Raw genomic sequence first — 72,089 nt, 5'->3', positions numbered from 1 at the left:
CTCTCTAATTATTTAGGGGCGACAGGGTAGTCTGGTTGTTGAAACGTTCAGTCGTCACGCCGGTGGCCCGGGTTCGATTCTCCACATTATGTACAGCCCATTTCTGGTGCCCTCGCCGTGATATTTTAGGTATATAGGCGACGTGAAATGGGGTAAAACGAAGCGTCCAAGATTATTGCACTTATATAGCGACGTGCATGTACGTGTGTGTATGTGTGACTACTTGTACTGGTCCGGACTGATGCCGGTTTATAGTGCTAGCCCACTGTGATACCATGCCGCAGTTTAACATGAATACCCCACTCAGACATAGTATACTGACGACTTATGTTCTGACAAGGTGTGACACGTCCCATATACAAAACGTTACATCATGATTTGGTATAGCCTACATTACATCCATCAAATCCTAACAAGTCAGCTTGATATTTATAAACAGAAACGTCATACAAAGGGAGTCTCTACAGTATGATGCCTATTCGCAGCCGAAGTCGAGATCTTCATTTGTGTCTAATGTGAAAAGGGTCATGTCTGTCTACTATCGTACACGATAAGATGTATATCAATCACAGTTAATGCTTATCCTAAATTCGCAGAAATAATCAGTGATATACCGAGTGAACACATTTTCCTTTGACGGTCAATTCCGAGGCTGGTCCCCTTATATCAGTGAGTGAGTGGGTATGGATTTACGCCGCTTTTAGCAATATTCCAGCAATATCACGGTGGGGGACACCAGAAATGGGCTGCACATATTGTACTCATGTGGGGAATCGAACCCAGGCCTTCGGCGTGACGAGCGAACGCTTTAACCTCTAGACTACTCCACCGCTCCCCTTTAACTTCATATGTGGTAAACTTATATCTGATATCCCAAGTGACACTAATGTGTAAACAGATACACAAACATAGCAAATGTCACTTATTTCAACAAATTATCAAATAACATGTCCATCCTGTTTAACATGAATACCCCACTCAGACACAGTATACTGACCCCGAGCCGACCAGTAGTTGATTTAGCCCCTTAATGTCGAGCGCCAGGCAGGGTAACAACAAGTACCATCTTTTTACGTCTTCTGGTATAGGACAGGATCTTGCCTATGATGGGGATGAAACGTTATGTGTCAAACTACGAGGGATGAAAAGTACATCCTTAACAGTGTACATGTAGTTAGTACATATGTCCCCATGCTTACAGGCTGCATTTGATCCAACTATACAACAAGGCAGCATATTTATGCAGGCTTCAAAGTGACTAGGTACAATGTATTCTCTTTTGGGGAAAATAAATCCCAACAGCCATCCATGCGGACATGGTGTAAACTTTAGGGGATGATGCTCCTTCACTGACACTCTTTAGGGGATGGGCAGCAGGGAGGAGAGAGCCTCAAAGATGATCCAAAATCGAGAAGACCTCAAATGCACCTTCCACCACTGAGGAACGTGTTATACATGATCTGATTATAAATGACCGACGACTCACCACATGACACGTAGTCAATAGAAAGGGCAGAGAACGAATGAGGAATGTGTCGGCAGGAAAAAGGTTTCAGCACGCTGGGTACCAAGACTCCTGAGTCAGAAACGCTTAAGGTTCTTCATCCAAAGGAATCCTTCTGGTTCCTTCTGACCATTAATGACTAACAGTACGCTGATCTGCTTTGGCACTTGGTGAGAATATCAAGGCAAAACATCGTGGTAAACTCACTATAGGTGTGTTGTTCCACCAGGAAATGCACATTTGCACAAGTCTGTTGTCGCAGTTGCTGCAATGCATGAGTGTGGCTTTGAACTCATTGAACGAACATCCTCCGTATTCACCAGATTTTGCATCGTCAGATTTTCACCTCTTCCTAGACTTGTCGAAAAGATCTGTGAGGCAAAAACATCATGCAAATGATGAAGACGTCATTTCAGCTGTTGAAAATTCTCTTCACCAGTCTGCACCAGTGGGATCAAGGCACTCAAGTACCGTTGGCAGAAGCGTGTGTCGAACTTGGAGGGGATATTGTTGAAAAATAACCAGCCTTTGATCAACGCAGTCCATCATAGTTACGCTCAGAACGCGTTTAAGCCACCCATCGTTTCAATATAGTCAATATTAAAGACGTCATAAATTAGTTATTATATATTATTACATTATGTAATTGTCCAGCGCACCTTCCAATTTATAACTCTCAAATTCGCTAAGACATATTCATGATAGATCTCACTATTACCCCGGGTGTGTAATCGGTTTTCATTCTCTGCCATGACATTGCCATCCTACCGGGTACCCATTCACTGCAAAGGCATATTTCGAAGTCACTTGCCCAAGGAGACACCTCATATAACAGTGCGGGGCAGTACCAAAGCACTACAAACTCTCAGGTGTCAAGCTGACAACCGCGGCCACACATCCATCTTCTCTGGGCGACCAAGGCTGCTTCACTTCGCCTTATTTGTGACCTGTGCGCTATACACAGGACCACGTGCCATGATCACATGACAGTCTAAATCACCAAGGAGACAATTAGATTGACACCACATGTATGAACCAAATTATTTGTATTTCACGACTCGCGTTGACATTTAATACCCTAGATAGATGAGAAAGTAATAATTTATCCTGGTGTGTCACAAACAGTGTCGAATAAACCTGAGTGTCGTTTGACGTGGTGTGCATGCATTGATATACACAGAGGGCACTAACTGTATCATTTATGTAATATCTGGATGGACGGATCTGATGTGCATTTTACGAAAAGACAATAAGAGTAAAGACATCACCCTGTTGTACACCAAACACTCATATTTGAATTGTTTTGTAATCGGTGTCACTGCATGTGATTTTTACACAAATGACTTCTAGTTTACAAACAGGTGGGTTTTTTTATGAACGAATAAGTGCAAGTCATGTTAAGCGTCTATGAATTCATGAAAGGATTTCCTCTTCAATCAATCACCTTCAACACGATCTGATAGGTCTCTTGCGTTGGGACGGATGTTCTGAGGGCCGATATTTTTTTAAATACATAATTTATTCATTTTCTTCACCCGAGCAGATCAGTGGGTTTGCATAAACTATACTGTTATGTATTGTATTGATATATGAAACTGTTCGTCTCATGCATTTATACAGTAATTATGTAAACATAATTCACCCATGTAATGTCCCGGTATGAATTTGTAAACAGAGCTACAAATCGGTTCATGTGATGGTAAATCATATGTTCTGACAAGGTGTGACACGTCCCATATACAAAACGTTACATCATAATTTGGTATACCCTACATTACATCCATCAAATCCTAACAAAATATTTTAAACTATCATCAGCTTGATATATATAAACAGAAGAAACGTCATACAGAGGGAGTCTCTACAGAATGATGCCTATTCGCAGCCAAAGTCGAGATTTTCATTTATGTCTAATGTGAAAAGGGTCATGTCTTTCTACTATCGTACACGATAAGGTGTACATCAATCACAGTTAATGCTTATCCTAATTTCGCAGAAATAATCAGTAATATAACGACTGAACCAAATTTGCCTGGACGGTAAATTTGTCTAGGCCTAGTCCCCCTTTAACAGTAAGTGAGTATGGTTTTACGCCGCTTTTAGCAATATTCCAGTAATATCACGGCGGGGGACACCAGAAATTGGCTTCACACATTGTACCCATGTGGGGAATCGAACCCGGGCCTTCGGCATGACGAGCGAACGCTTTAACCTCTAGACTACTCCACCGCTCCCCTTTAACTTCATATATGGCATATCTGATATCCCAAGTGACACTAATGTGTAAACAGATACACAAACATAACCCGATTATATTTTTTCAGGAGTGCCACTTATTTCAACAAATTATACAATTAATATGTCCATTCTGTCCTGACTGTTGTGTTCAATAGTATAGTGCATTGCAGTTCGCGATGCAGGGTTACGTCCCTCACACATGCCAGGATGCGCTAGTGGTACGAATACGAGAATTGTCCTGATTATAATGGTATGTTTGTCAGATACCTCTGCTTATGTGTTTTTCAAAAAGCCTAAATGTCAACGAAGTGCAACCCTAAAGAACGTTAATGATTTTGTCGCTTTGATTTTATTTCAAGGATTTTGCTGAAATGATGTGATGCAATGTCGTATACAACAGTAGTGTTAAACCATCTCACATCATCACTCTCTCATAGCCGAGATATAGATATAGCTCATTACCTGCCTATCTTTTTTCAATAATCTGTCACAATGGACAATATATATGAATTACTGACATCATTAATCTATCATCGGCATGAGTATACCTCTTTAGTTGTCTTTGATGGATATGATCAGCGGACATCGATAGAAGGTTAATATCTAATTAGCCTAGGTTTCTGACATCAATTAGGAATTTTTATAAGATGTATTTTTTGTTATCACCGACTCATTAAAAAGTGCAGCCAAAGAATACAAGTTTCTGTGAACATCGATGGGATTAGCAATTTTGACTTTTTAAACGTTAAAAATCGTGATTAAAACATGTATTTCATTACATAATGACAACGATAAGTCATATTGCGGCGTTAGATCGGCACAAGCCTGCCAACTCATTGACCCGTATAAGGCCGCACATTTTAAATTTTATGTTTCACGGATTTATTCCAGCTTTTCCACACAAGGTCGATCAAAATAAAAATAAAAAATAAAAAAAATAGCTACGTCAATCATTTATTTATTTACACGAAAGTTATTCTGCTGTTGAGTTAAAACTGCAGCTGGCTTCTTGAATCACTGATAGTGATGTAGACATGGAATTTATATACAATATTTTATATTGTGTAAGAGGGTGTATATTACTAGCGGGAGACATAATAAAACTAAGAATGTTTATACTTAATTTATTTCTTTTCCAGTTGCTTTTCGTGCCCCCGTCGTGATATTGCTGGAATATTGCTAAAAGCGGCGTAAAACCAATCTCACTCACTCACTCCAGCTGCTTTTTATTTGGGGCGGCGGGCCCGTGAAACGAAAAATAACAAAATTGTCGCCTAATGCTGGTGGCGGAATAAAAAGCCTAACGATTGTATTGTTTGAAAGCAACTGACTATGATTGATTTAGACAGATATGATGTTTACTCTTTGAACCTTTATACAGAAACAGCAATTATCTTTCTTTGGCTTTTTAACTTTGATGCCTAGTTGGCACGCATGTAAAAAATAAATATTAATGAGAATTGTAATGTCACAGTTAATAAGCTGAACTATATTTTATATTGAGTGAACGTATAAAAACGGACATCAAGACCCAGACCATTTAAGAGAAAATAGGTAAAGAGTGATGAAAGGTTCTACTACGTCCTGTTGAGAGATTTATGTGACAACAAACAGTGATGACGTCATAGGTTTATTGCAGTACTGTTTCTTACATTTGACACATGGTAATCATCTTAACAGTATACTGAATATGATTGAACGTTGTCAGATATAGTGGTTATATTAATATATCCCATTCCGTGTTAATTTGAGTCTAGGACATTCAGTGGGGTATTTTAAAGTAACTAAGGCTTTATAGAGGAAAGTTGATTGTATAGAAAACAAACAAACGTATAATGACCCTTTATATCAGGCGCTTATGTCAACATCAATCTGTGGGATATCGCCGTGTATGATTTATAGATTAACGAAGTAAAAACCTCTGTATAAAGGTGTCCTCGAAGTTTGTGACTGGTGTCAAGGGTCCGGCACAATATATATGCTCATCTTTTTAGTGTCATCACTATTTCATAGTGATTCATAAATAAAAGCAACAAAATCCTGTCCATATTCATGAGAATCTCGATTGTACAATTCCGACTAAATCATGAGCAAGTTTCGTATGATCGTGGAAATTGTTTCGTCGTGTTTTGTCACTGACGATTAATGTGCGCTTAGGTAGCATTGAGGGTAAAGCGTCACCTCGTCACGCCGAAGACCATTATTGATTTCCCACAACGAGCTATGAATGGAATATTGCTTAAAGTGGCATAAAACCTAAACTCACTCACTAATGATTAACATATTAATGTACAGCGAATGACAAACTAATCCGAGTCGATTCAAAATTCCCCTTTAAGAGAGTATCGGGAGAACAATTATATAATATAATGATTATAACGATTCTAAATCTTTGTCATGGGACAATTTATTCCGTTATACAATTTTAACATAAATGTAATTTATATGCATTTGGTGGCGATATATGGAAATCTTTTAGGCACCCTGTGGGCGGATGTATTTGACGGGTAATTCTCACCCTCCTCTACCCCACCTTAAACAGTTTTCTCATTATCATCCTCCACCTCACATACGCGCCCCTGCCTCTACCACACCCACTCTCCTCTACCCCACCTCACCCATATCTCTCATTCTCTCCCTCCACCACCCACACCCGCCCTATACCACACCCACTCTCCTCTACCCCACCTCACCATATCTCTCATTATCACCCTCCACCTCACATACCCGCCCCGGCCTATACCACACCCACTCTCCTCTACCCCACCTCACCCATATCTCTCATTATCACCCTCCACCTCACATACCCGCCCCGGCCTATACCACACCCACTCTCCTCTACCCCACCTCACCCATATCTCTCATTATCACCCTCCACCTCACATACCCGCCCCGCCCTACACCACACCCACTCTCCTCTACCCCACCTCACCATATCTCTCATTATCACCCTCCACCAACCACACCCGCCCTATACCACACCCACTCTCCTCTACCCCACCTCACCATATCTCTCATTATCACCCTCCACCACCCACACCCGCCCTACACCACACCCACTCTCCTCTACCCCACCTCACCCATATCTCTCATTATCACCCTCCACCTCACATACCCGCCCCGGCCTATACCACACCCACTCTCCTCTACCCCACCTCACCCATACCTCTCATTATCACCCTCCAACTCACATACCCGCCCCGCCCTACACCACACCCACTCTCCTCTACCCCACCTCACCATATCTCTCATTATCACCTTCCACCAACCACACCCGCCCTATACCACACCCACTCTCCTCTACCCCACCTCACCATATCTCTCATTATCACCCTCCACCACCCACACCCGCCCTACACCACACCCACTCTCCTCTACCCCACCTCACCCATATCTCTCATTATCACCCTCCACCTCACATACCCGCCCCGGCCTATACCACACCCACTCTCCTCTACCCCACCTCACCCATATCTCTCATTTTCTCCCTCCACCACCCATACCCGCCCTATACCACACCCACTCTCCTCTACCCCACCTCACCATATCTCTCATTATCACCCTCCACCAACTCACATACCCGCCCCGCCCTACACCACACTCACTCTCCTCTACCCCACCTCACCATATCTCTCATTCTCTCCCTCCACCACCCACACCCGCCCTATACCACACCCACTCTCCTCTACCCCACCTCACCCATATCTCTCATTATCACCCTCCAACTCACATACCCGCCACGCCCTACACCACACCCACTCTCCTCTACCCCACCTCACCCATATCTCTCATTATCACTCTCCAACTCACATACCCGCCCCGGCCTAAACCACACCCACTCTCCTCTACCCCACCTCACCCATATCTCTCATTATCACCCTCCACCACCCACACCCGCCCTATACCACACCCATTCTCCTCTACCCCACCTTACCCCTTTTTCTCAAAATCACCCTCCACCTCACACACCCGCCCCCGCCCTACAATATCCCCCACTCTCCTCTACCCCATATCACCCATATCTCTCATTATCACCTCCCCCACCCCCACCCCAGCCCCCAACCCCCGCTCTACACTACACCCACTCATCTCTCATTTTCATCACACACCTCACACACCCTCCCTACAATCACTCTCATTCTCCTGTACCCTACCTTACACACACACACACACGCACACACGCACGCACGCACACACACACACACACACACACACACACACACACACACACACACACACACACACACACACACACACACACACACACACACACACACACACACACTCTCTCTCTCTCTCTCTCTCTCTCTCTCTCTTTCTCTCACATACACACACACACACACACTCACTCACTCACACACTCACTCACTCACGCCTCATCCATACACAGCCCGTGAGTGACGCAAGCTGTCAGTGATTAGTTCCTTATGTCAAGAGCATCAGGAACAGACGCCAGTGATCCACCGCGGTTCAGTTGACAAGTGTATGTAAACACAACAATAGACGTCACATCACTACCGTCTAGTTACCTTGTAACGGGGTGACCTCTCTCAGCCAAAGGATATAATAAACCACAGTGGCTTGTATTAAATATATTGCAGTAAAAAAACGCTAACTGGAACCCTAATAACATGATGTTGCTAAAGATGATGTTACTTTTAAGTATCGGCATAAACCTTCTATAATTCACTCCTTTTCCTTGGTTAAGACAAAGCCGAGTAAATATAAAACGTCAACGCCAGAGAATAATCTGTATCAAGTATCTGCCGAAACAGATTCTAATGGAGGTAAAAGACGAAACAACGGTGAAAATTATATGAATACATCACTGAAAATCGGTGATGACACCAGGTGTTCGCAAAAAAGGGTAATCACGTCCTTCCCTATCTGTAGCATCCGCCACTCACACAATGTAATATAAAAGTGTTTGTTTGTTGCCTGGCGGACCAGTGCTGCAAGTGAGTGAGTTTGGGTTTACGCCGATTTTTGCAATATTCCAGCATTATCACGGCAGGGAACACCAGAAATGGACTTCACACATTGTACTCATGTGGGGAATCGAACCCGGGCCTTCGGCGTGACGAGCGATGCTTTAACTTGGCTACCCGACCGCACCCAGTGCTGCATATGTTCGAGTGTTAAGGTTTAGTTTCGTACGCTTTCAAGCTAGACGAACTTCGAAACAAGAGAAATGAGTGAGTTCTCGTAAAACGATATTCAGTTGAGTTAGCTTCGTCCGATTTGTGTCGTGGTTCGTCTGTAAGTGTGAACGTGTCTTTATTCGACTCCCACATATTCGGGCCAACTATTAATGCCATATGTCATAAAGTGGTAAACGTCTTAGAGTTTTGTTACCGTCGGTTTTCCTCGCACACAAAGCTTACACGCCGTGATATAACTAAAATACTGTATAAAGAAACTCGTTCCTTCACTCATCGTCCAGTATGCGGGATGTCTGTACAAACAAGGTCGTGTACTTAAAGGATCCATGAAATGAAGATAGACATATTCCCTTTTCTAGATAATGTAATGCTAAGAATAACAGAAATAGACGTCCTCATTTGATTCTATTACGAGTCGTAAACTCGGATCATGCTGACACAGTTGACCTACATTTAATCCTTTGACAATGTGTCGCTATGTAACCATATCATCATCACGCATGGGATATGTTAAAGTCAATTGCCTCAGCACATGTTTCAGGTGAACATATTTAACATAATAGGGCTCGGCTAATACAAACTCGAGTGTACGATGTCCTGCGTCGTGTGTTGTTTGTTATATGACATAGACAAGGAAAAGTGCATTGAAGGAAGCTAGTAGGAACAATGTGGAATGTTTTTAAGATTGAAAATGATATCAGAATATTTTACACCGCCCCTTACAAAGCTTAAGCTCTCCAGGAGCTGGTCTGGTCATGTTTGTTACACTTCTATTGGGATTTACAGCACATTATTGTTTGTGCCTTAGAGGTTGTATACAGTTGGTATTGCTTAAGCTAGCTCATGTGTGTGCAAGTGGGCACGATTTAGCACATATGATAACCCGTAATCAAATGTATTATCTTTCAAACATTTGAATCTAAAAGATGGAGACATCGCCTCCAGTTCCGCTGGTCGTAGACAATGTAACTCGACTGTCCATAGAGCTCTTTACTCTACTCATTACCGACCTCTTTACTCGAATAAACCATAAACTCCTCACTTTTCATAGATAGCTTTACTCCTCTATCCAATAAACTCTTTACTCCTCTACCCAATAAACTCTTTACTCCTCTACCCAATAAACTCTTTACTCCTCTGTTCAATAAACTCTTTACCCGTCTGTCCAATAAACTCTTTACTCTTCTGTCAAATAAACTCTTTACTCCTCTGTCCAGTAAACAATTTACTCCTCTATCCAATAAACTCTTTACTCCTCTGTCCAGTAAACACTTTACTCCTCTGTCCAATAAACGCTTTACTCTTCTGTCCAGTAAACTCTTTGTTGTTCATAGATCGTTTTACTCGACTGTCCAATAAACTCTTTACTGTCCAAAGACCTCTTTACTCGACTGGTCCCATATCTATTTACTCGAATATCCATAAAACCTTTCACTTGACCATTCTTTGATGTTACTCGACTGTCAACAAACCATTTTACTCCTCTGTCATTAAGAACATTTTACTCGAATCTCAATAGGTCATTTTTCGCGAATCTCAATAGGTCATTTTACTCGAAAGGCAATAGCTCATTTTACTCGAATGACAATGGGTCATTTTACTCGGGAATGCATAAACCACTTAACTCGATGCAGAACTCTGCATGATATCGATCCAACTCCCGGTATATGACTATTGTATATTATGTGAAACTTGATTGTTCGAATTAGATTCGAAGAGGAATTTCTGTAGTAAGACAATCCAAAAACAGAAGCCAGAACTTGGACACGAATTCACCCTTAAAACTATTAACAAACGCTTGAAATTGATTTGATCCGTAACGAGACTCAAGAAATGGTACTACATAGATTGGTCATACGATACAACTCTGTCAGGATGCATACAGTATACAATCATCTCACGTATCAAAACAACCCTCGTTTTTGACCTATGTGTAGCACAGACGCTGGTAAAAAATATGTAGGTTGTCATGAACAAAGGGTTTACCATTTAAGATCGAGCATTAAGCACTCTTTTTAAGTCCCGTTCGTGTTAAAATATCAGTTCATGCTTACGTCTATATCATACAACAACACCTGTTATTCAGTACATGTTACCTTTATTGCGAAGTCAGTCATCCTAGGCATTTCCAGAAATGAAGAACATCCAAGACAGCGACTTTTGACATTGTCCGAACTGAAGAACAGCTGAATACATCATTGAACAGCTGATGAAAGCAGTCCATAGCTTTGCCCGAACTGAAAACAAATATGAAGGTAGTGACACATCACCTGAATTAAAGAAAAGCTTAAGTCATTGGCCCATTATATTGCCCGACCTTCAGAAAATCAGCTCTCAATAATTGGAATATTTGTTCCTCTTCCAGTCAAGTGGTTGTTGGCTATACCATAGTTTACTCATTGATTTGAAGAAGGAATAACGATCAAATATATATTTATACATATATTAAAACACACACGGGCGAACGGCTGGAGTCTGAACACAACCGGCAGTGATTATAGATAATTAAAGACCATTGGGAAAGCCTTGTGATCGATTCCCCTCAAGGGTACAATGTTTGAAGCCCATGATCAGTCTCCCCTGCTGTGATATTGCTAGAAAAGTGCTGAAGGCGGCGTAAAACCCTACTCACTCACTCACATTCGTAGCAAGGCTGTGATGCTGACGTCAGCCGACGTCAGATAAGCTACGTTTGTAGGTCAGTCGGTAACAAATGTGTTTTCTTGGCCCGCCTTGTCAACATCCCCGAAAGAACAGCGATGAGAGTGAGGAACGAGGATGTGATGATGTCTCACAGACGCCAATCCCTCCTTGCGCTAACCCTGTTAGATTTTGCAACATCAGTACACGTCAAATCTGATGGCTGACACTTTTCCTTGTAGGTGTAAATGATTGTACTGCATGTATGGCTAAGCGCCGTGGGGGTATGTGACTAACAGCCTGTTACAATTGCAATAATATTATGAATACCTTGACCTTCTCACAATGGAGATTACCTTACATTATTCAAGGCATAACATGTCCGTTATTTCTTACGGTTTTTTTTATTACTAATGACGTTCTTAGAGAGCTAAGGAACTTAGCTCTGATTATTGTGTAAATATATTTTACATTGATACCCAATTGGATACAATTGAGTGGAATGTCCTATTCGCGTGGACCGATGCTCATAGTATTAAGCAGTGGTTTTTTCTGGTCCAGATTATTTTGCCGTCATATAGCTGGAGTGGCGTTAGCAACACAATACAAAAAATTCTTGTTGTGATCTCCATCAGTAATAAAACACTCAATCCTTAATATAAGACGTGTTAAACTCCCCGGGCAGATTTCAATAAAACCAATTCTGTCCCCTCCTTGAGACAAAATAAGAGGATCGGATGACCAATATTCCTTCCCCTGGTGGGGCGTTACCGCGAGTACATCACCTCCGGCTGAGAGAAGTTGCTATCTCGCCTAACCCTGAGGCGTGAATTGAAATCCCCATTGCAATATACAATATGAAACACCTCTACCGCAATGGTGCATATTGCATGCCACATGCCCGTAAGCAAACCTTTATCAGTTTGTTTAAAACATTTAAAAAACTATATGCATTCAAATTCATCGAAACAGGGTCCTTCAAAAGGACGCATTATTTACATAATAAGTGTAAAAATATTTCAGATTTTTAAAAAAGCCAGACAGAACGGGCTATCGGGTACGACCGTACCTAGTACATCACATCCGGGATTGAGCTGTATATAAACCGTTATATCAAGTTGCTGATGTACACCACGTTGCTCAAATCCTGACCGTCGTACTGTCAACTGACAAAAACAAACATCAGTCTCATTTTTTGACAAGGTCATTCGTCACTGTTCCAGGAAGCGGGGAATGTAGACGTAGTGAAACCAGCTTGTTTTTTAATCCTTTTGTTAAAGTAAGACAATGATTAAACCTGTGTGTTGTCAAACAGCAAACACCTAGATGACGGTAAAGACTCTTGTTGAACTGTTCTCTCGTCATTTGGTTTCGATGTGTGAAGCTCAGCTGTTCTTAGTGTTCTCTGTCGGGATATTGCAGGAATATTCCAAAAGCGGCGTAAAACAATACTCACTCAATGGTTTCATTGCCGCCAGTTACTAGTCTTCCGTGGCATTTAATAGTGTTATGTTATGCGTCAGCGTGCCAGGCTAATGTGCGAAGAAGAGGCCCAGTGGTCGACGTTGTAGGCGTGTATTGACACATTACAAGTCTTCCATAACACACAGGAGTGGAATGGTTGTACGCTTTAATGAGTAGATATATACAATGATACGTATTACATATATAAATGCATATAATAAGTGCTTGTAGTGAGGTTTACATATCTCGGTCCTGCAATCTGTCTCGCTCACATCTGTAGTCTATTCATCTCATTTGTTTCTCCTCTCTCTCCAACTCCTCGCTTTCTCCTCTTGTCTGCCCCCTTTCCATCTCCTCTCTCTCGTCTCCCTTTCTTCTCTCTCTCTCTATCTCATCTCTCTCAATCTCCTCTCCTTCTCCTCTCTCTCCCCTCTCTATCTCCTCTCTCCCTCTCTCTATCTCCTCTCTCTGCCCTCTCTCTCTATCTCCTCTCTCCCTCTCCTTATCTCTCCCTCTCTCGCTCCTCTCTCTCTCCATCTCCTCTCTCCCCTCTCTATCTCCTCTCTCCCTCTCTCTATCTCCTCTCTCTGCCCTCTCTCTCTATCTCCTCTCTCCCTCTCCTTATCTCTCCCTCTCTCGCTCCTCTCTCCTATCTCTCTCTCTCCTATCTCTCTCTATCTCCTTCTCCTCTCTCTCCCCTCTCTATCTCCTCTCTCCCTCTCTCTATCTCCCCTCTCTCATCTCCTCTCTCCCTCTCTCTATCGCCTCTCTCTCCCCTCTCTCTCGTCTCTTTCTCCCCTCACTCTATTTCCTCTCTCTGCCCTCTCTCTCTATCTCCTCTCTCCCTCTCATTATCTCTCCCTCTCTCGCTCCTCTCTCTTTCATATCTCCCTCTCTCTCTCTTTACCCTTCAAGGTTGAGCTGACAGCGGCCGACATTTATATCTAATTAATCCTCAAATAAATCCTTCTGTGTCACTCCTCCCGTCTTACTTCCATTAATCCTCTCATTCCGCCGATGGTCGTGTGTCTAGGTATATCTAGGCCGACTAGACATCATGTCAGACCGGATGTGTTGACGTGTCTAAGTGCAGGGCCTTCGTCTCCCACTGACCAAGTGCCGAGCTAAGTGTACCGATTCCCTACAATTCTCCAATGGACAATCGCACAAATCAGCACTGACTATAATCAAAGGGCAAAAAGCCAGTGAAGTGTTTCATGCTGGGATCCCCGCACAGTTTTAATAACGGGAGCAGAAAGTTGCATTTATATGAACAACTACATTGAGTAACTGTGTCAAAAAAACAATCTTTTCAGGCGACCAATCGCCAACCACTTCCCTCAGACTTTCACGCGCTGAGTGAATGTTATTCAAAATGCATATATGATGTATGATAGTCTTGTGTCCAGGATGCAATCAACCTGAATCCATTGCTCACTTGTTACTGAAATGTCAAGACCATGCCCCAGCCTAGGCTCGATTAAAACAAGAATTGCAGTTATATACTAGATCTGCCATTTATCTGTCATAGCTCTCCTGAAGCCAAGAGATGCAATAGCGATGGCCAACTAACTCTGAGAGATCGACAACTACTCGAACGCATAAATACAGAGCAGCCAAGGATAAGAATGAAATCATATCAATATACGAAAATAGAAATCATATCAAAACAAAAACAGAAATTCTATGAATACTAAAACTCACAATAGATATGTGTACCCAACTATCACACATGAGTCCCAAAGAGGTCAGGTCAGCCGAAATTGCGACCTCGTAAACACTTAAAGCAACAACATCTTGTGATATTATCCCGTGGTATGCTGACACAATCAATACAGAAAAAAGTTGGAGTGAAGGGGTACTTTAGTAGAGTAACTTTCCAGCTGTTACCAGAACGGTGTTTCCATGCATGGCGTAACGAAAGTAAAACTAATTTGAAAACCCCAACTTAAAATAAAACTTTGACCGGTCATAACTGCAAATAAAACGACAACACCATTTCAGTAATGGTAAGAAATCTCCATTGTACGTTACCGATTATCTCATAAACTAGTGTAAGGTTATAAATATTATCTGAAAAACCAACAGCCGTGGCCCTGTCACTCTACATATAGCAGTAACGTATGGCGACGTATGAGATTTTTTGCCAAAACGCCGGCAACGCTGAAACACGCTATGGATAAGTTAGGTGTAAGTTGTAAACGTTAAAAGCACGCTGGTATACGTTGTAGTACGCCGAGGCTTAAAAATATTTTTGTGCATACACAATTATTTCGACGTATGGGAACGTATGAAGGTATGAATTATACGTTAGAGGTACGCTCTATATACGTCTACATACGCCAGATATACGTTACCCATACGGCCCATTTTAGGCACCTTTCCTCTACGCTGAGCGCGCAAGTCATACGTTACTCATACGCTGTGCATACGCTGGCCATACGTTGAATACGCCAGACACACGCTGACAATACGCTTTTATACGCTGTCATAAGTTATGTATAAGTCAGTGATACGCTACTAATACGTTAGACACGCGTTACATATACGGTAAACTCTCGTTTTGTATACGCTATAGGTACGCCAAAATCATGTTTTTTCGATGAAAGCTCGACGTATGACAGCGTACACACGCTAGGTACAAGTTACTCTGAAACGTTGACGTATTGCAGGGCATTACCGCTGTGGATATCTTTCGTTAAGCCTGCCATTGTATCGTTCTGTGTTTTTGACAGTTACCTCACTCGTGATCACTCGTGTCATTCCGGGACAAGCCGAATACGGAAAGGGGCGAGTGCTGACGAAATCAGTGGATGGTTCATCTCCGAGAGGCCTCTGAAGACTAGTTATAGGTCCCGAGTTCCGATCGCATGGCCCCACGAAAATAGGATTCGTGTCGTCGGATTCAGAGGCCTTTGGTGTTGATCATGCTATCGACCATTGTTTTTTTATGACCGGGGCTGCTATGATATATTGTAATATGGTTGACAACAGCGTTGAACGTCTCTTCACACAATTTGAATGTCACACAATTTGCAAAACTGTACCAATTTATTTGAAATATTATACAAAGAAACACATACATTAGGTCACGTGACATGTCTGTGATCATGTTGATAAATGATCATCCTGTGATTGTCAGATGACGGACATCAGCTAGCAGATGACAGACATAAGCTATGTCATGACTAGTGCATATGACTCCGTGTATGACGTGTTATCTATCAGCGTGGTCACGTGGTCAGTATGAGGAAAAAACACTGCGAGAAAGGTCAGGGACGGGTGAGGTGAAATGGAGTTTAATTTCGCGTTCACGATTATCATGGCGACGTGCATGTAAGAGTTTATGTGTATAGTGTACCAGTCCGTACTTATGCCGGTTTAATGGTATTAGCCGATTGAGAAACCATACCGCAGTGTATCCCCTTAATGCCGAGCGGCAGGCAGGGTAACAACACAGCATATATACAGCATAACAACAGCAAATAGTCGGGACCGAAAAAGTAAGTTCGTTGTATCCGTCAGTTCGTTATAAGCGTGTTCGTTATAACCGTAGTTTACTGTACTATCATTTAACTTCTTTTGGTATGGGGTTGGTCGGGTACCCTAATGGTTAAAGCGTTCGCTCGTCACGCCGAAGACCCGGGTTTGATTCCCGACATGGGTACAATGTGTGAAGCCCGTTTCTGGTTTCCCCCGCTGTGATATTGCTGTAATATTGCTAAATGCGGCGTAAACCATACTCACTCACTCTTTTGGTATGACGCGGCACAGGATCGAACCACCGACCATCCGCTCTCTGAGCACTATGAGAAGAGCCAGTCACACAGGTGGTGAAAACTACGTTAACTTAGCAACAGTCGACTAGTGAGTAAATAAGTTATAATGTGTTACCTGGCTGATGACGTAACACTGTACCCAGTCGGCGAGGATATGTGTTCATGCTATCAACCACTGGTGTTGCTGGTCCAGTTCGATTACATACATACATACATACATACATACATACATACATACATACATACATACATACATACATACATACATACATACATTTTACATACATACTACATACATACATACATACATACATACATACATACATACATACATACATACATGTAAGAGGCGGTCGAGTAGCCTAGTGGTTAAAAGCGTTCGCTCGTCACGCCGAAGACCCGGGTTCCTGGGTACAATGTGTGAAGCCCATTTCTGGTGTCCCCCGCCGTGATATTGCTGGAATATTGCTAAAAGCGGCGTAAAACAATACTCACTCACTGCATACATGTTCAAGGGGGGGGGCGGGGGGGGTCGAATCCCAAAACAGCCTCACCCCACCTACTACCACTACTACTACCACTTCCACTTTACTACTGTAAGTCGACATGAGAAATAGGTTAATTTGGGTTTAAGGTCAATTTGAACAACACTTCAGGTGGGAGTACAGCTCCAAATGACGCAGGTAGAAGTGGTTTTTACCATTTTGATGAAAGCCAGAAGCATTGGCACTGCGCCGACAACTGAGCGCTAGCTTGTATCGGCGAGATTTACGCCATCATTAACTGCTGGTGGTTGTGGACAATACAAAATTGCTAAGAAACCCTGAGAGGTAAAATATGGTTGATAAGCACGTTGGTTATGATTGGCTATCACGTTAGTGACGGGAAACCCCTGGACAATGCCTTCTTCAGATAAGAGTGCACGATGTGGTATTAACGCCACTTTGAACAATATCTCAGTTGCATCACAGCCTGCTATCACAATACATGAGGAAATGTCACAGTTGGATAAATCGAAGATATTTGTTACTACAGTGAAACAATCCAGTACTGGTACAGAACTGACAAACCAACTGTCATCATCGGATGATCTTGGGATTCCCATAAAACGCAACTCCTGTGAAAGTAAGCAACGCTGTATAGTGTGTGTACGTCATAATCTTCTTTACTTGTTTTCCCATTCGTGACCAACTCGTGTTATTCCGGGACAAGCCGAATAGCAAGTTACGGAGAGGGGCGAGTGGGGACGAATGTTGCTTTCCTTCACGGAGTTTATCAAGACTGGCGCAATATCTTGCCTCTCTCTCTCTCTCTCTCTCTCTCTCTCTCTCTCTCTCTCTCTCTCTCTCTCTCTTCCTCCCTCTTCACTCTCTCTCTCTCCTTGACCCCTCTCTGTCTTAATATCCCCCCTCCCTCTCGCTCTTTCTCCCCTCCTCCCTCCCTCTCCATCAATCCCTCCCTCTCTCTCTTCCTTCCTCTCCCCACCCACCCCCACCCGTATCTCTCTCTCCGGGACGGGTTCAGTATGCTGTGTATACTGGACGTGGTATCTCAGTGGGCTAGCACTTTAAAACCAGCTTTAGTCCGAACTCACACAACACACACGCACACACATACATACATGAAAGTATGAGCAAGCATCCACGCCGTGGGGCCACGATGACATCCAATCAACAAAGTCACCAAATCTGACCAACCGATACACTTTCGTCGTCGTCTGTGATGTGATAAAGATAGTTCACTGTGGATCTACTCTTCACCGGCAGTCCAGCATGCCCCACCAACATCCCCCAAACACATATAAATACAAATCTTTACAAAATAACACTTAACACACGCCAGAACACATATCTTCAAAAACACACTTAAACACGGCTCCCACACACTTATTACATTTACATACACACAAGTCCACAAAAATAACCATTACTTATTTGTAAATATTCTTCCCCTAAAGCATAATCTATTTTCGAAAAAACCTGATAACACGCAACAGAATATTACGTCATTTACCAGCGGTATATAATCAAATCATTACCCTGAAGAGAAACACGAAGTGGGTTTTCTAGATTGACTTCACCTACTTCAAAAATAGATAGACATACTCGTCAAATTTATGTATTTCCCAGCCTGTTTAATTAAAGTTTTAAATTCTCGGTTAAATTTCCACCGACAAATCTCTACCTTGACATTCAGCTAATGTTAAACATATTTAATTTTAATCCCCATAATAAAGTCATTTCCGTGACTGGCATGCAGGGTGTAAATAGAGGAAAGCGCGAGTTAAACAAGTTCTCGGGATTTTATTTCCGGAAACAAAAGCCTGCGGTTTGTGGTCTAAACAATGCGCGTCATATTTAGCCGTCGGGGATTTCCCTGTTGGTCGGGGCAGTTCGAGACGTACAGCCCCGCGTGATGTCATCAAGTTAAGAAAACAAAACACGTTAAATTAACTGTCTGTGACTACCGTCATCGAAGATAAACGACTAATTAGCCAACTGACTCTGAAATTGAGCACCGCTTATACACGGTTTGTCCCACGACAGTACACAACCTGGAAAAAAGTTATCGGGATAGGTGGCCTATGACGCATGCGCAGCCCAGGGCAAAGTAACGGTTCACCTAAGGATTCCCCGGTTTGCTGGATTGAGTGACACAGCGTGTGGTTTTGCGAACAGTGACACACAGGGCCTATAGCTGTCTGTCAAGATCCTCGCCTTGGAATTTGCGGATTTAACACATGTTCAATTGGACGTCGAAATCGGACCTTCATATAGTAAGTCGTTTCTTACACCGATTATTCTCGTATATTTGTTTCTGTTGTTACACACCTATCCTTTCGTCCAACCTGATTAATGTGGTCAGCCTGACTTCACGACAGTGATTTTAAGACTGTCACGATTTTCTAAAATCGTGCGAGAATCTCAAACAGCGTTTGGAATGTAATTACAAGAACGTTAACTTGATGATGAAATGTTTTCGTTTGACCTTATTTCGATGTCAAAGCTGAACATTGTGTTCGTTTACATACATTATAGCCGTCGCGGAGAAAAACAGTGTATATCAACACTGACTTCTCAGCTGATTATTAAAAACATGTCAATTGCCTTTAAAATGTACAACGTTTTCGTGGTGTGTACTGTGAAGGGAGGGATTTATATTTATAGGTAGAAGTTAATCTCGTTTGCGATGGATTGTTCTTAACAAGCCATGTTTAAATATTTTAATCGCCTTCACGGGGTAAGATAACGCCGGGACAGTAGTCACATGTAAACACAACACAGGTGTTTGCTCATCCCAATACCTCTTCATAGATGTAGATTTCACTGGAACGGATTTCACTTAATGTGTACACATCGCGGCTTACTGTCTATTTCAGCTGTGATGGACGGCTTAATGTGACAAGGGGTATCAACATTAGACAACAGTGCTTACAATTTCATTAATATCCAAGGAAACATTGTCTGATTAAGGGGCAGTGGTGATTGTGTGTGAATTTATTAGCTATTCTTGTCAATTTCTTCTTCTGACTTATATACCTGAATTGATTGACTTGCCGGCTGTAGATGTGTTCCGAATTACATAGGTTTTCGTTACGAAAATAACATGTGATATGAATCAAACGCTGTCGACAGTTTGTCATTATAATGGATTATATGATCTTCACTGAAATACATCGATGTGGAGACATTGTTTACATATTTGTAATATGGATTATTTCTTCCTGAGGTTATAATCTGCACAATTTATCTGCAATAAGTATTAAATATGTTCTTCCCTGGATATTTACCTTGTATTTACCCATGATATTACTCGGGGGATTATTCACAATCTTGTCGGCGCGAGGTTTAGGAGCTCACACTAGCATGAGCCACCGCAGACAAATCTGACATTGATTGATAGCTGCATCGTCATAGACAATGGCCGTACGTCGAATATGAAATCTACAACTCAACCTCCCCAGGAGCATCCGTGCCCGTGCCATACGTTATAAAGGCCTCGGTGATGAAATCATATAGAAACGAATCTCCTTGAAACACGATGGTGTGGGAATGTATATACCACAGACACATGCGGCTACTCGCAACGTACAGTTATGTCTACAGTAATTTACTGAAGAGAGCGAGATGAATTGTCCTACACAGGGTGTCTAAGAACTTAAGGAGATTGAAGTAGGGTAGATTCATTGAATACCCCGAGAAGAGGCTTGCTAAGGGCATTTCCGTGCTGTTGTAAGTCGTCTACGTTGTAGTTCCTGTCGTAATGGTGGGACTATATATAGCTTAATATAATGCCTGTAATGTAAACATGTCCCATTTCGTGATGTCACTGGTTTAAATATAGAAGATAAACAACTAAACACGGGTATGGGCTGAATACCCATCTCAGGTGTATTTGACTTCGTGTCTTGGATTTTCACTGTAATGATGACATAGGTTATTAAGTGTACACCACCTAGTTTTGAAATACAGATGTAACCAAATTGTAATTGTTAACAAAGCCTAACATCCCGTTTCGCTATGTAGAAATTGATTAGGTCACTGAAATAGACACTAAGACGTGCCGAGAACCCGTGCATCCTGGATAAAGTGTAAACTGTTTGTTTTCGTCAACACCGTGCGCTCTGTACCTACAATAGCGGCGGCCCACAACACAACACACACTGAGTCAAAGTCATAAGAATGTTTTCAATTTGTATGAAAGCAAGTCTTTCACAATCCCGGATATTCTCAACAAATAGACCTATTCTCCACCCAATCGCGAAATTTCATGAAATTCAATCGAGTATGTCACATATCTCAATATCAAAGTAAACTTCAATCGTTGTTGATTGCTCTGAAATGTAGTTCAAGATTACACCACAGATGTACATTTCAAGGTCTCTGCGTGTGTCACAACAAGTCAGTCTTTGTCGAGATGCACGTTGAGATACCTGCGGTTACAGGTAAGGGTAACACCTGCATGTTAGAAGCAACCTCATTGCAATTTAAGAAATGCCCTGACTCCTGAAGAATTTGACTCCCTTAATTTTTTTTAAAAAGGTTTTATCAACTCTAGTCGCATTGGCAATTTATCTCAGTACATCGCAGATTTACATATGTATTACACGCTGGGTAAAAATAACTAATGAAAAACATTTAATTAGAAGCATGGGGTGAACTGGATTTTTTTGCATATAATGTAACCTGTTTGTTCAAATAAGGATCATTACTCAGAGTTTGTCAATGTTACCAGATCACGTGTTAAATCATATGTGTACCTTCTAACACTACTTGTACTCGATTGGTACGACATATATAGACAACATATTTGCTTGTTATAATAGCATATAAGAGCCGTGAATATACACAAACTATTTATATTATGTCCTGTTTTATAAGCCTATGTAATTTGAAGTATATGTAAATACGGTCGTATACAATTCCAAATATCTCCATTTGCTATTCGAGCATATAGGTAATATACATTCATGTTAAGGGCTGAAGTATTCAGTTTCTTGAAAACCTACTTGAACTGTATAGTGTTTATAGTAAATATACACCGCCCGGTGCTATAACGTGTGAAATAGACATTTAATTGACAGGCATGTACAACGGTAGCAACCATGGCGTGTGAACCACATTTAACATTGTATAGCACACGAGATAAAGTAGGTCATGTTGTTTTTATGTGTATCGGTTAAATTGCACGTGCATGTGTCATATTCGGTAGTCTCTCCCTGACCCCCCGACCTGACAATTGTTGGAATGATTGTTTAATCTTGTCGTTTCGTCTAAATTCCATGTAAACTGTCATCCCGAAAAAGCTCATTCCATCACGAACGCACAACACACGTATCTGATTGTTACGCCTAAGACGCTAATTTGTAAACACTATCGCTCGTGGTTATTTTTGTTCAGACTTGGACTAGCGGCTGATTCATTTCAAAGATGTGTCAATTTCATGAAGTGAAATGTTTGTTTATTGCACGAGCAATGTGATTCAATTTCATGAAATAAACAAATGTTAATGATGTTTCACAGGAAATGTGAAAAATACCTTTGTGTTCCTCTGAAATGTTTACATCACCGGTCGATTTACTGTAGAAGTAGAAAAAAAAACAAAGCGATGTTATTAGAACATGTAGACAAATACGAAATAAATCAAAACACTGATAACCCCAAAATGCATTAATTCAGACTTGGACGGTCATATTTATTCTCATTTAATCAAAATCCTAAAAAATAAGACGAATTCCTAATTCCATCTTGTCACGGCGTCAGTTCTATACGGCGTTAGGTAAAGTGCTAATCCCGTGCCCCTTAAATAAACACTCAAGCATTACTCACCCATCTATGAGGTATATATATTCCCTTAAAACAAACTTAGCATCAGTCTATTAGGATAACTACCAGTTTCAAAGTTTATTACATGTTGTAAATCTTGCCCATCAAAGCGGGTGTGTACTTAGTTTCGGCAGTTTTACAATAACAATTAGTAAACAGCCTAATCGCTTTAATGGATTAACCTACTAAAGATTATCTAACAACAAAGACATTTAGCCTATAACCATGATACTTAATCATAGCATCTCGTGCGTCAATTTCACACCAACAGACCAGACAATAGAGGAAGTACAGCTAAGCTGAGCCAGAATTTCTAATCTCGACAATTTCTGTGTCTTTTTTTCTCAAATATTTCTCAGCATCCCATTTGGAATTTCATCACTTCGTGTCACTGTCATCACGTGATTCCCTATCACGTGACTAGATCTCCATGTATATGTTTATTTCAGACAACTTAAATTTTTCTTTGGTAGTTTACGCTCACAGGCAGATTGCCCAAACCTGCCCCGCGGTTGACTTAATTACTCTGGGTAAATGCACGGGCAACTCAGCTTATATCTGCTGAAGTTCACTGATATGTACGTTGGAATTGATGAGGCGAAACGCATCTCTGTTCTCCTCAAAGCAATAAAAATATAAATATGTCAGAGGATAGCTTAGCAGGTAACCACCCAGCGAACGCAGGTCACACAGTGTGCATGGGTAGTGGAAGTAAGGGCCACATTGACCTGGGGCTATAGGGGAAGTTCTCAGGAGACGCCTGTTTTACAGTCTATGTGTTTTTCTGAACATTTGCCTAACGGTAACGATGTATTTCGTAATATATCGGGAACATTATTCAAAGTTTTCTGTCATTATGATGTTATAAGAATAATGCCACTTGTTGGAATCAAATATTTCTGTCTAAAGTAGGCATAAACTACTAACGTGCTTGAACGACCTTTGAAATATTTACATTGTGACATGTTATATACCACTCGAAGGAAGTTAAAGAACACCTGGTTTTTTTCATATGACTATAGTTAATCTGACATAGCCTTAGAGAACGCCCGATTTGTTCATATGATTATAGTTAATCTGCCATTGGTTTGACAGATTAACTAAAGCCATAGGACAAAATAGGATGTTCTTTAACTTGTTTTGGAGTAGTTTATTTTGAAGACAGCCGAGATGTATATTTGCGTTCAGTTGCGCATTGTCACCTAACGACGCTAGCTGGTACGCAGATAGGTACATATGATCAGTGTATGTCTCATACGTGGGTGAGTGAGTATGGTTTTAAGCCGCTTTTAGCAATATTCCAGCAATATCACGTCGGGGGACACCAGAAATGGGCTTCACACACTGTACCCATGTGGGCAATCGAACCCGGGTCTTCGGCGTGACGAGCGAACGCTGTAACCACTAGGCTTCCCCACCATCCCCCGTCTCAGACGGGTAGGATGGATCCACGTTACACGATGCTCGCATCAGATGGTTACATGGCTGAAAATGTCTCACCTTGTCCCGAATCGGTGTTCATGCTGACGACCACTGGTTCGGCTCGTCCTGTCTTGATTATTAACAGGCGGTAAAGCGTGAACAGTGATGTCTCAGTTGTGACATTACATTCAATCACACTAACATATAGTTAGCACTGGTGATCCAGTACTGTTAGTTTGTTTGTTGTTTAACGCCGCAATCAGCAGTATTCCAGCTACATGACGGCGGTCTGTAAATAATCGAGTCTGGACCAGACAATCCAGTGATTGACATCATAAGCATCGGTCCACGCAATTGGGATACGATGACATGCATCAACCAAGTCAGCTAGCCTTACCACCCGATCCCGTTAGTCACCTTACGACAAGCATAGTGGCCTCTTACAAAAAGCAGTTGCTGATGACTATTCTAACTCGGATCTTTAAGGATCAGGTTCGTTGTTGTCTGATCCAGTACTGATGTACTTGTACTCCATTTATGGAATAATCACGACTTCAGTGCCAAATTTATTTTTTTGGTTCCGATTTGAACTTTTTAAAGTTATTCATTTGCACATTTAACTACCCCGGTCATTATAAGGTTGTATGGGATATTTAACACGTCACTTTCAACAATGAGTTAACATGCCAGCACAACGGATGTGTGTAATTATATTTGAAGAGATTACTGTGCTAACGACTCTGTGAACATCGATTTAATAACACACACTCAGGCTTAATAGTCACTGCAGCACCTTTTTTAAAAGATTTTTTTTGTTAAGGTTGATTATTGCTATATGTGACATTATCTAATCTTGTTAAGTAAACAGACAGGATGTTCACAAATACATAAACACATTTTATTGGTCCCAACGTCGAAAACACCCCCTGTTAAAACGAACATACAACCAACGAAATATACGATGCGGAGACTGCATCTATGGTCTAGTGGATAAGAGCGTGTGTCCGGAGAGCGGAAGGTTGGTGGTTCGATCCCCGGCCGCGTCCCACCAAAAGACGTACTTGTTGTTACCCTGCCTGGCTCTCGGCATGATGGGAATAAATCAAGGACTGGTCGGCTCGGTGTCTATGTGGGCTAGCACAATTAAACCGTCTTTCGTCCGGACAATTGTAGATTTACACCCACGTGCATGCACGTCGGCATATTAAAGTAAATACTCACCTCACCAACCTCAGAAATTATGTACCATCACATGTACCCCTAGCATGGGTTGCTGAACGCCTGTTCTACCCCGGATCTTAACGGGTCGAAATCGACGTGATATTGCTTGAATATTGCTAAAAGTGTCGTAAAACCACACTCACTCATGACCGTCCAAATCTACTTCAACACCCATAAGAACGTGAACAGAACACGCCTACACTTCTCGCGAACACCTGGTGTCATTGTTGATTTTCAGTTATCCATTCATATACACGTACTTTGATTTACTATTTGGCCTTTTACGGCCTATGGAATTTCGGCACATAATGGAGATTCAGTATTTTTGCCGTTGAAACACCCACAGCCTTCAAAGGCTTCATTCATCAACCCAACCCAATCCAAGCGCCCATGAGTTTGCAAAGTCATTTACGTGTTTACATATGAGTAAGGCACAGAGTACAGAAATATACCTAATCAATCATAGTAATTTCACTGAACACCCCTGAGAGATAGATACGAGTCAGGTCCCCAGCTCACGACTCGTCAGATCGGATGTCCGGTGTCATGGTTTTCTGCTTGTCACCTAAACAGTGTATATTTCACCCATGAAAACAAGCATGTATATTTCATGCTAATGTCGTGTATATTTCACGAATGAAAGAACAAGCATGTTCATGTATATTTCATGTTAGAAGTCAGAAGTTAGATAATATCTATATGTGAACAGAATTTGTGTTCTCCATTACAAACTGGTTTTCGGCTTCGAAATTCGATTATAGGCATTCGCAGTTGTTTAGCTTGAAGTTCTGTTCGACATTGCATTGCTGACTGAGAAAATATACCCAAGTACATGTCTTCAAGAAAGTAATTGATGTATTGTAGATTTCAGAATAAAAACGTCCGTTACTAATTAATGTTAAACCGGTACACATCATTGTCTCCGTGGTCAGTGGATAGAGCGTCTGCCCGGAGAGGGAAGGTCTGTAGTTCGATCCCCGGGCGCGTCTTAAAATATGGTTCTTGTTGTTACCCTGCCTGGCGCTCAGGATAAAACAAGAACTGGTCGTCTCTGAGTCAGTGTACTCTGTCTGAGTGGGGTATTCGTGTTGAACTGCGGCGTGGTATCTCAGTCGGCTGGCACAATAAAATCAGCCGAGCCGACCTTGTTTTAGCCATTTAATGCCGAGCTCCAGGCAGAGTAACAAATGCAATCTTTTAATGTCACGGGGATCGAACCCGGACCTCCCGCTCGCCCGGCAGACGCTCTACCACGAGACCACGCAGGCGTACGATGTTTATTTGAATACGATAGTGAACATGTTTGATGCCAACACAGAATAAAATGTAAAAATAACATAGGTGTACCAACTTGTTTCAGAAGACAATTTACCCCATCGTGTCAAACTTCGAAAACTATTTCAATTAATGCATACTATACCGGTAATTTTGTAAAGATTATCATGCCAACTTTATAATTATACCACAGTGCGGGTTTCAGGGTGCAACAATTTGACATGGGCAACTACAGTGTGACGTAAGACGTGGTTTAATTATTGACACAACCAATGAAATCTTCCCCAGTTTATTGCAAGCGGTGGTATTTGCGGAAACCCACTCCTCACTCGCATATCCCCAGGTCGGTGTTGGCCCGGGGCGTGTGCAGTTGTCATGCTATGTGTGTCGCTCGCGATGAAGTGTACACGTATCCATTCATAAAATACACGACCATCTCGCTTATCACGGGACCTGGTCAAGAACCAGAAGAAAATGCACTGGAATTACTTTGAAAAAAACCCCACATGTGCCATGTTATTATCATGATCATTATCATATCTAAATGATTAATTATTTTAGGAAGGACAATCATCAATTCGCCAACTGCATGCTTCATTCTGCGGAGGAGAGTATATTTGAAAGTTAAAAGAGGGTTTACAGGCAAGAAATTCCTCAGTTTTAAGGTATTGGCGACGAAACTAATATTTGGTAATGACCAATTAAATTTGACAAAGGATCATACGGGCAGCGGGTCAATTTACAGGATTGTTAAAGCTGGTATTGTGGAAAGTTTCAATTAAGGCATTTGCTGTCGTGACGATGGTGAGGATTTTTATTAAACTTCTATAGAAAAAAAACATTGCATTTTTTCTACTCTGTATGGCGTGCATGCCAAACCTATATGTACGTTGGCGAAGAACTCCGTCTTTCGTGAAATAGAGTTTAAGGTTCTCAATGATAAAATGTGGAAATTGTTTGGTTTCTCGGCTTCGAAGGTGGTTTTACCCCCACCCTTTTGTTCAACTTGGTGTCCACCTTCGCCGGTTTGTGACTAATATGTCTTGCGGAGTTAGTTGATATATCCGGAACCTAAGTTACATGTTCAGAGGCTTCAGACATATATTGTTACTTGACTTTATTTGGCCATATATATCTAACTACTATATATACACTATGTACATAATTGCTTGGCGTGTACGTTATAAATACAAACAACGAAGTAACGACGATGTTATGAATATTCTTCTTTATGAACGAGGCACTTTAATCAGGGTTGATACAGATTAGGCCTCTCCCCAGGTAATTCTCTCTCAACTACTCACCTCCTCCCGTCTTCTCCCCCTCCCCCCAAGCCGTCGCTCCCCACTCTCCTGAATCCATCCCTCTATCTTAAATTCTTTCTATCTCTCCCCCCCTATCCCTCCTTCCCCACTCCCTCTTTCTCTCCCTCCTTCCCGCACCCCAACCTCTTTCTCCCTCAATCGTTCCCTCTCTCTCGCTCTCTCCCTCTCGTCGGTCTCCCTCCCTCCTCCTCTCTCTCTCTATCCCTCTTTCCCGCTCCCTCTCCCGCTCTCTCTCTCCTCCCTCCGTCTCCCACTATTCCCCACTCCCTCCCCTCTCTCTATCCCTCATTCCCTCTCCCTCACTCCCTCCCCACTCTCCCTCTCCTTGCAACCCCTCTCTCTGTTAATCCCCCCCCCCCCCCCCCTCTCTCTCTCTCGTACAGGTAACTTATCACCACCAGGTTTGTTTGTTGGGCTGTCCCAGGCGCTGACGTTAGCCACTGTCACTGTAATACCACAGCTTCATGACATTTTCTGTAGTATACAACAAACAGAACAAAAGTCAATATCCTTAAAAAAAATAATTGTCGGTGTAATTATAAATGGCAAAAAAGCAGATATTTGATTTGGGTTTAGTCCACCAGTTATGTAAATAGCATTTTGACATTTCCGCGTTTAGACATTTTTTTACATCTCCGACCGACCAGCACGCCGGGAATACGTAGGACATACCCCTTGGTATGCTCTGAAAGTCGTCATATCATATAGGCCGACAGCGGGCTATCGGATTTAAGAAGCCGTAGGAATGAAAACCCCACCTTTCCTGGTGTGGACACTCTTCCTGGAGACTGTTTGCTACATTCTGACAGCGTTTGAGCAGATTAGAGCCATGCTTCGTGTTAACTTCGTATTTCACGGCAAATTGACATTGTGCAGTCGCCCTGTTTGTTCAATGAGTGCTGAAAGAGGTAGTCGAAGGTTTTGTCCCGGCTTAGCCAATCTAATGATGGTTTTGGCGTCATTGGCATACAGTGACGTCACCGCGACGTTCCTGTGTCAACAACAGTGGTTTTTGTACAATATCTTAGTTTGTATCAGGAATAATATTGTCATTATATACTGAAAACGAATTTATTCGATCTGTCGCCTAGTTTTAGGTCATTATGAAAAAAATACACTTTTACCTTATTGACGAATTGGTTAATATTGACTGCAGCCTCACATTAGAATCACAATCAAAACAATTCCCGTTAAAATGCATACATGTTCTTCCATCGTTTGTGTTATTCGAACAATAATATTGTCATTATATAGAGAAAACAAATTTATTCGATCTGTCGCCTACTTTTAGGTCATTATAAGAAAAAGATTAAACGTTTACCTTATTGACGGATTGGTAATATTGACAGTAGCCTCACATAAGAATCACAATCAAAACAATTCCCGTTAAAATGCATACATTTTCTCCCATCATCTGTGTTATCACGTTGATCTATCATTACCACGGTCATAATTAAGCACGACATGTTGTTATAGCCTTCATCCCTGTCTTTGTTTGGATGGTGTGACTGACAGTATTCTACTCCGATTTAATCTATAAAGGTACCCCCTTGTTTGTAAAATACATTTGTTCATCTTTTCTCTAACACCTGGTATCATCCCTATTTGATGCTGATTCACAGACACATGTTTGTTATATAGGAATCGCACAATAAACTTTGTTTTTAATAAAACATGTTATGATAATGGAAATGTTTTTGTCACCGTTTCTTACATCAATATATAATTACATTTAGTCTGTCATACAGACCCTGAAACAAATATATCCAATACAGCCAATGCGAGTCTATAATGTTTGGCAAGTCTAGATTACTGCAGTACTGAAAATGAAGAAAGTCTCTGGGCTCCTCTTTATTATATTTTATAACAATTTAACAACTGTTTTTTTTGGTAAAATATGCTCATTTGAGAGACTAGATGTTAGTCAAGGTTAATGTTATGTGTCTATATTTATTAGCGTGTCATGTTCAGGGCTCTTATCAGTTAGTTTATAGCGTGGACCGTGCGTAGCTAACACAACTGATTGATGAGCCCGGTAAATCTTCATTCACTGCCCGGCACAGCGGATGACTGCCAACGGGAGATACGTGAGAAGACATGAGTACGATATCTCGTGCTTGATACGCAGTGCTTAGGTTGTTCAACACTTAGAAATCTGATGTTTAGATGCGTGGGTGCGTATTCACAGCCCTTTAGCAACGTTGTAAAGGGATACATGTATTTCAGACTATGCTACTACAGGCGATACACCTGTCGGTGTCAGTTTTACAGCTAAACCCCCCAAACGCAAATAGTTAAATATGAATGTATTCTTTGAAATGCTATTAATGGTGTCACAGAGGTTATAAACACTTTAGATATTTGTTAGACAAATATAATATGAATAAATTTAACCATTTCCATAATCATGAGAAATCTGTGATAAAAGTAGATTCCGCTGTACGATTCCGACTATATCACTGTCACTCCGATGGCACCCGTCACAAACACATGCAAAGGCAAATCAAATGTTTACATGGAAAACAAGCCATGTGGTCAAAATAGGGAATTGCATCTGACATAATTTTTGTCACTGATGCGTCACATTTGGAAATGCCTTTCACATGTCTCCCAACTTTATTAAAGATTTTCTGTGGCACTGAATGTTGTATAAGCACCGCCTTTTAGTTTTGTTGCGGATCAGTTCTTAAGATGCTGATCCATGAAGCCATACTCATAATCTAAAGAAGCTGAATTTGACAAATGCAATGTGATAAGTGTAGACATTGTTGTGTTACGTGGGCTTTTATACTGACAAAAAAAAGTTAGGGATCATGAATGTTGAATGTTGTAGTGAAGACTCAGCCGACAATTTCAGAAAAAAATATTCATATTCCCTAACTTATTTTGATCGGTATTGTTTAGTCCTTCCGTTACAACATAAACTGTAATAAAAGGTAACGTCAAACTTGAAAATCCCGGCAATCAGGAAAGAGCCTGGTAATATTCCCCGGACACACTAAACCAGCCCTCTCACCATGTTTACAGTAAATCCTATCAAATGTAGAATAATGCAGCAGTCACATTTCCTCAAGTTGAGCCATTATCTCGGCAGCCATTGTCCCGGTACAAACCGGTCGCCTCGGGAGACCAGTAGATTGACACCACGTGACAAGGTGTCTTCTTTCAGGTCCGCTCGACCGTAGCCACGGGCAACATTTCCGCTTCCGGTTGCTCTTCGAGATCCCAATCGATACTGAATTGATGCATAAATTCATTCAGCTTTTATGTGGATAACAATTGACGTAAAACCTCCAACATCAACCTTTATTTGGCTCAAAATGACTTTTTATCGAACTTTGTTTCTTAAAGTGAAGATTCACTCTATCGTGATGTGTGTCTTTTATGATCGCATCCTGAATGGGCATTTCACAATGGAGACGAGGATGCCGCAATATCTATAGTGGGGAAATTTGTAAAATCACATAAACATATCGGTTGGCAATACGTGAGAAACAACCAGTCTGAAAGGGCGCACTCAGTCGTGAACTCCATCACATCAATGTGAGCCACAGGACATTGGTGGGGCAATGAAATAAACAGAGGTAATAGGTCCTGGTGGCTGCATGAAGTCAACGAGTCGAACTACATTTAATATGTATGCAACTCAAAAGAAGTTAAGGAACATCCGATGCTTTCACATTGCTATAGACTTGCACAAGTCTCTGAGGCAATATTTATTAGTTTAAATCATATTTCAAGATTATGTAAATGATAAGAACAAGTTGTCCCTTCAAGAGACTGGAATACTGTCCATATACCAAGACTTGCCTATTAGGAGGATAGAATTACTACACTTCCATTGATTGTTCTTTCTGAAAAGCCTTGGAGCAAGGCTAACATTACTACATATATTCTGGCATTGCATAGCATGGCAGATTAACTACAGTTATATGAAAGAAACGGGTGTTCTTGAACTTCTTGTGGCGGGCGTTCTTTAATATTTTTTGAGTAGCATGCACCTTTTTTCTGAGAAACTTATAAAGTCTTTCTTCCTTTTCGCTCTCAAAATAACTAGTTGATGAAACGGGTGACATACAGTACCAGACAAAACAGACATCCTCTCAACTGCGACTGTGACACGAACAAGGCTGTACGACCCAGATTGAATATATATGCCTTCCCTGATCTCGAATTATTGCACATTTCGAAGTATCACATATCTCGAAGTATTAAATATCTGGAAGACTTGCATATCTATAAATAAGCACATCGCGAAGTTTTCCGATCTGGTTGCTAAATGTAGAAGCTCCGGTCAGATCTATATTTTTCATTTTGCCATGCAACGTCTATGAAACCGAATGCGTTATTCTCATGTGACACATCTTGATCGAGGGGAAGATTATTTTGAGCACTAATGCAGCAGTACTATACATTATCTCGAAAATGTCTGTGTGAGTAAATACGGTAGCTGAAAAAAGATACCGCTGTGTTTTTCATTTGAAATGCCATTGGAAACGCGTCAACGAGGATTCAAAGAAGATAGGCATTATCGACATTCCATTATCCTTAGGTAATTCATATGAAATTCCGTCTAAAGATTTGGCATGTGGGTGTCATATTGCATTTGACAGGTCTTGTCACAGCTAGCGCTTCGTTAATAGCGTTCAATTCCAAATCCAGTTTTTTTTCAATAAAATAATTCGCTTTTGTTCCGAAAGGAAAAATGCATCCGTTCGATATCAGACTGAATGCCTCTGGAATGTATTTTTTATTTAACTCAACGTCTTGTATAATATAATCCTTTGAAAACAGCTGACTAACCAAAATAATCAGGTTTATGAGCAGCCATAAACGATTTCATAAAGGTCTTTTCTGACATCAATGTGGACTTTTAAAGCAAGCGTAAAGGGGCAGTATTAAATTCAGATATCACGATATACTATAATGATACCTCGTTGTATTCTCCTTTGCATGGCTACAATCTACAATTAACCGTTACCGGTCCACAGGCGTTATATAACGACTTTTATGCTCTCGTTAAGCTTCGTTCAATTATCGCGTTATTGCGGACAATCATCCCCAAAATAGACGAGGCACTCCGTGGGGTCACGGTATAACTCACAATCTTTCAATTCTCGCGAGACTCCAAGGGTGTGACGTCGCGTAGTGCAAAGGCGAGAGTTGAATTCCGTTGCGGATTCGATATTTTTGTAATTCATTTCGCTCAGTAACTTGCGTTGTCTCAGTGGGTAACAGTTTCATGCCGCGAGACCCGCACTGATCACGCTCAGCTGGAGGAAGTGATGAGATGATCGGCCAGCAGCCTTCACAAATGAAATTAATACATATCTACTCGCTGATCCTCGTGCAACAGATGTCCAATCAATTTCAATAAAGGGATACATTTCTTTCGAATACAATTCTTTTGCAAACATGTGACCGATTAGATACATTTGCAGTAAATAAGACGCATGAATTTGCCTTCTTTAAGTTATATTTCTTTCTAACCAATTTAAACTTCGATGCAATAAAGATGTGGCAAATTGTTTAGCACACCACACAATGTAGACCAATAATTATCACAGTGTCAGCATAAACGAATATAGAGCATACATACAGTTACCACTTAAACTTGTTTGAACGTATCTGCAACTGATCTAATATGTCAGAGTGAGTGAGTGAGTTGGGTTTAACGCCGCTTTTAACAGTATTCCAGTTGTATCACGGCGTGTCAGCTTAATGTGGTAGGAAAGCCGGGAGTGATGCAGGTCTTAGACGTTTACCACTTCGGTGAAACCTACGAGCACGGGTATGGTGCTGACAAACCTAGAATCATAATCGGGGCGAACCGGGATTTGAACCCACAATCATAGGTTTCTGGCGTGCCCAAGGGACGCTACTCTGCACAGCGAACCGCGGCGCCTTAGACGACTGGGCCACCCGGGATAAATGTCACTCCCGGCAGGTTTGATTCATATCAGTCAGGGCCGACATTGTGTGTCTGGTAACTAAGGTTGAACACAAAATCAATAGTCAACACCTACCCCAATAGACCCAGATACATATGAAGTAATTATAACATACAGACTGGAAATAGGTGTCTCATAGTGAAACAGTTCGTAAAACACAGTTCATCTTTAAATCTTGGAAAAACACGTCATTAAAATGATAATTTAATGTGTATGTACTAATTAAACTGAAACAAGTAACAGTCAGGGGTCGTGTTTCAGCGTATTTGCACCGCAGTCCGCCATGACATAACAGTAGAAGACCTAGGAGATTACCTTGTTTAATTCCACACGGAAGTCAAGTGCATTGACCCCTGTAAGGTCACCGAGAACAAGTTCTCTTGTCCCTGTAACGGTATATAAAGACATTGCTCCGCGTCGCCAGGTGATCCCGGGTTCTGTTTCCGAGTGACCCTGTGACCCAAGGATTGGTATATTTTTACATTTGCTAATTGAAACTGATGATAACAAGTCAAGGTACCCCTCTCGTCTCATTCCGCCACCTGCGGATATACGCGACACCCAAACATCAAACATATTCTTCTGCGAAATCAAATACATTTCATCATCTGAGTGGATGGTGGCTTAATTCGTCTGTTTATTCTTCTCCTATTCCCTTCACCGGACAAACTGAGATAGGCACAGGGAGACATTTACTTCTAAAACGTGGTGTACATATTTGAAATTGACTCCGAATTCTAAAGAAAACCTTTGTAATTAAACAGTTTAATAATATATTTATGTAAGCACCACACACAGGTGGCCTCACAAGATTGTTCTGTCTCCCCGTCAGGTGTCAGCTGAGGCATGTTATTTGTCAATGGCTTGTTAATTTCTTGAATCTGACCCTGTCATTTGCGAGGGCAACTTGATTGACATGAGAGTTCGTCATACCTCGGTCCTGTTGAACTACGGTACTGTTTTACATAGCTGAACAGCTTTGCCTCGCACTGTGACAGTTTTCATGAGACAAATATAATATTTATGTGTCCCCTCTGGCTAGTTGCACCACGTGAAATGTAAACCGATCAACGTTGTGATGTCAATTTCAATCAATTGCACTAATCCCGACGCTTATTTCACGAAGTCTGCTGCCTCCTCGTCAGTCCTTCTGAAGATCGATAGCTTATTATTTGTCAGTTGTATTTAAATATTGTCATTAGTTTAAAGTTTTAATGCGTCAATATTCTCGGAACTAAACTATCGAGCAAACTAAAGTATCACTTGAAAATTGGATTTAACCCAAAAACATTATACGTTATGAAACGGTACTAGGCTGAAAACAATCGCCGAAACGCTACAAATATAAGGTCCATTACAAACTATGATACCTATATCAAATACATGACCATCGAATAACCATTTTTTGTTTGTTTTATTGTTGACCACCATCAAACATAGGTGTGTACGTTCGTTTGCCCGGCGGTTTATGAATGTGCTTTAGGTGCACAGTGCACGTGGGTCCTATTGCATTATATGTGATTTTTATTCGACAACATTTTGCAGATGTCATATTCTTTCAAATCCGTCATGTCTACATTTGTCTTTAGTGTGTACTGTGTGGTGAAAATGAAGCACAAACGCCTACGTGCATGTCCATGATGTTATTATTATTGGGGGCAAGGGTGGCCCAGTCGTCTAAGGCTCCGCGATTCGCTGTGCAGAGTTGTGTCCCTTGGGCACGCCAGAAACCTATGATTGTGGGTTCAAATCCCGGTTCGCCCTGATTATGTTTCTAGGTTTGTCAGCACCATACCCGTGCTCGTGGGTTTCACCGAAGTGGTAAACGTCTGAGACCTGTATCACTTCGGGCTTTCCTCCCACATTAAGCTGACACGCCGTGATATAACTGGAATACTGTTAAAGCGGCGTTAAACCAAACTCACACACTCACTCACTGTTATTATTATTAGGGTCAAAATCGGCGTCGAAACAGGTCGTATTTTGTTCTGCAGAGTTATCCCTTAGCTGTGCTGGCCGTGGGATCGATTCCCACGTTGCGGAAACCCATGGGTAAGGGTAATTTCTATCAAATCAAGGGTCATAATTAGAACATACCTGGGATTCGAACACAAGACAAATGGATCCGACCCACCAAAGATCACAACGCTGCACATGGATTGCCACCCGTGGCCGCTTACTTAAGTCGAGAAGGGACACAGGTGGCCAGGGCCCATAAGGCTGCAGTTTGCTGTGCAGAGTTTTGTCCCTTTGGCACGCCAGAAACCTTGATTGTGGGTTCGAATCCCGGTTCGCCACGATCACGATAATGTTTTAGGTTTGTCAGCATGATACCTGTGGGTTTCACCGAAGTGGTAAACGTCTGAGACCTGCATCACTTCAGGCTTTCTTACCACATTAAGCTGACACACCGTGATATAACTGGAATACTGTTAAAAGCGACGTTAAACCCAACTCTTCAGCTTGGAACATCGAAACAATGGCCTTGAAGTCCAATTATTTGTTCAAACGGGGGGCAGCGCGCATAACACCACATCATAAATACTTAAATATTCAGTGACAGTCGCCCATGCCATAAATACAACATTTAACGTCATATTTTATAACTTACAATTATCATATAAAACGACATTTTATTCCATAAACAGCTTGGCTTATCAAGCAACACTCGCCACAGACTAGCGATAAACACTCCACAAGTAGAATATGCCATGCGACGCAGGTTACGTTTATTGTAAATAAGTATAATGTCATCTCTAATAGCCTTTGCGCAAATCAAAGGTTCTTCACTCGTTTCATGAGCTTCATGTAATATGCACCCCGTAAGCTCGGAGACTGTTTTTAAGAAATCTCTTTGCTATGGATCCAGATTTATCTGGTATCGGATTCCAGTCGTCGTGAATATCTGTTATGATGTTTCTACGTTCTGAATCAATTAGCTTCTTCATCAGTGATTTGCGTCTTACTGTTGTTCCTAAAATATCGCATTCCAAGACTAATGAAAGGTTTTCGCTTCTGTCAAGAGTGAATTGTCTTTTAACGCCGCTGTGAACAGTATTCCAGTTATATCACGGCGTGTTAGCTTAATGTGGATAGTGATGCAAGTCTCAGATGTTTACCACTTTGGTGAAACCCACGAGCACAGGTATGGTTCTGACAAACCTAGAAACAATCGGAGTTAAACGGGATTCAAACCAATAATAATAGGTTTCTGGCATACTCAAGGGACGCAACCCTGCACAGTTTGTTTGTTTGTTTGTTGTTTAACGCCGCACTCATCAATAATTCAGCTATATGACGGCGGTCTGTAAAATAATCGAGTTTGGACCAGACAATCCAGTGATTGACATCATGAGCATCGATCCACGCAATTGGGATCGATGACATGTATCAACCAAGTCAGCGAGCCTGACCACCCGATTCCGTTAGTCGCCTTTTACGACAAGCATAGTCGCCTTTTACGGCAAATATGGGTTGCTGAAGACCTATTCTACCCATGTCTACTATTGTACCCATGTCGGGAGTCGAACCCGCGGGTCTTCGGCGTGACGAGCGAACGCTTTAACCACTTGGCTACCCGACCGCCCCCATGGATAATAACCTCTTTATCATTCATACACGTCTCAGGACTACTTTTTATCCCTTCTTCAGGTAATGATATCGTAAGGTGAACAAATTATCTGATCATTTTCACAATATGGTGGTTATTGTGCTTAGAACAAAATACTCGTATTTATTCAACGGCTTTTTGTTTTATTTATGTCTTACGTCATTGACACATTTCTATTAATACGGTTGTGTTATTAATATTCACTCTTTTAATAAAGGGCGTGAACCGTTATTGTCATATGGGTTTAAGCAAAGGTAAACTTATTAAGCGGTCAAATACTTGGCGATCATGTCGTAATATCAGTGTGCATCTAGCGTGACGGATTATGGTACTAGGTTAACGTCTCGCCTCCTAGGCCGGGAGATTTAGCAAGTGGGTGTAATTTGTAAACTCAACTAAGCAGTTATAAACATCACGGTTAGTGGACCACTGATCTTTCTTTTACGACACTGCCCGCTGTTTGCGACATCCCGGCACCTCGCGCCACTTTACGACGCCATGTGGATTGTAATTCAACGTTGGGTCAGCGTGACCTGCCTGACTGCCAATACTTTCGTGTCTCTGTTTTATGGTCCCTGCATGGTGATGAGCTGGACCATTGCTGATCTCCTGCTGGCAAAATAAGACACAATGGGAATTAGCTGTTACACTTGCAAATTAAGAAGTCTTTAATCCTCTCCCGTAACGGTTAAAGTGTGAAATTTGGACAATTACGACATCTTCAAAGCAAACTTTCCGTCGTCAATATTTCATGGCTTTAATGCACCGACCAAGTCTTTGAATGACGTGGTTATACATTGCAATGTATCAATGATTTCAATCTCAGTAAATTGATAGTGCATTTATGTACGATGCATTCTTTGTTCCTTTAGTGTGGGGCGCTGCACCTCTTTTATAAAAATACTCCATGGGGAGTTAATGATCATTAAGTGAGATGCCCTTGGATGTTTATGTATCATTTTATCCAGTCATGCTTGAATTGAGTATACAATTACGCACTGTTGCTAAAAGTAAAGAACTCGCGCCCTGGGTAATTCTGGCAATACACCCCCGCTTTGCTGAATCAATCAGTGCCATTCTCTGACAGTGCTTTGATGAACACGTTCACGGCTGATAATCTCTTAGTCCCCACCACGCTAAATTTCAAAAGATTGTATCGAAGTTTTTTCTAAAGTTTTCTGTAGACCAAGGAATTAAAAGAGATTAGGCGTCAGTAAAAGATACGGCGATTGCTTGTACGACAAACACTGGAAATTGTGTAAATCTTTTTCTCGAGAACTTCGTTAACGTTTGAGCGGGGTTCGAGTCTTATCCCTGCTACCTGCCTCAAATCCCGTGTGTCAATGCGTGAAGAGGGACTCAAATCTCGGCAAATACACCATATTTATTTTGGGGTCGCACTAACGATATGAAAGGGAGGTAATCAGATCGTATTTGGCAAAATACATCATGTCACGATAGAAAGCATCGAATGGATTATCAAATACACTACACCTCATTTTCACGCCCTTGTGTTACAAATGCTAGTTCAATTGCATTTCCTTTTTTTTTAATATAATCCGAGAGAGCGTTATTTCGGGGCACGAGGGTATCGTGTCATTATGGAGTTTATGAACATGTCTAGACACGAGCGATATCCAACGTTGGGTTAATGTATAATTTAATGAGCAGTTATTATCTGCATATTAACAGCGGGACAATAATTAAACTTTAAGGTAATTTGTGATCCTATTATACGTACTATTGTCAGAAGTCGAATAATGGTCTTATTATGTCGATTTTTAAATCCCATTATGTGATTTAACAGATTGTGGATATCAAATGTGCACTTCATGTACCTACTGACATAGAAATGTTCGTTGATTTATGCCACAGTAAATATTATTTCATATAGGATGAAATCCGAGTGGGTGTAAACTATACCGTCGCGAAATACTTCTTTCCCAGGGATAAGAAAATATTGATAAATGTATTACACACGTTTACTTTTTATCCAAGAAATATATATATATATAATATATACTACTCAAAAGAACTTAAACTACACCCGATTCATTTACCGTCCCAAAGTTAACCATTCACACTCTGACCAATTATCTATAGTATGAAAGAATCGGATGTTCTTTTTTACCCCCCACCCCCCACCCTCTCTCTCTCTCTCTCTCTCTCTCTCTCTCTCTCTCTCTCCCCCTCTCTCTCTCACTTACAGTGCGGGATCAATATTCCTTTCAATGCATCACTGCCAATGTCTCTATCAGTTTGACAGACAGCAGTGATATATATTGACAGGGCAGTTTAAATTTATTGTCGATGTTTGCAGAGGATAATTTACATACGTGTACACTGAGCCTGGTAATTAAACAGTGAGTGTACATCTACAATAATGAACGCATTTCTATCACTCCCTACACCACATCTGCTGATTTTAATGCATTCAATGCATACTGGCTGTACATTATAATATTGCCAACGCTCTCGTGAAAACTAAACAGCAAACATAATTTACTGGAATAGTTACATAGCTGACAATAACCAAGATGCCCTGGCTCAATCAGTAAATAAGGCCCGGGATTTATGGGAGCATGACAGGTTGTTAATTTCAAATAAGCTTCTCTTATAACAGACACATGAAGCGTGCACCGTTACTCATCAGCTCCAAATCAGAGTGACCTCCCTTGAGTTGTCACATTTCTTGCTAAGCTCGTGCGTGGTCCACTAACTCTGTTGCAGGTGATATCGATAATAGCTTGTCGTGTATGTCTAGCACATGCGAAGGATGTATTCTGTAACAGTTGTTTGCAGTGTTAAGTTCACAAATCGTATTTGGAAATGTGTGAGAAGCACAACCTGTTTTCAGCTTGTTTCAAGGACAATGGGTGTTATTTACAAACCTAATGGTGAAAGGAGTAGGATTGATGACATTTGTATAACCCTCGCTAACACTACAGTTAATTGAAGACAATATTGAGAAAGCATGATATCCTAATCAGTTTAAATTTTAATTTAATGCTTATTATGATTTTCTCACTAAACACTTATTATTTATCATTTCATGTCAATTCATTATCGCTTATTACACGAATTTGAATGTGAATTTTGCTTGGTAATAATGAATTTGTTTTCAATCAAACATCGTTCGAATCGATTAGAACGGACATGCTGAACAGGGTTAAGAGCGATAGGGAATATTCACAGCGTTGTCAATGTCGGTGTCGGTCGCTGTCACAAATCTGCCGGTCAGCAGAACAGATGATTATTTCATGAGGTCGGTCTCTCTGAATTACACCCGTCGAGCTCCTTAGCTTCGACTGGTGTAAATGGAAAAAAATATTCCCCTCAGCTAATAGGGAAATTGGATTGATGGCTTCGACTTAAGCCTGATCGGGCTTACTCTAAGTGGGTTGGAGCAGGCAACACGTGTCATGTCCATTTGGATATGGAGCATGGCGGTGAAGCTATTGACATTGGGGTGAATTACAACCCCATTGTCATTGGGGATTACGGAAAGTGTTGATATTTTGTGGATATGATAGCTAAGAGAGAATGACATTGCTGTCTTCCTATCGATATGGTAGGTAAGTATAATCATATAAAAGCTATTTTACATTATTGGGAATATGAACTATTTGAAATGGATGACACTGAGAGATATATATCAATTTTCAAATACGGTGTGGTTTTTTATTCGGCGGAATACGATTTATCTGTATTGTCCTCAATGAGATTCGTATCATTGTTTGATGGTTCAAGGAGGGCAGAGTGAGTAGTTAGCATCCCCACACACCATCACCATTGCAACCAATTTACGTTCCATCCACAACCAAACCCCACAACCACCCCACCCCTACCCACACAACCACCCCACCCCTACCCACACAACCATAACAACCAACGTTCCATCCATGACGGGACCCCATCCACCCACAACTATCAATTTCCCACCCATTACCCCAACCGCACGGAAGCCTTTTAGGTCCATTTGCTTTTTTTTTTTGAAATTTCAAGATACATACTAAGTTGAAATTTCAAGATAATCATCTTGAAATTTCAACTTATTATCTTGAAACATCAACTTATTATCTTGAAACATCAACTTATCATCTTGAGATTTCAACTTATTATCTTGAAACATCAACTTAGTATCTTGAAATTTCAACTTTGTATCTTGAAATTTCAAGATACTTAGTTGAAATTACAAGTTATTAGCTTGAAATTTCAAGATGATTATCTTGAAATTTCAACTTAATATCTTGAAGTTTCACCATAACATCTTTAAATGTCAAGTTAGTATCTCGAAATTTCAAGAAAAAAAACACACAAAAAAACGCAAAACAAATGGCCCTAAAAGGCTTCCGTAACCATAACCTCAGCTTCTTTTCTTTTCTTCCTTCACTCATGACCAGCACGTGCCAATGCACGTGTCTCTACCTGCTCAGAACGTGTTGTAACTGAACAACTTCTGACGAATGTGTTTAAGGGAAGCCTAGATTCACACAGTCAGGTTTATTGCACCACTGATGAATTGATGATAGCGCCATCTATCGTCATTTTAAAAATGAAATGAGGTTTTGTATCAACTTACTTTGACTTTGTCACTCATCATATGGGAAGCATTATCTCAGAAGCCATTATGAAATCGACAGGATATTGTTTTTGTATCATGAATTACCTTTCAAGCAGAGAAAGGATGACGCAAAAATTAGGTTTACGGTATGTTGAAATGTTTAAATTCTGAGAAAAGTGTTACCAAACAACGAATTACCTCGACAACAAAAACTGAGAAATACGTCGACTCGGATGTGATTTTAAATAACATCCACTCGGAATAACAATTGATAAGTTTAGAAAAAAGGCCAGTCTTTCCACAATAGAAAAAGATCCTCATGAATACCAAAATATAGTTATGTAAATTTTGACGCTCGACATTTTCTTGTTTATTACATGCCTTGTGCTGAGACGTGTGATGAATCGGCAGGCGAACATGTTGATGCTTTCAAAAACGTCAGATATGTCACAAAGCCAATTAAATTGACACTGCTGCGACCAGAAATGGATAAATACATCCATCATAGCTAATACGTCGTAAGTGTAACAATGAGAATGACTTGTTTGATAAGTAAGGGAAAACAAGAAACTGTACTTCGCGTTTCCTTTGACAGTTCGAACCGACAGCTTCACAGACCGAAAGCCAATCGCTTGAAAGGTCCAGGGTTCGCTAGTCTCGGTGCGCTATATTCTGGTCCTTTCGACGTCGTTTGTAAAAGCATCACAGCGCGGACGCCGTTTTGTCATCGTCGCTCGTAATGCGTAACTGACAGGTTAATCTCAAACACAAAATGATCGACCACCTTCGGGATTTTCCGGTCAAGTCACGTGAAGCTGTAGCAGCTATTAATGCTTGTCCCCCCGTCCACCGCGCATGTCAATAAAGCTGTTATTTCTTCTGATGTGGACTGCCGTGTGTTTGGGAAAAGCCGCCAATTTCTAATATCTGCCTATTCTATGTAATTATCAATCATTCTGATTTTGACAGCCACGGAAAAGCTCAAAAGGGTTTGCTGATTTTGGCACGGCGGAAATGAACGATTTGATATGCCGGAAGTAACCGAGCTGTCAATAGATAAACGGGCATTTGAATATTTCATGGCAGGAAAAGAACACGTGCAGTTTCACCACATAGTTATTATAATATTACTTTGATTGTATATACTTCTAAAATCCTTCTGAACGTACTAATAGCTATCGTTGTTAAATGACCGTAAGTAACTTTATTTTAAATTTGATGCAAGTGATTATATACAATTTGGTACTTCATCACGCTAAAGGCAATGACAATGACATGCCTGTGTGATTTATCGAGTAGTATTGCTTATGATGACACCCTTAACAAGATCTCGCTCCCAACGCGACGTCATTTCTACTATCATGGCCGCTGCCAGAGGAGGCCGACTGTCATTTAGTCGCCCTTCTCAGAGATGGCCTTTGATGAAGTCACTTGATCATCTTTCCAAGTATCCTTCGTCCCTGAAAAGCACGTCGGAATCAAATCAACTATGCCTAATTTGCCGCCAAAGAATTCTCCGTGCTTTAAACTCCGCCTCATCAAATCAATTGTTGACAATTTCGATGTTTCTCAAACTAGGTCTGCTCTTGTAAGATAATTTACAGAATCGATGTATCACTCCGCGACGGGGACAACGCGACCGAATTACTCCCGCAGCGAACAGGAGTCATTTGGAAAGTTTCAGTCTTTCTATTGAAAAAAGTAACTCGATAACAACTGCTTTTCGGAATGTCGTAATTGTGTTGAGCGGATAATAAAACCAAAGCATTTAACCAAGAGCATATTGAACTTTCATATTTCTATGATTGTGTTGTCCTTGCTCATTTCAAGGTATCAAAAGACACCCATAGACACTTTGCGGCATGTCGTAATCTTGTTATATGTGAGGAATTGCATCTCATAATAAATTTAGATAAACCAACAAGCCCATTGACCGCGTTTTTAATTCAATACTTCTCTTATTGAAGCACACTTGTGCATTCGGACAACCGACCGATGAATGCGCAGTCCTTTGGTTCCGATATTGGCTGAGGCAATGATAGAAGGAAATAATTTATTGAAGACCAGATTTTCTGTTCTTCTAAATATCACCCGTCAATTCCTTTCGCATACCGAACTATTTTGTTTGATCAGCTAACGTCATTCCGGTGAGCCAAATAAATAGAATATAAAGTAAGAGAAATACGCCCACACTTTGTTAGTATCGGCCCATTCATTTAACGCCCTAACTGCTTGTGTAGGCGTAAATTGTTGTGTCTTTATTGAGAAAAAATATCAATATTTACATATCGCTTCCTCGCATTGGCGTCTTCCGACTATCTTGCTTAGCGGTAACGTCAAAGAACGGAAGCATTAACCCACGTCGTGAAATTACGAGACTTCTGTAGATAACTATCTCGCTGTTGACAAATGCTGCTTAGCAAACTAGAATTATCTTCATTTGGTGTGCAGGGCAACACGGGAACGCACGCTGTCATGTCTGTTACATACACCTCTATGACTTGATAACCAAATGGAGTTTTCTCATGACGTTGTTAGTTTCCCGCCCGCCCAGGAGGGGGCGCGCCGACAACTTCCGCCATTTATTGACCGGCTCGCTGGCTCAACTCCAATAATTAATCTTCGCTTGTAATTGCTCTGCTATTTGGACCATATTTGGACACTGAACGGGGATGACTCCCTTGAAGGACAATTATCGCAGCACCACGTTGCTTTACGACGAGAGATATTTGACTAAAAAGGAAAATAGCGGTATTTCAAATCAGCGCTTGATCTAGCACCAGCTGCGTGAATCTGACCCCTCCCCCATGCCCCCGGGCGTTGCATGTCAGGCAGTGGACACTCCTGGACACTGTCCACCCCGAGGGACGACCAGCGCGCGTCAGTTACACCGCTTCTAATTTATAGTCGATCGATAGCCATCAACCGAAACAATAGGTCAGCGAAAAGCATAGGTCTTGGCTAAATATCCCCACCACGTGTTGCGATAAATACACGTTTGTGCGGAGATTTGAAGGATATTGTCAGATACATGTATAGATGCTAGATCGAGGGCGTGGTGCTTTGATGATGGTAGATGAGGTAAAATGATTATTCCATGGTCATATTCAGTTATTAATGAGGTAAATATGTCTGTCTAGACTGTCATTCAACTGATTTATTCATATATTCATCAGTAATCGATTAAATTGATGTCGTCTTTCCGCCTAAATTGTCAAATTCGATACCCAGAACCATGGTATCAACAGTATTGTCAGTCCACACCTGGTATACCCAACCAATCGAGCAGTGTTTACGAGCGTTGGTATTGTGGCGAAATATCGGATGTAACGAACCGCTTGTAATAACTAACGTTATCGTAGCGAAACATCGGTTATATCGAACGTTATGCAAAGGTCCTTGAACATCGATATATCCGGACTGAAGTCTGATCATGGCAGTATCACCGTATTTGGTCTGCACAGCCTTGACGTGGAAACTTTCTCATTACTACATGGATTGCATCATGTGACGAGACGTGATAACAATTTGGACTACCGTCCTCAACATAAGATTTCCAAAGTGCACATAAACCCCAGTTTGTACTCACTGCTGTGCTAATATACTTGCCTGGCGTTAATCCGTTAAAAAAGACCACTCGATGTATGACGTCAATATGAAATAAACACGTTTCAATACCTCTCAAATTAAATCCCATATGGATAAAGATTTGGAATCATTCTTAAAATTCGAGTTAAGCGGTAGGGTGTAATCAATTATGTTTGACCCGATTACAAATCACAGGATATTAAAGAGTTAGGATGTTATTATGAAGTTGTTTCGTACGCGCCCCGAGAGCCCCTTTAAGTGATATCCCTAAAGGGCCATCCAGTACGCTACTCGAAAGACGCTATAATACACTATATTTCTCGTTTGAATGACTACCCTGGAACACGATCACTCCAAAGGCAGTTGAGTAACAATCAACAGTCACTGTTTTTGTGTGCTCGTAAAGAAGTGACAGAAAGCTTTTAAATGACCATTAGTTGTAATGCTTACGTTATATTGCATTTTCATAATACGTGAGTGTGGATTTACGCCGCTTTTAGCAATATCACGTCGGAGAACACCAGAAATAGGCTTCACACATTGTACCCATGTGGGGACTCGAACCCGGTACTTCTGAGTGACGAGCGAACGCTTTACCCCTACACTACCCTATCGTCCTGTCATTATGAATTACGATGACAGTCGATATAATGCATGTCTATAAATAAATGATTGTGAACTAGATAAAACGTCATATTGTGCCAATTGCGTTGATTTTTTCGCATAAGAGCTTGTCTTGAGTTTGACATATAAAATATCGAGAACCCTAATGTTAAAATAATAAATCCAGTATTTCTATTGTAAACATACACATTTAATTATTCACATAATCAAGAAAAAAATAATTACCCTCGGAGAATGAAAGACTCCGTTGGTCATGTCCTTGTTCAACTAAATGTTGATTTTAGATTATAACAGTATCTGTCATCCGTCACCTTTCATCTATCGCATCTAGACAGTAAAATGAGTGACATCATATCTTGTTAATATCGACAAGCACCTGTTGTACCAGCTGCTGCGTTCGCTTCACGAATCTCCCTGTCAGCCAGCATCTATCACTGTGTGCCTGGCTGTCCCTACTCTGTACAGTTCGTCAATCACAAATTGACATCGATTTGAGGGAAATGGATACATCCTCTAATACCAAGTGTTGATTTCTGAATTGTATGCTAGAGTATCCTGCCGCAGTAAATGCTGCATTTTATTAAGTATCATATACATACACATGTATGTATGTATGTATGTATGTATGTATGTATGTATGTATGTATGTATGTATGTGCGCGCGCGTGCGTGCGTGCGTGCGTGCGTGTGTGTGTGTGTGTGTGTGTGTGTTTTTGTGTTTACGGTGTGCATTAATCTGTCTTTCAGGCCCTGATACAAATATATCCAATACAGCCCATGCAAGTCTATAATGTTTGGCAAGTCTATATTTCTGCGGCATCTGAAAATGAAGAAAGTCTCTGGGCTCCTTTTTATTACATTTTTATTAAGATAATTTAACAACTATTTTATTCTGTACTATATGTTCATTTCAGAGACAATACGTTAGTCTAGGTGTGCATCCCGGTTCTCTTTGATTGTTTATGGTAATGTCCCAGCTCTCTGTATGTGTTTTACGGTATGCACCCAACTCTGTGTGATTTACGGCATGCAGTCCAATTCTCTTTATGTGTTTTACGGTAAGCACTCACTTCTCTTTGTGAGTTTTACGGTATGCAATTTTTATGTGTGTTACTGGATATGTTAACAATCTTAGCCTACACCAGTTTTGAACGAAATCTGGACAGTGTCAGTTTTCGAATTTTGACTGCCACAATTGTGTTTCACCTACCACGTTTATTTAACGTGGAGTTATTTAGTTAATCATGTACAGTGTGGATTTCAGAGTAATTAAAGTAGCAATAGATGCGATATGGAACTTACACTTAGATTTTAATTCATATTTTGATAAAGACAGATTAAAAAATGAAGCGACAGTGTATTTCTAGACGTGAGATTATTAGTTCGATAAATCTAATACGGCGTGTGCTGTTACGGGAGTGATTGTGTTTATGTCGCCCATTAACAACGTGGATGACTCGTGTGTTATTTCCGTGGTGTGTTTGCTTGTAGACCCAAATAACAGATCCATTTTCTGTTACGGAGACCTTATACCACGACAATACGAAAGACGAAATCACTTGTCGAGGAGATCACTCATCGAATAAGTCAGTATCGATCGATTGGACAGCGTGGGAGGGGAGGGGGGAGAATGGGGGAGTGATGTCACAACTCTCCATCCTCCCCAGCATAATCTCGGTCTGAAAAATCCCAACGGCCAAATTACTGTGAATGAAGCTGGCGAGTGATTCCGTTTCGATTTAGCTCAGCGCTCACTCCCGCGTGCAGCTTATGATAAACATTAGTGGGAGGGGGAGATTCGCTGGCTGTGGCTACGTCATAAGCAATGTGATTGGCTCAGTCGGGCTGTATTGTTGAGAATGAGGCAACCTGTTGTTTCACTCCAAAATGGTCCTTCTCAATCGGTGTGACATAATTCCCGTTCTAACGTAGCTAACTCGAGCTGCTACCAGCCTTACTGATTTGACGTCACAGCGAACGGGACATGCGATTGGCTTATCGAAGCAGAGAGATCGATTATTAAAATAACACGGGCAAAAGCCGCGTATTAACGGGATATGTGAGTGGCGTTGAATCTGAGGCTTACACTGCTGTGAACGCAGCGAAGACAAGGCTGTGCGAACCATCACTAGTAACTCTGGCTTACCCACACATCCGGAATACCAAGCGCTGGTCGAGGATATTGAGCGGACATTTGACTTTCATAAACCAGAGGTAAGCAATACCGTTGCCTGACAAGCGACATGTGGCTTGTCAAACCACAATGCACATGAGTTCTCTAAGCAAATAACACGTTGATATGAACATGATTTATTGTCAACACAGGTCAACACTCACGTATTATGTTACAATTCGTCTACAAGACGTTACTGTTATCTATATTGAGAGTTGATCGCCCATATCTTATTTTCTTAAATATGCATTAATCTTAAGTGAAAAACATCACTCCATTCATATGTTTAAGTGTCTGGCGAAAAACTTGCTTACTCATGACTTTAACGTTTTTTTAAGCTAGCATAAAGCAAAGGGATGTCAAAACGAATGGTCCCCCGTGTCATGGTTTCCTTTTCATACGCTTGTTCGCTTAATGATTAACCTCCTTCATGAAACATTCCCGTCTATTGCTATCGATGTGTAATTGACAAAGTATAAGTGTGTTATTAACATGGAGCTGAGTGCATTGAAGTGAAATACACACATATACACGACTCCATGCAGCGTGTCTGTGATTCGATGACACACTTTATTCCTGAACAGGCACCACTGCCCCAGGCTAGTGACATAAGACCGCACAGGGTTCATTAAAAGCCGGTCATAGACAACACCATGCTTGTCAGTCATTGGCATGCTATGTACAACCCTTGTGATGCTATTGCACCGTGTTATAGAAAATAGCATATCATATCTACAAAACATATCATGTTTCTGTGATTTCGTATCTGGATACTGAGTGTGATGCTTTCGGTTGAAGAAATTCGCGCTGCGTGGATCTTTGCACGCACTGAATATATTGCCTTTGACAGGTGCTATGTCCAATCGTCAAAACTGGCAGCCACTGGATTAACCTTGCTATAAATACAGTATAACAGCTTCTGTCTCTTGGAGTGTATTAAAGATGTATTGATCAAGTTCGCGAGGGAGGCTCCGGTCTGTTTTATGAGACAAATGTCACATTTATAGCAACATATCCCGTACTGTGAATATGTGCATCTCGTTAAGGCACGGAGCCACTATATCAGTGTAAACTCGCGTGATACAATGAAATTGTATATTAGACGTACATGCTATAGTTATGGTAATAGAACGCATATAAAACACAAGAATTCTTTGACATTGTCAGACGTTATTATAATGAAACGCATAATCCAGTGTCTAATGTCAGGATTGCTTCCTGTTTGAATGGCGTATGCATTCATGGTTTGACTCGCATTAGGAATGTATACCCATTGTGTAACGAGAAAGCACGTACGTGGCGTGTACCGTAGGACAGGTGAAAATGTAGGATGCTCCTGTAACAGCGAATATCTTGACTTATGTGTTACATACCGATCCACGAGACAATTGGAGGTCAAGCACTGAATTCAGGTTGATGAATTGTATGTACCAAACCTGAGAAAAAGTCCGCCTACATGCAGCTCGACTCCCCATCACACAAGCTCAGGTAGTCAACCTGTCAGTTACCGTTATACCGTGTATGTGTGCCACCTTATGGTCCCACAGCTGTAGGGAGGTCGGGTAGCCTAGGGGTTAAAGCTTTCGCTCGTCACGCCGAAGACCCTGGTTCGATTCCCAACATGGGTACAATATGTGAAGCCCATTTCTGGTGTCCCCCGCCGTTATATTGCTGAAAATCTCTCCCATCACACACACGCTCAAAGCAGTCAACCTGCCAGTTACCGTTATACCATGTGTATGTACCACCAATGGTCCTACAGCTCTACCCTCCCATCACACACACGCTCTAGCAGTCAACCTGCCAGTTACCGTTATACCATATATATGTACCACCAATGGTCCTACAGCTCTACCCTCCAATCACACACACGCTCCAGTAGTCAACCTGTCAGTTACCGTTATACCATGTATATGTACCACCAATGGTCCTACAGCTCTACCCTCCAATCACACCAACTCAAGCAGTCAACCTGGCAGTTACCGTTATACCATATATATGTACCACCAATGGTCCTACAGCTCTACCCTCCAATCACACACACGCTCCAGTAGTCAACCTGTCAGTTACCGTTATACCATGTATATGTACCACCAATGGTCCTACAGCTCTACCCTCCAATCACACCAACTCAAGCAGTCAACCTGGCAGTTACCGTTATACCATATATATGTACCACCAATGGTCCTACAGCTCCACCCTCCCATCACACACACGCTCGAGCAGTCAACCTGCCAGTTACCGTTATACCATGTGTATGTACCACCAATGGTCCTACAGCTCTACCCTCCCATCACACACACGCTCGAGCAGTCAGCCTGCCAGTTACCGTTATACCATGTATATGTACCACCAATGGTCCTACAGCTCTACCCTCCGATCACAGCAACTCAAGCAGTCAGCCTGCCAGTTACCGTTATACCATGTGTATGTACCACCAATGGTCCTACAGCTCTACCCTCCCATCACACACACGCTCGAGCAGTCAACCTGCCAGTTACCGTTATACCATATATATGTACCACCAATGGTCCTACAGCTCTACCCTCCGATCCCATCAAACACACGCTCGAGCAGTCAACCTGCCAGTTACCGTTATACCATGTATATGTACCACCAATGGTCCTACAGCTATACCCTCCCATCACACATACGCTCGAGCAGTCAACCTGCCAGTTACCGTTATACCATGTATATGTACCACCAATGGTCCTACAGCTCCACCCTCCCATCACACACACGCTCACGTAGTCAACCTGTCTAATACTGTTATACGCACGCGTGTGATCGCAGATTAAACTGGAAACTGTAGCTCTGGTTTGACATTAATTCTTGCTTCAGCTATTGCACAGGACATTGATACATTGGTAGCAGACTTATTATTTCAATATATCGGACAGCAACCCTCTATGTGAGTATACCTTGGCGTAGAATTGCCGTTGGTTCTTAATTGTTATTGATCAGGTATTTTTCACCATCCCTATCGATTCAAAAGCTGCCCAGCGTTTTATGACCAAGGATTCCACTGATTATCTGTCAAAATTCCGCAGCTTGTTTGTCGAAATGATCCCAGTCCAGCCTACTCGAGTCTCCTGTCAAATCCGCACTGGTGTTGTTTACATCGAAATTGATCAGGCCGTTATCACAGAACCCCCATGGGTTAAGCATAGAAATATGAAATGTGATTGCAATGGGCAACGCTTTGTTTCATCAAAATTACACATTTGTTTGGAGATGGAATTACGATCGCGAGCCATATTAATTTCTAGATGTAATATATTGTTGCCTAATCTATCAAGGCTGAAGTACAGCTTGACATTACAGTAACGATTTAGAAATTTCGCTAAATGCTGAATCAGCAATTTATCAGATCAGCTTTCGTGGCTAATCAGCTTCATCTAAGTTTTCAGTTCTTTGGTGGTTATTTTTATACATATGTTTCATATTTTCACGGGTTCTCTGCTTCAGAGATCGATGATGCAATAGAAGTGATTGTACACGCAAGAGCAGTCGTACCAGACTTGAAACTCTGGTTGCAATGACCTGGCACGGGCTGTTTGAATACCACATGACAAGAATGATTTAACTACAGAACAAATTAACTCCTCACAGCTGCCCGACGTGAACACTTAACTCTGTTCTCCCACATTCAACTCGTGCAATTTTGGTCGTTAGTGATAATTACACTCTGATATGAATATCCAACGTAACCTTCGGATATACCACATGAAGGTCAAACAATGACTATATTATTGTGTATAACACTACTTTCAGCCGCGTGCATATAATTATGGATTTCACGATTGGAAATAATACTTCATGTTAATCAGCATTATTCAACCATAGTGAGTAATACGAGAACAATGTTTTCAGAAGTAGTTGAAATGGAATATGTGATATTATATGAATCAAATATGTATATGTATATACCAGTACGTCTTATTAATATTAAACTGATTCAATCGAGGTTTTGTAATTAACATTGGTTTCCGCAATATTATATTCATGAAACATTTGCGCCAATCCTTGAGTGCTTTGTTTGAGAGATATAAATAGGTGACTCTTTATACAGTTTTATAACATTGAGCTGTTTCAGAGATCGAAATCAATAACACACTAATGGACAGCTTTGAGGCTATTTACAAGCCATACGGCTGAGCTGAGGTTGTTAAGTTTCAAAAACACACCGATTACTCCCTCTTTCGTCATAGTTGAAGCCCATTCTAATGTCAGCTTCCAAACCATCCATCCTTCGCGTGTCATCCCTACAGGCATGACGCAAATCGTTTGAAAATTCATAGACCAGCAAAAGCATCTCAATTGTCAATTTCATGTTGATTTCATCTGTTAACGAATTAGGCTAGTATGAGAAACTGCATGTGTACATGTATGTCTCCCTGACCTACATAAGTTAGAACATGAGCTGTTGTAATCGCTAGCAATCGTTTTCTCGCTTCTCCGGTGTCAAGGAACAGTTTTTGCTAACGCTGTGACAATTCCCAAGAAGTTTAGTCACGTTTTTGCGGAACCTATACGAAGTATATTGCAGCTCATTTCAAAGAAAAACGAAAACCATTCTAAGATTGTTTACCTTCGCTCCTCAAAACATTTGACGGATGTTGTGCAAACGTTAAAAGATAGCATCCTGACCTAGCTACATGCTTGTCAAAAAGTGTTTATTAAACGAGTCGCACATGTGGTCGCTTGGGAATGTTGGAAGCAAGAATTTTGTTTCTTGAGAACAGCCAATGGTATTTTAGATTCTTAAAATGACATTCCATGAAATCTATACCAAAATTAGGGCAGTGTGACCAGCTAACACTGACACATATGTAATATTGATCGACATTCGGCTAGTTGCAATGTACAAGATACAACACATGTCGATATCAGTTGTATAGGTCATGAAATTGTCTGCACATCTTGAACTGTCAGCAAATGACGCGTACATAATTCTGGGATCTTCCAATACAGCGCACCTGCGCTCAGCACACAAGCGTATATGTCCCGTTATATACTAAGGGCTTAACGGTGTTTCGCTCGCTTTGGGGCAGCATGTCATTGTTTGCGCTGGTGCTTCGACAAGTGTTTGTTTTCCACCGACTGTTCTGTGGCCGAGCCTCATTTGATGGACGGGTTGTAATGTACAATATTTCCTACAGCTGTCGAAAATTCACAGTGAGGAAGATTGACAAGATAAATGCTAGCAATGACAGCTGGGGACGTCATTTCTAGAATGTGTGGGCAAAACACCCTGTTATGTTTCGATTAACTGGACATATTTAGGTCTATGGGTCATCAATTTGCTATGTTTGTATTAACTGGATATATTTTGGTCTATGGGTCATCAATTTACTTATTTTGAAATTAAAAGTAGTTCCCTTTTTAAATGTATGGTGTCATGTTTTAATAAAATAATTATTGTGTTTCAGTATTGTTATGGAAATAAAATTAAATTCTGACGATATAAGTGTCTGGCCAAATGTTTTTTGACGACATGCACGACACTGGCTCTTGTTTGCAATAAACACGGTGAAATACAGCTGCTATCTTATCGATGTCATATGCAAAGTTTGTACGTATAGGTTTCACATAAAATGAAAAAAAATATCATCTCTCGTAAAGGGTTTTGTACAACTATGTTACCATGTCTGTATACACGTATGTGTGACGTATGCCTGGCAAGAACACGTGATTGACGTATATGCTACACGTTGTATGCTTGTATTTACATATTTCTGCATGTCGGTGCAAACATGCACACTTACCATCCCAGTACTGCCAGTTTGCAACCTATCTGGATCTGTTGCCTAAGCGTGATAAGGTAAAGGTCATATCCGAGTGCATCAAGACATGCTAATTGTCTGTCAAACATTGCATTTTGACAAGGGAGCAGACAGGTTGAATTCGTGTCATCTGCAATAAACAATGTTGAAGTTTGACGTCGACGTGATGACGAATTCAGTTACACCGACGTCGTTGCAGGTGGGACCTTCGTCATGACCTTGCTTTCAATATTTACTGTTAACGAATCTGGACGAATATGTATTGATAACGAATCTGGACAAATATGTATTGATAACGAATATGGACGAATATGTATTGATAACGAATCTGGACGAATATTTATTGATAACGAATGCGATCATGGCTATGGACTGACTGAAATGTACAGTCAATGATTGACTGAGACATTGGCAACCTGACCGTACTAGCAGATGAAATATCAGATCGGACAGCTGAAATGTACAAGACAATAGAATGAGCCATTGGCGATCTGACCATACCAACTGACCGAGGCATCAGATCGGACTGCAGGAATATACAAGCTAGCAGCATGAACCGCTTATTATCTGACTATGTTCACTGGAAAAGAGATATCGGACTTCTGAATCTTCCGTGTCATCACTGGTTGCCAAGACAACATGTAATGATGCAAAGGCCAAGATGAACTAGCTTCTAAAAAACGCAACTCTTGTAATACATAATTATGTTCGACCTACACACAGTGCTGATATTTACAACCTATAATTCGTAGGTTTCCTGGTTCATAATATACAGTATATGCCCGTTAAGATCCGGTTATTGGTCTTCAGCAACCCATGCTTGCTGTAACGGGCAACGATGCTTGTCGAAGGAGGCGACTAACGGGATCGAGTGGTCAGACTCGCTGACTTGGTTGATGCATGTCATCGTTTCCCAATTGCGTGGATCGATGTTCATGATATCAATGCCTGGATTGTCTGGACCAGACTCGATGATTTAAAGACACCCGTCATAAAGCTGGAATATTGTTGAGTCCGGCGTTAAACAACAAACAAACAAACAAACAAAAACATTGAAATGTACAAGTAAATGACACAAACACGTATCTTACACTTATGCAAATGAGTATACTGAATTTTCATTTGCATGGTTTTATATTGACACTCGGCATATCAGGTGAAAGTCTGTCACATCCTAGGTATGACATGTCTGTTGACAAGGAATCTATTTCCCTGTCTGCAACGTACAACCATGTACATTACACGTTTACTTTGCACTATCACCTCCACACGCGGTGACAGATCTACTATTACACGACTTCTCCCCAGCGCTGCACCATGTGTGCCAGGTCACAGGGGTGTCATGCTATATCAGTCACTGACTTGCTTGCCCCGTTTACCTCAATGTCTAAAGTTAATATGGTTTCAACCCTCAGGACATTCTACATAGTGACATAGTTTTTATGATCATTACAGAAGTTTTGAAGCGGCGCCTGCACACATGTTGTACTAGAGAAGTGGAGATTGATAACTATTTCCTTGTTATGTCTGACGGGCATTCAGGATTAAGATTTTTTCCACAAATTTCCTTTCTTTTTTAACAGCATCGATATCTTTATAATATTTTCAAGATCACATATACCCGTGTGTTTTAATAAGATGTTTGATGTTATGAACATTTTTATATCTAACAATATATTTACATCTAGTCTCTGCAATGAATTTATTTTTACAGAAAACAACAGTTGTTAAATTATAGTTATAAAATATAAAATGGAGCCCAGAGACCTTCTTCATTTTAAGACACTGCAGTCATCTAGACTTGCAAAACATTATAGACTTGCATGGGCTGTATTGGATACATTCGTTTCAGGATCTGTACGGCAGACTAATCTAACAATATCTATATCAATTGAAGCAAAATGGCTGTAGTAAAAGAAAGGGAAGTTTCGAAATATTAACAGTAATAGTTTTCTCATTTTGAAGTAAAATTATCCATCCTCTAAATACCACAGTGCAGCTTGTAATAGCACTCGGAGACTGAAATCAACACGCATGTCAATTTCACTTTTGCGATCGACAACAAATATATATAGCTGTCACTCAGCCTACGAGCCAGATCAATTCTGAGCGTACAGGTGGGAACTCTATTACTAAGTCCGTGCAGTAGGTGCGAGACCAAGCTGAGAGCGAACAGGTGTATGTTGGCTCTACCTACATACGGGCATATTTCATTAATCTACCTACCTGTCAACAAGGCTGTCGCTCTGGAAAGGTAACGTATATCCCTTCATTGCTTCTGCATGGAAACATTACGCGATCTCGCTTGCTATCTGCATTGTATACTGCTGCCAGTCAAGGGGCTGTCATTCGCCATCTGTATACAGTTGTGTGCTGTTTTGTTTTACATCTAGTTGTACATAAGGGTTATGAATTATATTTAAAAATATTATGCTTGTATTTCCGATGATAAGTCAATGTATATATTCATAAAAAGCGAAATCAAGAAAGTAAGGCAAAGGGATAGCAAGGATATGTAGAATATACATCTAAAATGACCAATGATATTTAGCATTTTAATAAAAACAATTATTCAATGGTACTGATGACACTTTGTAATTGTTATTCCACACTATTTGCACCTCATGATTTGAATAAATCCATAATTAATTAGCATAACACAAATTCACATAAAAGTACAATTTTGATTCGAATGTGCCATGTCCAAAATTCATCTTGCGTCACAATATCTTGACAATCAGACATCAATCGATACTGAAACTCAAGCGGGAAGAAAAATATAAAATCACAAACAAAGATAAGAAGATAAGTTTCGAGAGGTCCTGCTGCTCTAACGATATTCACACGCTCACAATGTATAAGAAACAGCGTTCATGTATTACTAGTATGTAGGTCATTACTTTGTGGAGCACGAGCTGTTGTATTTGTGAATTGTATTAATGCAACCTCTTTGTCTTCTCCCGAATGTTCGTACCCTGGTTGGGTCTATATTATAAACTCAAACACGTACAGAATGCTTTGCTATGCTGTCGCATGTCTCTCTTTACAAACCATTGTTATAAGAACTAGTAAATACTACGGAATCTGAACGACATACAAATTTGACAACATGTAAACAGCCTATAAAGTTTGATCTGTAAGACACACAAATATAAACATGATTGCCGCAAATAATATTGTTTGAACAGGACAATTCGCAGTGGTATTCTATGGCCTATATCACACTGACCCACATTTGTCGATGGTCACTGGTCCTGTTTTATGGTGGCGAATCCCGACAGTTATTCGTTCACGATTAGTCAGTTATCAAAACATATTAGCTGTAATCATATGTAGTAAATACAATAAGTATTCATGGTGATATGTGCAATTACCTTTATTATAGTTCTGACAGAGAACAATATACATGTAGGTCACGTTGGAAGCAATTATTTTAAGACTTATGGTATTCTAAACTATTCGATTCAAAATTAAGAATCAGATTCTCGCTATGAATGAATGTATTTGCGTTAATAGAAGGGTCGCGATGATGAACGGAATACATGGTAACCCCACACGCTAACCTATTCAACATCCCTGGAACCCAGATGTGAACAGTGAAACCCCGTTAATACGGACAATACTGGTCTGCATTAACGATTCACGATCACATATCAATGTTCCATCCTTTTACATGGCCGTTCCCAACAATACTTCTTGAAGAAGTGGTGTCCTAACTAAGATGGTCCGGATTGTCGAGGTTCAGTAATTCCTTCACGATTCATGTAGTTCCGCTCGTGGCAATTACCATTGAACATCGTCGAGTTCTCAACATAGAACGAACTGTTCTAACCAGTTCTAATCACTGGGCCCAATTGGTAGGCCACAACACCAATGCAAGCCCTCCCCAAAGAAGGTCTAAAAGCGATGATAAAATCGTCGTTTATTTTTAGAGCTGCGTCCTTCTATTTTGGATGATCGGTGGTAATCTGATTTTGGCAAAATTATTGACAGCCGGTTCTCTTAAGTCTGCCGACCTGGGGTGACCTCGATAAAGGCGAACACCGCTAAAGGGTGCGGTTTGCTAATGGGTCAACTTCTCGATGCTACAAAGTATGAATGCTATTCGCTTATCCTCTTCTGTTGATGCCGTAAGGCGTGCTTCAGCTAATGGATCCCGTCTGCACTGATGGTTCCTGGAGCTGTATAAATACGGTATGGGTCGCCCGAAGGAATCACTATACTTGTTCAGGGCTCATCATCGTCCTCATTGAACATCGTTGACGCCCCAGCCATTAACAAAAGGTGCAAGATCCTATTTTAAGCGTTTTAGGATTGCACTGACATGGGACTGTTTTATGCGCACACTTAAATTTTGCTAGATTATTGTACAACTGCAAAGGTGTTGAAAAAAGTTGAACATATGTGTCGTCATCTATTGACGCACACCACCAATACTTACTCCCAGCTTGAGTACACACAGGTGTGACCTCGTCGGAGATAGCAACAGCGTCAACAGTGACGTGACGGCACTCCGGGAGCAGCGAAGCGTTCCTTGTAATATTGAATCCTTGCATTATTTGTGTTACATCATCAATGATTTGTGATTTTCGCGACCTCCTGGTGTCATCACTGATTCCACTGACCCATCCATATAATTTTCACCGTTATTTCGTCTTTTGCACCCAGTGGAATCTGTTTCGTCGGATAGTCAAGACTTGTTATTCTCTGGTTGACCTCATGCATTTCATAAACTGAAAGGGACATTTCCTACTTGTTTTGCGCCCAAAATCTTCGCACGTGACAAATGCAATTATACAAAATATTTAAATTATTTTTTTAAACATCTTTTTCAACTGAAAATATACAGATCTGACTCAATAGCTTAGTCTGTTCTGATGATCAAAGCGGTGTTCACCAGTGTGGTGAGTGATATGAACTGATAACCCCATGTGACCTCTTATCTGTGTAAATGTTAGAACGGCCGAAATGAGTCATTGAATAATTAATCAATAAGTGTTATTAGTGTCTTGGTGTTATTAGTGTCTGTTTATTAGTGTCAACCTGAAATATGAAACTGGATTACAAAGTCGTAAAAACATTTATTATTCTGTATGGAGCAACGAAGCTGAAAGTTTGAGTTTGTGCAAACGCTTGTGCTTGCAGGGCAGTGACGGTCATTCACATTTGTGACGGACTAAGTAGATTTAACGGCAATCCAATGTTTGCAAATATGTAACCAGGTACATATTTGCGTTGACATAATGATGTTTGAACTGCATTACGTAAAACGCTTTGACATTTAACAACTGTTACCGAAACGTAAGGTACGAGGTGCATCGCATAAATGCTGAAATTAACGTTTCAAGCATTCCATTATCTCGCATGTTTAATCATACCAGCGATATGTATTGATGGGTAGAGAAATAGATGGATGGATGTCAGGATGGATAAACAGAGAGGCGGATGAATGGGTGATGGATGGTGGGGGGTTGATGGTGAGGGATGGATTAACTGAAAAACAGATAGATAGGTGGATAGATAGATAAGTGGACAGATTGTAATAACAGGTTGATGTATAAATGGATAGATGATGGATGTATTATTTGAGGATGGATGAATGGAAGCGGGATTATAGATACACAGATACGCTACACAAGAGGCAGTATGTAACAGCCGCGTGTGTGTATTCTCAGCGAATCACTTTCCCGGCTTCAAATACCACGCCATTCTTAGCTGGAGATGACATGTGTATTTCAAGTTAGACGTTCTCAATTTGATTTTATTCTGATCGGTGGCCAATTACCATTCATCACGAATGTAAACTACTCACAGTGAAATGTCAAGGTTCAGGCTAAACTTGACATTCCTCCCTATTCCCCTTGGTGGTATTGTAGAGAGATTACTGAGGCCTTGTCCACGAACTAACAGCTTATTTGGGGAGAAATACCCTAGATGTTGAATTAAGACAAATTAAAGTCGTTGACTGAATGGAAATAGAGCTTGTTCCAGAGAGGATCGATTGCAGCTGAGGGAAGACTTTTCTTACACCATTCGTCAAATCAAAATGGAACTGTTTGTTTCATTATCAGGGTTCACGATGGTGTTTGCCATACGCCCCCAGTGTCTTACGTCGTAGTAATGCTTCCTTATAGCGTATTGTATTCGTAGTTTGTTTTGTTTTCTATATTTATTGTTTTACGTCGCACTCAGCAATATTCCAGCTATATGGCGGCGACCTGTAAATAATCGAGTCTGGACCAGACATTCCAATGATTGACATCATGAGCATTAATCTATTCAATTAGGATGCAATTGTTCTACTATTATCTAATGAAGGCTATCGCTATGGGAATGACTAGACTCTGATTATATAGGTCGTGTTTCTGTTTATTGATGTCTGTTTACACTCTGTTATTGTTAATGGGGATGCATGTAATTTATAAGCTGATAAAAGTTCAGAAAGAACGATTGAAGACTCTTTGCAGTGTCTATGGCCAAGTATTTAAGTCGTGGTTTGATGAGTTATATGTTTACTGTAACAGACACGTATAAGACAATACGTATGTCAGCTGTAACGCGGACATGTTCACAACAGACGCGTATAAAATGTTACGTATGTCCACAGGAAAAAACACGTGTTACGTACAATACCTATGTTCACAGTAACAGACGCGTATAACATGATACGTATGTCAACAGAAAATCACGTATTACGTGCAATACCTATGTTCACAGTAACAGACGCGTATAACATGTTACGTATGTCAACAGAAAATCACGTATTACGTGCAATACCTATGTTCACAGTAACAGATGCGTATAACATGATACGTATGTCAACAGAAAATCACGTATTACGTGCAATACCTATGTTCACAGTAACAGACGCGTATAACATGTTACGTATGTCAACAGAAAATCACGTATTACGTGCAATACCTATGTTCACAGTAACAGACGCGTATAACATGTTACGTATGTCAACAGAAAATCACGTATTACGTGCAATACCTATGTTCACAGTAACAGACGCGTATAACATGATACGTATGTCAACAGAAAATCACGTATTACGTGCAATACCTATGTTCACAGTAACAGACGCGTATAACATGATACGTATGTCAGATGTAACACGCACATGTAACATTATACGTATGTCCACAGGAAAAAAAAATACGTGTTACGTGCAATACGTATGTTCACAATAACAAACACGTATAACATAATACGTATGTTTGCTTAACAAACGTGTATAAAGTAATGCGTATGTCTACAGTAAGAAATATGTTTACGAATACGTACAAATGCGTCTGACGTAATACATACGTTTATGGTAACAAACACGTGTAACGTAATGCGTATTTCCAACGTAACACGTGTATATCAACTTATGTCCCCAGGTAGCGTTACACGCGTGGTCCCCGTTGCACTTAATGCTACGCCTTCATCAACATTGACAGACACATGTAATGTAGCATCTACTCACAAGTAACCCCTACCATTCCCCCTACTAATTACATTCACCACAAGCAGAGGTTAGTGGTGTGTCGAGCCGGTAGCGTTTCTAGCACCACAATCTTGCATTAATATCTAGTCCACATTAGCAGCGCTTGATTAAGAAGTCTGTTCAAACACAAATGTCAAAGGTATTCTCTATGGCTTGCTTGATAAATACCAGCCCGCTACACAGTGTAAAAAGTGCCTCAACGCCAACGGCTGATCTCTAAGCTATTTCCACAGCAGGAACCAATGCATTGACATCTTTTCATTGGCAACATCAAAGGGCAGTTATTATTTGAATATTCCAAAACGACTTTTAAATCCTATCAACCTGCTCGCTGAATTTTTATGGAGCCGGCTCCCGATTAATTGCCCGATACGCCAAGGTTAAAATAACAGAGCTTTCAGTCATTGCTGATCACCATTGCGATGGAATCAGGAAGGAGGCAGCTTTCCATGGGTCATTTAAAAATAGAGCCGAAGTATTAATAACCTCATTGGGATTGTTTATCTGATGCGTTTTGATAAATCTTAGGGTCGCTGATGTGTCTGTGATTGTGAATAACAAATTAAAAAATGTAATATGAAAACTGATGTGTCTGTGATTGTGAATAACAAATTTAAAAATATAATATGAACTGGGTTTTTAATGATGATTGAGGAAACTGTTTATGAGAGTTCTATGCCTGTTCTGCCATGCGTGATGAGGGAGTAGACCTCGACAATGTGTCTAATGTTCTTCGGCATAACAACAGTGCTATTGTAATAAGTTCAAGTAAATGATTTGACGAAAATAAACTGTTTTCATAAATCTCTGAATGGATCTGTTCTCCGTATCTGAGCACACGCAGCGATGATAACGTACGTTACGGTAATTTCAAGATCTTTGTAGTTTCGACAGTACTGAGGTCGATGTAGGGGATTATATATTCTGATTATGTTTCTTATCATCTGGTGCGGTATGTTCTCATTTTGATATCACCCACGGGAACGCAGCAATCAGATGAACATGGTATAGATCTACACGGTGTATTGAAGCATCATACCCATCCGCTATGGCTTGCACTGTTAACGTATCCGATTTTTATGACGTCAAACCTAACGGAAAATACTATAATAATTTAAGCCTTTCCTCCATGGTCAACACGGGTCTTCCAGCGCAAAGTCGATCGGTCAGTGTGTCCAAGTCGATGGTCAGTCCAGACACTTTGTGGCATTTGCCTGGAGAGCTATGTCCATTCACAGAGTGGTCTGGTGTAACAGACGAACACCTTCACGTAGGCGGTGACATTTAAACCCTCTGCCGCATCGCTTTATATTCGTAGTGATCGATTTGTTTTTCCCAATCCCTATACTTGAAGCAAATAGATCAGAATCAGCTCCCTCTCAAAGAACCCAGCTGCGTTACATTGTTTTTAAGGCAAGGGATCCTGCTATGTCGTGTTAGGCCTGTAGCTTGCATTGTGTAATTCAAAGGCCAGACTTGACTGACGACAAATGTCATCGAAATTGAACAGGCGGTATTTCAGTAACGCTTTGGTGTTTTATTGTAACTGGCCATAATGTTAGAGAATGCATGATTTCATGTCTCATGAGTATATAGTTCTCTCAACGATCGATGGGATGCATGATGGTATGTCTCAAGGGTACATATTTGTCTCAACAAGACGTATGCTTCCACGTTACATTGGTACATTTCTCTCAACAATCATGCCATGCACGATTTTATGTAAAATGCTAACATATGTTTCTCAACGAACGAATGCCGTGTATGTTTTCATGTTTTGTAGCGTGTTTCTCAAAGATCGATCGTATGTCAAACAAAACTGTATGTCTAATGTTAATATTTCCTTCAATGAATTGGGGGGGGGGGGGGGGGGTTGTCTAGTGGTTAAAACGTTCGCTAGAGCCGGGCTCGATTCCCCACATGGGTACAATGTCTGAAGCCAATTTCTGATGTCCCCCGCCGTGATATTGATGGAATATTGCTAAAAGAACCGTAAAACCATACTCACTCACTCAATGAACGGATGGCATAATTAGACTCATACCTGATTAGTTAATAAATATATATCTCTTTGAATGGACACTATGCATGATGTACCGTATTGGTAAATATTCCTTCAACCGGTGACGCTTGTGAATGACATACATGAGTGATTGATAGTTTTCTTACCACACGGGTGTACATTTCACTCAATTGACGTTTGTAGCGTAGTTCATCAATGCCATAGCAGTAGTATATTTCACATGGATACCTATTAGCACTACTTGTGTTACACCGCTAGCATGTTAATTACAAGACCCAGACACTATGTGTCAGTCATCAGCTATCAAGTTGAGGCGCATTGTACATACGGGAAGACTACTAATGTCTTCATAATTACATTTAATTTCTAATTACTCTTGGCTTGTACATATCAGCGGAATGCAATGGTTGCAGTTGCCGAGAGAGCAGATCCTGAATAACAATGTCATGATAAAAAAGCCACTACAATTTTAGCTGGAAATTGCATGTATTTCATTTCCAAGCGCTCCGAGCAAGGACATTTGAAAGACCAATGGCGACTTATAAATATGTTTGTGAGTGTGAACACGAGATGCGTCATTAAAAATAAGACTTTGTGAACACATGCCTGGGGCACTGAATTGTTAGAAAGTTTTTGGTGAACAAAAACTCAGAACTAATTCAAAATGTAATGAGCTGCTTGCCGGCCTCATGACATTTCCAATTATGCGGACCTTGGTTGGAGAAACCAAATTAACTCTGGTTGGAGTGCGAAAACGTTCACGTGCCTTTGGATTTTAAAGCGCCATACTTCTTCAATATGAAACATATCGCTTAGAAGCTATAGAAACCGCGACATTGCCTCCCTTGGCTGCTATCAGAGGATTTTTTAAATCTTTATCTTGTACAGTTATGCAACTCCTTTAATCATGACAAATGGTGGCATCGGTTTTTTTTGCTACCTTGTTCAGATTCAACCTTGACTTTCCCCGTTTGTCATGGTGACGTTTTATCAAATGACTGGTTATAATTATATTCATGACAACCTTTGTATGGTTCGTTGTATGAAGGTTTCTATCAATGCCTTGTTATGGTGTATGTGTGACCTACTTTAGAAACCGATGTCATGTGATCTGTATGACGTATTCTCACTACGATTTCTTATCATTGCAGGTTATGCGTTCTCGAGCGGAGGAAATGAGTAGGAACATAGAATTAGGCATGTCGGACGATATAGCGAGTGAAGATTCTCTGTGGGGCATCACAAGCTTAAAGAACCAGGACTTTGACATGCGTAAACGAGGCACAAAGAGAGACAACCCAAGTTCGCCATCAGATTCCGGAAGTTCCACCAATGAGGAGATCGCTGAGAAGAAGCCGAGAAACACACGCAAAGCAGCGCGGAGGAAAAAGGGAGTTAGTGCCCGCGAAAGAAACCTGCGTCGTCTTGAGAGTAATGAACGGGAAAGGATGAGGATGCACAGTCTCAATGACGCATTCGGAGAACTCCGGGAGGTCATCCCCCACGTTCGTCTTGACCGGAAACTGTCGAAAATCGAGACGCTGACTTTAGCGAAGAATTATATCAAGGCTCTTACTAATGTGATTTGTGAAATGCGTGGAGAAAATCGCCCGTTCACATTCGAGGAGACGGGGGTTGAGAGTAAGTTTAACGATCTTGAATATGAGGATGAGGATGACGACAACATGAGTAGTGTTAATAGTGCATCCGGTAAAACACGTTCATGTAACGAGCTGGACACTGAACCCATGCAGGGTATGGACGGAGATGTTGATGTCTCAGACAATGGCAATTCGCATGAACTACAGGAAGACGATGAGCTAGAAAACGTCCACTTCCCTGTCACAGAAGTTTAAACTTTCATCATCAAAGTGATTGGCCAGTGCCATCGGCCGAACTAGCTCATCCAACATTGTGACTCTTCCAAATAAATCCTTTTTCAAATCTGCTGGAGTACCTTTTTGTGAAAATCAAATGAGATCATCACGTGCCGGAGACAAATTACAAGGGAGCTTCACGGTCCACAAGATAGCTAACAGGAGCATCGCGTTGTGGCGCGAGAGCATCATGTTGGTGAAAATCAAACGGAGCAATACCTTACCTAGACTCTATCGTGTTACTCGTGACATAAAATACGCAGTATAAAGGTAAGAGCTGCCAGATGAGCTGCAAGATGAGCTGCTGTGTGGGCAGCCATCACAACGTGGACTCAATTCAAAATGGACAAAGCCTTTATTTTGAAAAAGAAGATCATTGTTCAGATTATTTTTCAAATACGCTAGTGTACATTTATCTATGGATATTGTTTTGACCAATTGTTATTTTCAGATAAGACGATTGTAAGTATTCTTTTTGTCTGTCTGGGAAAGGGCCACAGTAATATTAGAGGATATGTGCATTGGCATTGCCTTTCAAAATGCATGCATTTCATTCATTGTTTGTAGCTTACGCTTTTCATAATAGAATTTTAATCATAAAATCTCCTGTCATTCCATCGGTATGTTCACCTCGTTTTGAAATGCCTGGGTCATAATTGACAAAAGAAGTCATTTATTTTTTCAGCATATTTTCAGATTACATTTCAGTGTATAAGAGTGGGTTAGGATCCAATGTTGTGTATATTTGAAACTGACAACTGTTGTACATTTCAATACTCATGTTTGTAAGATAATTCTTAGATTACCTTGTAGTATTGCCATCATCATAACCACTGTCGTTCTAACTCTTCGACTCTCGTTCTTTCAGCAATGAGTACATGTTCATAAATACAGGTCATATAACTTATTTCCATTATAAAATAATGTATACGACACTGACATAAGGGAGTTAACTCTGCTCACCTCATCTGGTGCCCCTATAACATCGTTATCTTTGAACTTGGTGTCTATTCCAATCAGATGAATATATTTATTGAATCTATTCTTTTACTCAATAAAACGAAACTATTTTGTTAAAGTGTTGTCTTAGAGTCGTTGTATAAGGCCACAAGAAATTCATTTTCTTTATGGTTCGTTAAATGAGGAATGGTTTTAACATAATTATTCCCAAGATTTTTTATGTTTTCTCACATGATATGTTAATGTCCCATAAACTAATAGATGATCTACATGGATCATCAATGATTCGATAATACTGGGCTTAAGGCTTTGTCTTTGTGCTGAGATTTGTTTTGATCTTGCATATTTTTACATCTCTATATTTGGCTAATTCAGTTGCTCAAAATACGAATACCTGGTCAGAAATTAACTACCAAAAAGGGGATGGCGAGATTTAAAAAAATAACTGATGTATTTGTTGTGGCCTAATCAATTGTTTCAAACCTATAACGTCCTGCATAAAAACAAGACACTAGTAATAGTAGTTTTGGTTCACCTTTGGATCATGAAACAATGGTGGCATCTCCTCGTGGTGCACTGACGAATCACATTCCGATAAGCTCCGAAATCATTAAGGTCACAAAATCAATAGAATATAATCTGATGCTCCATAACGGGTTCTTGCTGGAGACTGTAGTCAATTTCGACGCTGAGTCTGGTCACGCTGTTTTTTAACTCTCTTCCAATTTCTCTACATCAGACACCAGGCTTCATACAAGCCGGAACGCCACTTCTCTCAATAAGTTATAATGAAGTTCTAGAACCACATTTCTGAAACTGATATATGCTGGAAACAATGCCGATGTGTATGAAGCGAAAAGATTTTAAGTTTTCAAGCTTCTTAATACATATTGATTTGATAAAACCAGCCAAGTTATTTACTTTGATGATCAAGTTTTTAAAATGTTCTTTGAAAAGAAACCTATGTCTCAATATCCGTTCGAAGCTAATCTGATATAGCCTTTTATCTCAGCCGTGGAACACTTTCAGGATTATTATTCAGTCTTCCCCACGCTGTGATAACGAAGTAAACTGTCGTTTCCAATCACGTCTCCCGATACTGGAACTATTTTTTTATTCAAGATCATTAGTTTCAGTTTCTTAAAGAAGAAAGAGACAGTGTTTCAGGATGAAAGATGAAAAACAATCGTTCAATCCATAGCAATAAGAAATTATTCTGATTTGGGTTTCAATAATTTTATTATACTCTTTCGAACGAAGGCTTTAATCAATATGATTTATTATTAGTTTTCTTCCCACTACTATATTCCCACAGGCTTACGTCTTATCGTATTGTGACAAATTACTGGGTTGTTGCAGCCACGAACTATGTTCACCGTCCTCAAACATCCCCAAGGCCACAGAATCTCATAACACATTTATGATTCATTTTAAGACAAGATTATGTCCCTTTTACTATCAGACTTGTCGTGTCTTAAGACGTTCCGGCGTTTTAATAGACTTTCATAGGTACAAGCTTAGTCGTGTTTCTAAGGCCTACGTGTGACTCTTCGAGGACTATAATTACATGCTATTACCCATACAACAACTTCCACTTCTTTACATAGCCATTGTACGTCAGACGTAAAGACGTAAATTCTACTCGGTTGGTCGACGTCGTCGCGGGGTCCTAAACGGCTTAAAAACTGCGGCAGATGCGAATTTATTGACTCCAACTGTCAGACCTTTGCCCGAGCACACACGGTCCTCAATATTGTGCTTGTTGATAAGACCAAAAACAATTTTCATAGCGACTCGTAAGCCGGTGAAGGATACTCATGATGAACGGCATGGCTCGATGATCGAACGTGTTGTCCAAACGCGACCTACTCGAATGAAGCATGCAAATTTACGCTTATTAAGAACTCCACTCAGCGACTCTCGTTTGATATGCTCAGTGAGTCCTCGAAAGGAAGGGAAATTTGCTTTAACAAATCCTACGCAAAATTCAATATCGGATCGATAGAGTTATTACAGATAGACATGCAATAAGGTGCCTTGTAATTCAGTGAAAGCGACCTTTTCTCTCACTCATCCGCTACACGATAATGCTGAGCGTGTCTCGTTCGTTAAGAAGCCGATATGCTTCCCTTCTACTATAAATACCCGTCTTGTGATTTATGGCGTTATTGTCAGTAATTGCATGATTAACAAAAACCATACATAATTCTTGAGATGAAAGGCACTCCATCAGCATGGCGACGAATTACGAATTCACTTTACCATGTTGGTGTATTGGCGACCAAAGCGTTTACGATCTGACAACGAACTTGTAGCGCCGTTTATAGGATTTGCAACGTTGGATCCATCCCGCCACCGTCTACCTTGTGACGTAAAACGCCAAGCCTACTCGTGTCCGAGATGGGTCAGGTTACATCAATGTTTGCGTGAAGCGCGGGGACTGGGGGTCATGACTTTGTCCGCTAGAGATTGTCATGGGACATCATTGTCCGTGCAGCATGCCTCGTGTTTATTCTAGTTCTCGGTGTCTATTGCGTAAAGACCATTGATTCCACCAGCGCCGTGGTTTCCATTCTTGTAATGATTTTATGCCCTGGCATGATTAGATTTCATAAAAACCATCACGAGAAATTAGATCTATTGAACCAAACACTTTCGGCCAATGGAATTTATTCCTTGGGAATATAATTCAGTTTCAGCATAAAGGTCAATATTCAGAACTTAAGCATAATCAGTAATATATTGAGCTTACCAGTTTGTACCAGTGTTCATATCCCACGTAAGCATTATTTACCACGTCCAATTCAGAAATTTAGACGTTATTTGAGAATATTCCTTCCAAATGAATGACCTACCGTTATTTAATAGACGTCGAAGACGTCTAATTTTTTTCAAAAGATTTCCCAAAAGACTTGAAGTAATTCACTTCCCAACAGTACCTATGCGCTATAATAGAATATTCTGCAAGGCTCCTGTGACGTCTAGCGTCCAGCATGGTCAATATCAATTAGTTCAGTGACCACGCATACCCAGAGAAGCTGATGACCACACTACAGTTCTTGACCACTAGTGGCCATCCTAATTCTATAGCATCGCTGTCATGAGGTCTAGCTGGCGTTGTTTGATGACGGGCAGTTTCCTTCATATTGATTGTCTGCTAGTTATGTATGGCAGATCCCTACGAGCTCCGTTATGGGACAAATACACATGCCATCTGGCTCAGTCGCAATACGTTTCATCGAGATATTCGGTTAATGTTTTGGCGTGTAATAAAGCAGTGTTTCTCGTTTTGACTATTAAAAACCGTGCGTGGGCCGTAGCCTGTTTGATCACAGTAGTCCCTGCTAGATCTTTATAGTCGCTATACATAAAGAGACTTAAATGTCGTTACTCAACCCTAAAATGTGAGTTCAAGTGGACATGAAGGTTTCGATTTGTAGTCCCCAAAACACGATGACGTAAATCTTCATCAGCAAACTCAGGGACATTTTGCAAATGGCTACGCTGTTTATTTTTCTTGTAAAATAAATAAAATTTGTTATCCGATCCACTTTTGTGAACTTTCCTGTTTGATTGAAGTTTGATAGACATTCACCCGAAACCGAGCTGTTTTTATTATCTGGAAACACTTTGTGAAGTGTCTGTTTCTATTTTAGGAACCGACAAACTGGCACTTAAACCATTAATGTTTTTCCCAAGAATTGGGAGATGTCCCATCGCGCTGTTATTTATGTTTCTTGAATTTAAAAAATCTAAAAGTGAGTTAAGCAGTAATTGACTGGGGAAAAGACATCTTCCCCTATAGGAAAGCCCTTTCTCCTCGAGCTAGCGTAAAGTTCAATTATTAGTTTAACGTGTTCTTAAGCGCTCTCCTTTATGTCAAGTATGAACACGTGGGTGCCGCATCACAAATCGATGGATAAATAGTTGATCTTAAGCCAGGCCCAACCTTCCGACCCACTGGGTAAATATTACTGTGTGGGGGTTGCGAAATTGACATAGCTCCTTTCAATTTTGTTCCACTCTTCCGAATTTGATCCCCCCCCCCCCCCCCCCCCCCCCCCCATTGTGTATAGTGTATATCGTGTTTCACCAGTGAAGAGAGCTATCTGAAATGAATATGAATCATTATTGCCGTTTTTAATAACATACCAGCTCTTTGTCGTATGAAGGCTTTACAAATACGACAAAGGATTCCTACAGTACTAGCATAGAATAATATTTCTGGCGTAACGTTCGTTGACAATTGTGACGTATTATTAACGAGATAGATACATTTTCATAGGGCTATTAATAACAACGTGACCATTGTCTCCTATCAGTGCTATGTATCAGTCTGATGCCGTTGTCATAGAAAAGGATTAGAATAACTTAAGCAATCTGTTTCGAATAACAATTTATTTTCCGCACGTCATTGTCAAAATCAGTAATATCTTAGAAATACGTTGTCCAACCGACTATAGAGTACAGTCGTAGAAACAACGTGTGAATGAACTGCAAGGATAATTAAGCAGTGAAGTGTTCATGCGGTATTGACTAGGACCATGTTTACAGAAGGAATGCTGAATACAAAATTACTTCTACATTGTGCAATACCAAGGCCTTTAATGAAATAACATGATTGATATCATAATGGTGCCAACATGAATATGTCATTTCATATTCATAACTTCCGATGTTGATGCATCAATTATGGAATAGGAAGTGGCTGCAGCTAATGCTAAAACCTGTGTTTATTTCCGAATACACTGCTGTGCCGCGATAGGCAGCGACATACTTGGTTGTTATTTACATCAACTTTGCTCTAATTATGCACCGGCTAAATTAGTGCAATTTGTCCAGCTAGTTCTACATAACATTCCCAAATGTCACTTTACGTATTGGAAAATCCATTATTTGGCAATGCTGCTTACAATGCTGCGGGGGCGAGTTTGTGTTTTGGCAAACTGATGATTGCTAATGTATAATTTTAAATGGCCGTATATTTTGACCCGTTAATAGTTTTAGCGCTAATCTGAGAAGAGGTCGAATTTGATTTGTGTCATTTGTATAAAACCGGTCATATTTTTTTATCATGTATGACCT

At 40.7% G+C, this 72,089-nt stretch overlaps 1 protein-coding gene across 3 annotated transcripts; it reads left to right on the top strand.

Moving 5' to 3' along the window:
- The first annotated feature begins 19,398 nt into the window (after positions 1-19,398).
- On the top strand, positions 19,399-68,632 carry LOC124131325 (neurogenic differentiation factor 6-B-like). Of its 3 annotated transcripts, none has more exons than XM_046494531.2 (2): positions 19,399-19,563; positions 65,319-68,632. In XM_046494531.2, the coding sequence occupies exons 1-2, from the start codon at positions 19,528-19,530 to the stop codon at positions 66,021-66,023; spliced, it is 741 nt and encodes a 246-aa protein (XP_046350487.1). In that variant the 5' UTR covers positions 19,399-19,527; the 3' UTR covers positions 66,024-68,632. The 3 variants fall into 3 exon arrangements, with proteins under 3 accessions (XP_046350487.1, XP_046350497.1, XP_046350505.1); XM_046494541.2 differs by lacking the exon at positions 19,399-19,563 and adding an exon at positions 48,558-48,907; XM_046494549.2 differs by lacking the exon at positions 19,399-19,563 and adding an exon at positions 56,780-56,906.
- Positions 68,633-72,089: the final 3,457 nt, after the last annotated feature.

This window comes from Haliotis rufescens, unplaced genomic scaffold, assembly GCF_023055435.1.
Source record: "Haliotis rufescens isolate VD_foot unplaced genomic scaffold, xgHalRufe1.0.p SCAF_20, whole genome shotgun sequence".
NCBI classification, from domain to species: domain Eukaryota; kingdom Metazoa; phylum Mollusca; class Gastropoda; order Lepetellida; family Haliotidae; genus Haliotis; species Haliotis rufescens.
This window is presented reverse-complemented; position numbering and strand designations above follow the sequence as displayed.

Excerpts from the sequence above, each read along its gene's own strand:
- LOC124131325 (XM_046494531.2), top strand. The coding sequence starts at position 19,528 with ATGTTCAATTGGACGTCGAAATCGGACCTTCATATA. Across the intron at positions 19,564-65,318 it reads CGAAATCGGACCTTCATATA|GTTATGCGTTCTCGAGCGGA; the intron begins GTAAGTCGTTTC and ends TTATCATTGCAG.